Source organism: Dasypus novemcinctus, chromosome 20, assembly GCF_030445035.2.
Source record: "Dasypus novemcinctus isolate mDasNov1 chromosome 20, mDasNov1.1.hap2, whole genome shotgun sequence".
Classification (NCBI taxonomy): domain Eukaryota; kingdom Metazoa; phylum Chordata; class Mammalia; order Cingulata; family Dasypodidae; genus Dasypus; species Dasypus novemcinctus.
In genome coordinates, this window is record NC_080692.1 from 4,973,820 (window position 1) to 5,045,908 (window position 72,089).

General features: G+C 43.2%; 2 protein-coding genes, 1 long non-coding RNA gene and 1 pseudogene across 3 annotated transcripts in view; 2 read left to right on the top strand and 2 right to left on the bottom strand.

Annotated features, from left to right (window-relative positions):
- LOC139437073 (uncharacterized) overlaps nucleotides 1-7,187 on the bottom strand; it is a 16,715-nt gene extending 9,528 nt beyond the window's left edge. The window contains exon 1 of the long non-coding RNA XR_011646623.1: nucleotides 6,913-7,187. This is a non-coding gene — a long non-coding RNA (uncharacterized lncRNA). The remainder of the gene's footprint in view (nucleotides 1-6,912) is intronic.
- A 1,192-nt stretch (nucleotides 7,188-8,379) lies between these two features.
- ACBD7 (acyl-CoA binding domain containing 7) lies at nucleotides 8,380-15,713 on the top strand. The gene is made up of 4 exons (XM_058282370.2): nucleotides 8,380-8,529; nucleotides 15,089-15,206; nucleotides 15,311-15,373; nucleotides 15,460-15,713. The coding sequence occupies exons 1-4, from the start codon at nucleotides 8,518-8,520 to the stop codon at nucleotides 15,531-15,533; spliced, it is 267 nt and encodes an 88-aa protein (XP_058138353.1). The 5' UTR covers nucleotides 8,380-8,517; the 3' UTR covers nucleotides 15,534-15,713.
- A 6,584-nt stretch (nucleotides 15,714-22,297) lies between these two features.
- On the bottom strand, nucleotides 22,298-49,616 carry OLAH (oleoyl-ACP hydrolase). The gene is made up of 7 exons (XM_058282324.1): nucleotides 49,561-49,616; nucleotides 46,118-46,248; nucleotides 42,861-42,999; nucleotides 41,615-41,714; nucleotides 27,832-27,998; nucleotides 22,918-23,000; nucleotides 22,298-22,627 (listed from the first exon to the last, which is right to left on the bottom strand). Exons 1-7 carry the CDS (start codon nucleotides 49,614-49,616, stop codon nucleotides 22,488-22,490), a joined length of 816 nt encoding a protein of 271 aa, XP_058138307.1. The 3' UTR covers nucleotides 22,298-22,487.
- Nucleotides 49,617-50,887: 1,271 nt separating this feature from the next.
- Nucleotides 50,888-51,283, top strand: LOC139437071 (translationally-controlled tumor protein pseudogene; annotated as a pseudogene).
- Nucleotides 51,284-72,089: the final 20,806 nt, after the last annotated feature.

Below are 72,089 nucleotides of genomic sequence, written 5' to 3' on the forward strand. Positions count from 1 at the left end.
TATCATGCTGTTTTTACTGCTATAGCTAGGTAATATGATTTAAAGTCTGGAGATGAGAGTTCACTTTTCCTTTTTAAGATGTTTCTGGTTATTCAATTCCAAATAAATGTGATAATCCTGTTTTCAATTTTTTAAAAGGGCTGGTGGAATTTTCATCAGGATTGCATTGAATCTGTATATCAATCTGAGTAGGATTTACATGTTAATGATATTTGGTCTTTAGCATGGAAAGTGCCTCCAGCTATTTAAGTCTTTCATGATTTCTTTTAACATTGAGTTGCAATTTTCTGAATGTAAGTGCTTTACATTGTTGGTTTAGGTTTACTCCTATTTGATTTTTATCTGTCATATTTGATTTTCACCACTCTTTCGACACTTTTGGTTACTTTTATTGATATAACCATCATTTCTAGACTCTTTTCCAGGCCTCTCTCTCCTGTGTGTGTGTGTGGTTTTTTTTAAGGCTCTAGCACACTCTTTAGTATTCCCTGAAAATCTGGTCTCTTGCTTAGAAATTCTCTCAGTTTCTGTTTACCTGTGAACATTCTAATCTCGCCCTCATTTCTGAAAGACAATCTTGCTGGATATAAGATTCTTGGCTGGAAGTTTTTCTCTTGTAGTATCTTAAATATATCAGACCACTGTCTTCTTGCCTCCATGGTTTCTGGTGAGAAATCAGTGCTTAATTCTATTGGGTCTCCCTTATATATTATGCATTGCCTTTCTCTTGCTGCTTTCAGAATTCTCTTTGTCTTTGGCATTTGACATTCTGATTCGTATGTGTCTCAGAGTTGGTCTATTTGAATTTTTTCTGATGGGAGTATGTTGTGCTTTTTGGACATGGATATCTACATTCTTCAATAGGATTGGGAAATTTTCTAACATTATTTCTTCAAATATTCTGTCTGCTCCTTTTCCCTTCTCTTCTCCTTTTGGGACACCCATGACATGTATGTGTGGACTTGACAGGCTTTGACTGTCATTTAGTTCCCTGAGACCTTGTTCAATTTTTTCCATTCTTTCCTTCATCTGTTCTTTTGTATGTTCACTTTCAGAAGCCATTTCTTCAAGCTCACCAATCCTTTCTTCTGCTGCCTCAAACCTGCTATTATATGATCCCAGTGTTTTTAAAATTTCATTTATTGCACCTTTCATTCCCATAAGATCTGCTATTTTTCTATGTATGCTTTCAAATTCTTCTTTGTATTCATCCAATGTTTTCTTAATATCCATGATCTCTTTAGCCATCTCATTGAATTTATTAAAAGAGATTTGTTTGAACATCTATGATTAGTTGTCTCAACTCCTTTATGTCACCATGAGGCTTATCTTGTTCCTTTAACTGGGCCATATCGTCTTGTTTCTTGGTGTGGATTGTTTTGTTGGTGTCTAGACATCTGGCTTACTAGAGTATTTATTCTAGGTGCAGTTGTTCTGTTTAGTTTAGGGCTTCCTGCCCTTTCTCCTTTGCTGGTTGTGCAGTAGGAGCCAAGCATGTAGTTGGTGCTATAAGCTGTGGAGGCTCAAGCTGCCCTCATTTCCCTGGGACTCATGAAGCATCTCCCAACTTTCTCCTGTGATAGGGGTAGGTACAGAGCCACAGCTGTGTGGAATAATCCAAGTTGCGCAGGCCTAGGCTGCTGTTGCCCAGGGAGACTGATGAAGCTTCATGCTCCTTTCTCCCCTGCCTGGGGCGGGGATTGAGCTGTAGGTGTGGGCAGCAGTCTATGCAGTGTGGATCCAAGATAACCGCAATTGCCCTGGTAGACTTCTGGTTATTCAGTCTGTGCGACCAAACATACCTGCAGTTACCTGGATAGGCTGGTGCAGGGCCCACCAGCCTCCTTCCTGCCAGAGGTGGGACTGAAGCCTAGGCTATGGCTGCAGGCCAATCTGGGTGAAAGAAACCAGTTCCTACCTTCACTGTGATTTTTAGTCAGTCAGGCTTCCCCTCGTGCTGGGGGCAGAGTCAAAATTGTGGCCACCAGCCTCTTTCTGACCTAGACAGAAACTTGAACTGTTCAAACTTTAGCTCTTCTTAGGGTTATACTTTAGCCAGCCAAACTTACTAATCAGCAGCTGAAATCAGTGGCCAACCATCTCCTCCTCCCCTGTTTTTGGGAGATGGAGCTTCCAATTCCAGCCATAGAACATCTCCTGGGGCAGCTTGTGCTGCCAAAGTAGGATGATTACTGGCCTCCGCAGCTTAGCTGGTAATTTCCTGGAGAGGCTGGCATAGGTCCCCGCAGCTTCCTCCCTGCTGGAGGTGGGGCTGGGGCCTAGGCTAGAGCTGCAATCTGACCTGGATGGAAAGAAGCTGGTCCCCACCAGCACTGGGATTTTCAATCCATCCTACTTCCCCTCATGCCAGGTATGAGATTAAGATGGCGGCTCCTGGCCTCTTTCTGACTTGGACAGGCTCAACTTTAGCTTTTCCTAAGATTATACTTTAGCCCACTGAATTTACTCAGCAGTAGCTGAAGTTGGTGCCCAACTTTCTCTTCCTTCCCTGTTTCTGGAAGTGGAACTTCCAATTCCAGCCACAAAACAGCTCCCGAAGCAGTTTGCCCTGCCAGTGCAGGATGGGCTCTGGCCTCTGTGGTGTGGATCACTCTACTCATGAAACTTTTCTGTAGATGGGCAGTCTCCTTCTTCCTTTCTTTCAAGGATGTTGCAGGATGCTCTTCTGGTCTCCTGGAGGCCCCAATCAGGTGCTTCAGATAGCTCTGGGTGTTTACTAACTGCCCTGTAGCAGGAGCTGACTCTAGGAGGTCCTTACTTCACCATGATTTTGCTGGTTGTCCCTCCGGCCACTATTTTTTTCCTTGCCACATGACAGGAGTCCAGGATCACCAGCAGCCAGCCTTTGATGAGACAGCATCTCTGATGATGCCTTGATTTGGACATTTTCCTAGCCTCTGAACTGTAAGCTCTTACACTAATAAAATACCATTATAAAAGACAGCCCATTTCTAGTATTTTACATTTGCAGCCCTTAGCAAACTAAAACAATCTCTTCACAGTGAAACAATGAAATAATTACACTTCAGAAACAAAATGAGGGTGCCCATTATTCTGCTTCTATTCCTTATTATACTGAAGGACTTAGCTAGTGCAGAAAAGCAAGGAATAGAAAAAAATTACAAGGATTGGAAAGGAAGTAATAAAACTTTCTTTACAGACTATATGTTTGAAATAGAGAAAACCTTAAACATTATTACTGAAAAATAATTAAAATTAAAAAGAGTTTGTCAAGGTTGCTGGATAAAGAATCAATATACATGGGAAACGGACTTTGGCCCAGTGGTTAGGGCGTCCGTCTACCATATGGGAGGTCCGCGGTTCAAACCCCGGGCCTCCTTGACCCGTGTGGAGCTGGCCATGCGCAGTGCTGATGCACACAAGGAGTGCCGTGCCACGCAAGGGTGTCCCCCGCGTGGGGGAGCCCCACGCGCAAGGAGTGCGCCCGTGAGGAAAGCCGCCCAGCATGGAAAGAAAGTGCAGCCTGCCCAGGAATGGCGCCGCCCACACTTCCCGTGCCGCTGACGACAACAGAAGCGGACAAAGAAACAAGACGCAGCAAATAGACAACAAGAACAGACAACCAGGGGAGGGGGGGAAATTAAATAAATAAATAAATCTTAAAAAAAAAAAAAAAGAATCAATATACAAAATTTAATTCCCTTTCTCTATATTAGTAACAAAAAGATAAAAAAAGAAAAAAAATTTAAAGATTCAATTTCTAATAGCATCAAAAACTATAACGTTACAACTAGCAAAGTGGCAAAGTAAGTTCTGCATTATGAGTAATTTATTAAAATGCAAATGGGTTAAACTCTCCAATCAAAAGGCAGAGTGGCAGAACAAATAAATTTAAAAGGCATGATCCAACTATATACTGTTTACAAGACACTCACCTTACATTCAAAGACAAATAGGTTGAAGTAGGTTGAGTGTGAAAGAATGGAAAAACATATTTCATGCAAATTACAACCAAAGAGAACTGGGGTGGCCATACTAATAACACACAAAATAGACTTTAAGTCAAAAGCTGTTAAAAGAGACAGAGGACACAACTCTCTATATTATATTTATATAAAAGATTCAATTGATTAAGAATATATAACAATTATAAACATACATGCACCTAATGGCAGAGCCCCAAAATATATGAAATAAACATTGACAGAATTGCCGAGAGAAATAGATAGTTCTATAATAATAGTAGGAGACTTCAATACACCACTTTCAAAAGTAGATAAAATACCTACGAAGAAGATCAATAAGGAAATAGAGAGCTTGAACAATATCATAAACCAACTAGACCTAATAGATAAATATATAACACTTCGCCCAATAATATCTGAGTATATATTCTTCTCAAGTGCACTTGGATTGTTCTCCAGGATAGAACATATGTTAGACCACAACACAGATCTCAACAAATTTAAAATATTGAATTCATACAAGCTATCTTCTCTGACCATGAGAGAACGAAGCTATAAATCAACAAAAGGAAAACTTGAAAATTCAAAAATATGTGGAAATTAAACAACACTCTCAAACAACCAATGGTCAAAGAAGAATTCACAGGGGAAATTAGAAAATACATGGAAATGAATGAAAACAAAAACACACATACCAAAATTTATGAGATACAGTGCTCAGAGGGAATTTTTGTACCGGTAGGTGCCTTCATTTAAAATGATGAAAAAGGGAAACGGACTTGTCCCAGTGGTTAGGGCGTCCGTCTACCACATGGGAGGTCCGCGGTTCAAACACCGGGTCTCCTTGAACCGAGTGGAGCTGGCCCATGCACAGTGCTGATGTGCGCAAGGAGTGCCCTGCCACGCAGGAGTGCCCTGCCACGCAGGGGTGCCCCCCGCGTAGGGGTGTCCCCCGCGTAGGGGAGCCCCACATGCAAGGAGTGCGCCCCGTAAGGAGAGCCACCCAGCGCAAAAGTAAGTGCAGCCTGCCCAGGAATGGCGCCGCCCACACTTCCCGCCACTGACTACAACAGAAGCGGACAAGACGCAGCAAATACACACAGAGAACAGACAACCGAGAGAGGGGGGGAATTAAATAAATAAATAAATCTTTTTTAAAAATAAAATAAAATGAAGAAAAAGATCTCAAGTCAATAACCTATCTTTTTTTTTTTAATTTTTTTATTTTTTATTGACTTTGTAATAATATTACATTAAAAATATATATGTGAAGTCCCATTCAACCCCACCCCCCCACTCCCCCTCTCCCCCCCCCCAACAACACTCGTTCCCATCATCATGACATATCCATTGGATTTGTTAACCTATCTTCATACCTGGGGAAACTAGGAAAAGTGGGGCAAACTAAGTCCAAAATTAGGAAAAATAAGGAAATAGCAAAGATTAGAGTTGAGATAAATGATCTGGAGATTAGAAAACCAATAAAAAGAATCCATGAAAAAAGAAGTTGATTCTTTGAAACGATCAAGAAAATTCGCAAACTTTTAGCTTTACTGACAAAGAAAGAAGAAGACACAAATATTATTAGAAATGAACATGGGAACATTACTACAGACCTTACAGAAACAGAGTTATAAGAGAATACTATTAACAATTGTATGCCAACAAATTAGATAGCCTAGATGAAATGGCCAAATTCCTAGAAACATACAAATTACCTAAACTGACTCAAGAACATATAAAAAATCTCAACACACTAATATAAAGTAAAGAGATTGAATCACTAATCAAAAGCCTTCCAATAAGGAACAGCTCAGGACCAGAGAGCTTCGCTGGTGAGTTTTACCAAACAGACCAAGAATTAACACTAATCCTTCTCAAATTGTCCCCCGTAATTGATGAGAGTGGAAGACTTCTTAACTCATTCTATGAGACCAGCATTCTTCTCATACCAAACCCAGATGAAGACAGAAAGTAGGTTAGAGAGCAAGGGAGGTAAAGCAGGGCGTATGGTAATGGAGACTTACTGTTTCTTAGTGGTGCAGCGTTTCTGTGTGGAGTGATGAAAAAGTTTTGGTAACAGATGATGGTGACAGTAGCACAACATTGTGAATCTAATTAATGTCGTTGAATTGTACACATAAAATGGTAAAATGGTGGTTTATGTTATATATGATATCACAATTTTTAAAAAAAATTATGAAGTTGCTTAGAAATAAATTTACAAAAGGTGGGCAGGACCGTCGATGGGGAAAATTGGAAAATTTTTCTGAAGACATTAAATAAGATAACAACTTGAAAAAGATATACTAGAGCCACTAGTAGCAAAACTCTATGTCATAAAGATATAAGCTCCTTCCGGTCCCCGTCCCAATTGGGGTAGAGTTTCAGTGTAATTAAGAGAAGATTTTTCTTTCCTGGCACTTGAGGCATGAATGCCAAAGTTTTTATGGAAGAACAAAGCGCAAAATCAGGCCTTGGCACGAAAGAACGCCTTTGGTGCTCCTAAGGATCTGAGTAAATGACTACGGAGAGCAGGATGGAAGGGAAGGGGGAGCTCACCAGGGCTTCCAAGGCAGAGACGATGTTCTGTTTCTTAAATTGGGCAGTAGGTTTATAAATGTGCTTTTTCATGTGTTTAAGTTTACATATGCAAGTATGTATATAGATCAGTTTATAAACAATATAACCAATAGTTAATAAATTTTGGTGTTTAAAAAACACTCTCCATTTTTATCCAAATTGCCTCACTCCCTAAGGGTTTCCAGCAGCAGTTCGTTTTCACTGTCCCCGTATGTCATTATCGCTGCGACAAGGACTTCGATATTTCCCCCGGCTCTTCTTCCCTCTGCCCTGAGACAGGACAGCCTGACTTTGGCTTCCCAACGAGGGAAGGCAGCTCAGGAGAAGAAAGCGCTTGGAAAAGAGTTCTTAAAAAATATCCTAGCCTGAGAATAAAACTCACCCCAGTGCGCCTTCCCTCTCGTCCTCTTCTGGTTTCTTACAATGACTATAGTGCCAAAACTGCTCAGCTGAGGATGAGGACCCACACTGGCCCTCCGCGCAGCCTTTCCCTTCTCCAGCCGTAGACAGGGCGCTCGTGGCCGCGCCACAGGGCCGGACGCCCGGATGCTGCCTTTGTACCAAGGACTTGGGAAAACCTCCCCCTTTGTACTTCGTTTCTCCAACATTTGCTTTCGGTCCTTTACTTCGAAAGTCATCAATCCCATCACGAAAATACTTTCAAGGGGAAAAAAGAGAGATTTACTTTGGACACGAAAAAGCAGTATGTATTCTGTAAATGCAGTCTTGTGCGTCAACAGGCTAGGACACAGCTGAGTTAAACTCAGCACCTCACTGAACACGGCTTGCCATTTCTCCCAGTCCCCTTTTGCCCACACATGCCGATTTTTTAAAAATACATTTTTTATTTTTTAAAGATAAATAGATCACACAAAATGTTACATTTAAAAATATGGGAGGTTCCCATATGCCCCACTCCCCATACCCTCACACACCCCCACTCTTCCCATATCCACAACGTCTTTCATTAGTGTGGTGCGTTCATTGCATTTGATGAGTATATTTTGGAGCACTGCTGCACAGCATGGATTATAGTTTACATTATAGTTTACACTCTCCCCCAGTCCATTCAGTGGGATATGGCAGGATAAACAATGTCCTGCCTCTGTCCCTGCAATATCCTTCAGGACAACTCCAAGTCCGGAAAATGCCCCCATATCACGTCTCTTCCTCCCTCTCCCTGCCCTCAGCAACTCCCGTGGCCACTGTCTCCACATCAGTGATAACAGTTCCTTCCATTACTGGACCCACAATAGTTTTATAGTAGAATACCAGCAAGTCTACTCTAATCGATACTTTATTCCTCCCTCCTGAGGACCCTGGGGTGGCGATGCCCACTCCACCCCTAAATCGAGAGGGGACTTAGATCCCACGGCTGCTGGACGGGACTCCGCCCCTGCAGCTGTAGACTCTCGGTCCTTGGTGTGGTGGTTGACCATCCTCACCTCCCTGTCAGCTGACCTGGGTAAGAACCGGAGGAGAGGGGCTGCAACTCCGCCGAGGCTCCAGGTCCAGCTGGCACACGCCCCTTTTTAAGGGAATCTGGTTCCGGTTCCCTGAAGATTTAGGAGCGTGTACCCGCAGGCTGGGCGCGGCGGCTCGCGCCCCTGGGTCCCCGGGCGGGCGGCCCCGGCCTTGCGCGGTGAGAAGCTGGCGGGTAAGGCTGAGCGACGTGCGCGCGGGATTTGGGTGGTTCTGTTTTATAAAGGAAAAAGAAGACCCAACAGCAGCCTTGCCCTGGGGAGGAGCAGCACCTGGCGACCAGGCAGGAGGGGGGTGCGCAGGTGCCGAGGACGCGGAGGGGGGGGAGCGCCCGGGGGCGGGGCCGGGGCGGGGCCGGGGCGGGGCTCCGAGCCCGGGTCCAGCTGGGGACAGAACTCGGGCGCGGGCTGGAGGGCCGGGCGCAGCCAGAGGGAGCGGCGGCCAAGCATCCCCTAAGAAGCGGGAGTGGGCCCCGAGCCGAGGTGCCGAAGCCGGCGCCGCCGACATGGCCCTGCAGGTGAGCGCGCGGGGCCAGGGCGTTGCTCCGAGGGACGGCGCCGGGGGCTTGGGGAGGCGCGTGGCGCCGGCAGGGAGGCGCCCCTGGCGCTGGACTTCTCCCCGAGGCTGCAGTCGTGCACCCCGTGCACCCCGCATCCCTCCCCGAGCTCCCCGCTGCGCAGATGCGCACCCAGAGGGCACCCCCATTCTCCCGGAGTGCCCCCCATCGCAAGTACGTTCCCCGAGGGCGCCCCTCCCCATCGCGGAGGTCGCGGGCGCACCCTCCGGGCACCCCCACTCCTCCCCGAGCGCCCCTACTCCTCCCCGAGAGCCCCCACTCCTCCCCGAGCGCCCCCACTCCTGCCCGAGCGCCCCCACTCCTCCCCGAGCGCTCCGCACCTCGGGTGCGTACCTGGAGGGCGCCCCACCCTTCCGCGAGCCCCCGAGGTCGCCGCTGCGGACTGCACTGCTGCCGGCCCCCGGGGAAGGCTAAGCCCACGGCGCGGAGACGCTCCAGCCCGGCGGGCGGCGCGGGCGCTGGGGGGGGGGGGGGGGCGGGGATCTGGAGGGCTCGGCGGCCCCGCCCCCCGCCTTCCCCCCCGGAGCGCCCAGGGCGCCGTGGGGGTCCGAGGTCCGGGTGTCGCTCGCGGCCCCGGGGCTGGCGGGTCCCTCGGGGTTCTCTAGAACAGGGTTTTTCTGAACGGCAGAGATCTGTAAAGCTCCGATTTAGAAATACTGGCTTTCTGGCATATAGCAGCTTCTGTGCTCGGAGTGGTAAATTTTGGAAAAGAGAACAAACAAAAAGGAAATAAAAGCCACCAGGAATCCCCTCGCCCAGGTGGTGCCCGCCACCAGCGTGGGTCCCGGCCGCTCGTCCTCTCCGGTGCCGGCTGTGCTGGTGCGCACAGTTCAGTTCAGCTCTGCCCCTGCACCGAGCACTGCTCCGCGAGCATTTCCTCAACTTTAATTTATCTTCTAAAACGAGATTTAAAAAAGAAATGCCTTCCTAAAACTTCATGGAATGAGCAAGGCTGGCTTTAATCATTTCTTCAGACAATTGGGTTAGGGCACAGATTCCGGAGTCAGCTAGGCTCAAATCCATGCCCCACCCCTTCTTAGCCTGTGCCTCAGTTTCCCCACCTAAAAATGGAGGGATGCTGTAAGATTCAATGAACTACCTATATTTAACATCAAAAACAGTGCTTGGCATATGTGTCCAGTAAGGATAAGTTTGTCGCTGAACAATCAGATAAAAATTTAAATTTTTCTCTTGTGCAAGTCATCTTAAAGTTTCCACCAATCATAACTTTCAGTATCAAAACTTTCTTCATATTGAAAGATCTGAAATGTTCCTTTTAGCTTAATCTTTTTTTTTTTGCTTTAAGAATATTTTCAAACAAGATATAAAAGCAGAGGAATATCACAGAAAAGCTGTATGCTAAAAAAAATATCAATAACGACTACCCTATGCTTTAGTCTGTTAACAATCCATTCGAGCATTAGGAATATTAGAGAAAAATAACCTTTTAAAAGGCAACAACCAAAGCTGACCGACTTAAATCTCTTTCCTGTTGATAACTTAACTGGCATGTGAAAGCATCATATACCTGTTTTCATCAAGATGCTATAAATGGCTTGCTTGGTGGAAGTGGAGGGAATAGCAATTTGTATCTTTTTCTTTATACTATAAGACGTTCTACTGACAGACTCTATGGGAGTGGAAATATAAATGGAATTTTAATTCAGCTATGATCTCCAAATTTCATTTTAAAATTCTGATATGTTTACTTCCTCAGCCAAGCTTTCAGGAGAGATATCAGCCATCTAGAGAATCGTCTAAGGAATTCCTAGGTGATGAGGGTAAAAAGGAGAGAGTTCCTTCAAGAAGATGCATCTCTTTGGGTCTAGGGGACCCATACTTTCACAACTGGCAAATAGCTAAATCCCCTCCTCCCCATACACACATTTGGAGTCCAAAGAACCACGCAGTTCCTTGAATGTGAGAATGTGTGATCTTCCTAATTCACTTCTTCAATGGGAACAAAGTGCTCAAAAGGCATTGTCAGCTCCATGTATGGGATGGCCATGTTGCTTGGCTTTAGAAAGAAAGGTTAGATTAAGGTGAGATCACCCTCAGAGGCTTTCTCCAGCTGTGGTGAAATTCGGAAGACAGAGGAGTGGGTACTCTAAGAGGCCGGTTTCATCTTTAGAAAGACAGGGTGCTCCCACCCTGCATCTCTGCGGGCCCGGAAGGGCGGCCAGGGCGCAGTGGGATCTGCAGGTTTTTTTTTTTTTAACAGCATAAAGAATCTCAGGCAAGAGCATTCAACCAGGATGCTGAGGCTAGAAACCAGCTCAGCACAGGCTGGAATTCCTCAGCCAACCCAGCCAGTGCAGCTGCACCGTGGCAGACCCGGCTCACACGACCGGGCAGCCCTCTGAAGACCCTGTCCCTGCCTCAAGGCTAGCGTGTGTGCCTGCCTGCTGTCCTGGCTATGTGGGGAGCACACAATAAACGGCACCCCCGCCTAATAAACGGGTCCGGACTGCCTGGAACACGTTTCCAGGCTCCTGTCCGTCCTGCTCCCTGACCCCCTGGCTCAGCGCCACCCCTCTGGGGAGCTGCTGGCACACCTTTGCCCCGCTACAAAGCCGCCTCTTCCCCGGTGCTCCCAGAGCACCTGACCAGCCACTTCTCCACGGGAGCAAGTGTCACGCAGGTGGGGCTGACCAGCTGGACTCCCACCAGCCTCAGTGTCTCGAGAGCAGGCTGCCCGGTCCACCCCCGTGTGCCCGGCCCAGGTGGCCCGCAGTCGGTGCTCCAGACCGTGGTTAAGTCGTGGGATGCTGAGGGGAGGTCTGGGAGGACAGGAGCCTTGACCGCTTAGCCCCAGTGCCCCGCTCCGAGCTGGATACTTTCTTCCTTGGCTGAGCATCTCCCCGAGCATCTCCCCGCACTGTGTCTTGGCGCTGGAATTCCAGCCATGGTCCTGCGGGCCAGCGCTCTCCTGGTCGGGATGGGACGCCCAGTCTAGATGGGTGCCCCTGGCCAGCCCCTGGCACAGAGGTGGCAACACGCTGAGCCCCGGTGCCAGGGAAGTGTGTGACGGGCAGAAAGAGCGACTTGGGGCCCTGCTCCAGGGGGTTCCTGTACGTGGTGGGGCTTCACCTGGGTGGGAGGAGGGACCGGGACCCCTGAAAAAGGCTTGTGGAACATGTCAGGGCCTGAACTCTCCCGTGGAGAGGGCCCGAGGCTTTGATTTTCAAATGGTTCCATACCCCTTCAAAATGCAAAGAACACTGTTCCAGAAGCTCTTTCCTGATAGGCAGGAACCCAGCGTATTTTTTTGGAAGGTTTAGAATTCTAAACCAGCCTTGACTTGCCAAAAGGAATTGAGTTGCTGTTGTGGAAAATGGCACAGATCTTCCCAGCAGACGAGACACCTGCAAGCCTGGCACAGGAGGGGCAGGTGCCTGTCCCTCACCTAGGAAGCGCTGACCTGCTTTGACCTCAGGGCGCGTGCTACTGTGATTTTTTTTCTTGTTTATTAACACAATACATGCACATTACATGTATTTGGAAAATACAAAAAGTAAAGCAAAATCGGAAAACATCAATAACCACAGGCAGTTACTCTTTACATATTTTAATATATTTATTACTAGTCTTTATGTTTTCCACACAACTTACAAAGCTGTTTAAAAACAACTTTGTATTCCTCGTTAAGTCATCAACTAAAACAGTATTGTAAATGTCCTGCTTCAGTTATTTTTTTTTTCAGGGTTTTCTTTCGTTTCAGAGAGCCTTATAATAAAAAAAAATAATAGTGCTAATAACTCACCTCTACTGAATACTCACCCTGCACCTGGCACTGTTTTAAGTGCTTTACTCATGTTAATTTATTTAACTCTCCCCAACAAACTGACTGTACTGTACTCCAGATGAAAAACCAGACTCAGAGAGGTTGAGTAACTTGCTTAAGGTGGCACAGCTCCTCAGTGACCATGGCAGTGAAACCAGGGCAGTTTAGCTCCGAATCCTGTTCATAACCATGTTGCTCTGTATAAAGCGACTGGCACTTGCCTTGCGAGACCCTCACAGAGGAGAGGCAGGGGCTGGCCCTTGTCACATCACCCACACTATTCGGCTCTCTATAAGGGGGATAGGGCTTTTTCAAGATTATTTTGGGGGAGACCCTGGTCTCCAGTCCACAGGTGATTTTTGTTCATCACAAAGCAACTGTCCTTACTTGGGCTACTGTGCTGTCTTTGGGGCTGGATGGCAATTTTACCAGCATCTCTGCTGAGCCCGGTGGGTTCTGACGTCACAGGGGGATGACCGGCTTTCTTGCCAGGCCTTTGGCTCGAAAGGGATTTTCTGGCATAGGAGAGGGAAATATTGGCGGGAAAGGGGAGAATGGCAAATGCCTCAATTAGCTTCCCTGGTCTAATACCCAGGCTATTGGCAGTTCCTAGTTATCCCTAATGTAAAATGGATGCTACAAGGTAAAATACAGTTTATATTTAAAAATGAATTAGGAAAATAATCGCCAAAGCCCTGTGTAAAATATTGACTAGGAGGTTAAAAGGTGGACGGGATGCAGGGCTGGGAGGTGCCCCAGGTTGCAGGGGAGGCAAAGCTGGGCCTTCCCTGTGGGAAACACCCCCCCGGGGAAAGTGCTGGGGGGCAGCTCAGGGCGTCCGCTGAGGTAGGCCCCAGGTTGGCCGCCCAGGGGGCCCCCTTCCTCTAGCTGTCAGCAGGAGGGGGCTCCACACTTTTCTTCTCTGGAAGCCAGTTGAAGAGGTCTTATTTCTTGGTCCCAGTGTTGTTGGTTTTTTTTTTAAAGATTTATTTATTTCTCTCTCCCCATCGGCCCCCCCCCCCCCCCCACCGGTTGTCTGTTCTATTTTCTGCGTCTTCTGTCTTTGTCCGCTGCCCCACTGGGAATCTGTGTGTGCGGCGCCATTCCTGGGCAGGCTGCGCTTTCTTCCATGTTGGGCGGCTCTCCTTACGGGGTGCACTCCTTGCGTGTGGGGCTCCCCTACGCGGGGGACACCCCTGTGTGGCAGGGCACTCCTTGCGCACATCAGCACTGCACGTGGGCCAGCTCCACACGGGTCAAGGAGGCCCGGGGTTTGAACCGCGGACCTCTCATGTGGTAGACGGACGCCCTAACCACTGGGCCAAGTCCGCTTCCTGGTCCCGATGTTTTAAGGACTCTTCTCCAAGCACATCGACTCATCCAAAGTATCGCCCTGTAAGCGGATGCTCGTTCTTGCAGAATGGTTGGTTGGGTTGATTCTGAATGTTTGGAAGTGGGTGCAGTTGATGGTAGCGCATTGTCATGAGGGTAACTAACAGCACTGAATTGTGCATGTGATTGTGGTTGAAAGGGTCGTGTATGTCACTAGAAGGTGCTAGAGGATGAAATGTGGGACTGTATAATACGGTGAAACCTATCGTGGATGACACCTATGGCTAGTGATACAAATGTAAGAATGTTCTTCCATGAACTAAACCAAACGTACATCATTCTTACAAGGCGGTAATAATAGGGTGATATACGGGAAGAAATACAACTAATGCAAACTGAGGACTATAGTTAACAGTAATGCTTTAATTTTCTTTAATCAATGGTAACAAAGGTACCGCACAAATGCTACATGTCAATAATGGGGGGGCGGGTATAGGGGATATGGGGTTTTCCTTTTTGGAGCAGTGAAAATGCACTAACTTTGATTGTGGTGATGAATACACAACTCTGCGACTGTACACTTTGGATGAATTGCATGGGATGTGAATAAAACCGCTTTTAAAAAATGTGTGGCCCTCTGGAGGAGGAGCGCAGGAGGCCTTAAGGGGAGAGTCCCCGGTTGAGAGTCCTCAAGAAAACGGGGCCTCGCTCCCGCCCTGTGGGGAACTGAACGCTGACCCAAGCCCCGGACAAGAAGCGCAGCCCCAGCTAACACCGTGGTTTTAGCTCAGTGATAGCCTGAGCATAGGACCTAGGCCCGCTGCCCCAGCCAGATCCACAGGACGGTGAGCTAATAAATGGGTGTCATTTGGGGGAGAAAAAAAAAAAGTATTGCCCTCAGAAACCATCTGGTCTACCAAATAGGAATGACTCCTTGTACTGATGTTGGAGAGTGTGGGCACACAGGCACCAAAAGAGAACTGACCCAGCAGAGGCATGAACTGGTAGCACAGTGGCTGCCGACAGTTGCGTGTGCATGAGATAGACATCCCCAGTGCAGAGCCATAGGGAGTCCAAGGTCTTCAGTGCAGCCGAGACTGCGCTTCGAGCGAGCTGCACCAGGATGTCTAACAGCTTCCGGCGTTAAGAATTTCATCTAGTTCCCCACCTCTTGTCTGTGTATCAGGTAAGTACCAGCAGAGCCATCCATGAGCTAAAATAAGTTAGGATAGTTTTGGTGGAACCACGGCAGTAATGGGCCATTTCTGTTTGAGACCTTCCTTCTCTTGGAGTCCCCACTGCTTGGTGATACAATGCCCCAAAGGCTGGCGCACCTGCTTCCAGCGGGTGAAGGCACCGCGCGCCTTGTTTCTTTTGCTTTAGGCTGATTTTGACAAGGCTGCAGAAGACGTCAGGAAGCTGAGAACAAGGCCAGATGACGATGAGCTGAAGGAACTCTACGGGCTCTACAAACAGTCTGTGATTGGAGACATTGACATAAGTATTTTGTTATCAATTAAAAATAATGGACCATTTAGTTTGAACATTTACAGGCACCCGCAGTAAAAAGTTAACTTGCAAATATGTCTACCCTTCTTTTGGCAGAGTGCCCAGTAATGCTCGATCTAAAAGGCAAGATTAAGTGGGAAGCATGGAACCTCCAAAAAGGTTTTTAATTCTTACACGAGTTAAAACAAACGTTCTTAATTTCCCAGTACACCAAGCAGTTGAGCTCATCTCTTTTATTTTTCTAGGATTGTCGAAGGAAGATGCCATGAGTGCCTACATTTCTAAAGCGAAAGAGCTGATCGAAAAATATGGAATCTAGAATTCAGCATATGAGCAGCTTTTCCTTTCCAAGTCTTAGTAATGGTATCACTATCTGACACTTAGGGGATTCACTGTTAACTCTCCATGTGTCATGTATGGTTTTGGCTATTAATGTGGATTACTTATTTAGAAGTATGCTGAAACTACCTATTTAAATAAATTTTACTTGCTTAAACCAGGTAATGGTTAAACTTCTTTTAAAAAATTATTGTTCTGCGAATATGTACAGAAAACATTAAAAATCGGTTGTTCTTTTGTTTTATCTGTTTTTCTACAAGTTCGTATGAAGGATCAATAACAAGATCATTGCTGTGTGATACCATGTCTTTGGGGTTCTCACTGAAGCAGCAACTTTGGAATAAGGAACAGATGTGGTTCTAGCCTCATTCTGTGATTTATTTCCTGGATGACCCAGGGCAAGTTTCTGTCGAATTGGGAAATAATATCGTTCTCACAAGGTTGTTGTAAGAGTTGAATGAGATTACTATAATTTCATATCCTCACTTTTAAACAAATTCTGTATGAAACATAAACTGAAAATGTTAATAACAACAAAAAAGCAAATTTATGAGTCTATCTTCATGAAAGAAGAAAGCCATCATGGAAATCTCTACATTTTTTTCTTTAAATTTTTACTTAAGACACAAACCAGAAAATCAGACTAAAATGTGGTATCTAGTGATAACAAACTGTACAGTTTTCCGTACCTCTTAAGTTCAGGTTTATCAGAGTGAAAATACAGAGTCTGGGGTATCCTCTTGGCCCAGTACTTGGTCTTTCTTGCTGGTACATAAACTCTCCAAGAGAAGATAGTCTCATTTTAACAGTTCTAAAGCCTGTCTAGAATATCACAGGTAAATAGCCCCCAAATCAGTGTATCTCTATAGTATCAGAGTCTAGGTTTGGTATGGTATGACCAGAGGGATAGATTGAGCTGATGTTACTGTAAAACAATCTAGGCTGATTTTTAACCTGGAAATCTTTGGAATGTAAGGATGATTCCCATCTTTACCAAGTGTTCCATAAAGATGATCTGAATTTTTCAACAATGAAGCCAAGACCCAGGTCTGACAAAGAGAAGATATCAACAATGATAGATAAGCCTGGATTTCTCCAGTTGAGGACTTGGGAACTCAAAGCAATTGCCACAGGGACTTCATCTCCACTAGGTGGGAAGGTGGGAGAGAAAGTCCACTCCAGTAGCCTTGGTTGTACCAGGAGATTCCCATTTGTGGACTAAATTGACCAAAAATGTTTTAAATTAATAATCATGAATCCAGATTACTTTTATACCAACTCTTCAGTGAGGAAACCCTGGAAATCATATCAAATTAACAGGTGTTTGGATAGAATGTACAAGGCATGGGACTGTATAACACAGTGAACCATGTGGTAGAAGGTGGGCTGTGGTTAACAGCAGAAATTGAGTGTTCTCTCATGAACTATGACAAGTTTACAACACTAACACATGGTGTTAATAGGGGATACATGGAAAAATATACCAGTAGCGCACTATGGACCACAGTTAGTGGTAATAGTCTGATCATGGCCTTTCATAATCTGTAACAAATGTTCCGCAATAATGTAAGGTGTTGGAAGACGGATGATGTAAGAGTATTATGCATGTTATGCATGATTTTTTATAAGCTCACAACTTCTATAATACAAAATATTAAAAAAAATAACATGTAAAGCACAGCACATAGTAAACCTAATTTTCTTGAGGCTATTTCTAGCTCATATGTATTATGTGAATTCTAAATCAAGGTCCTCAAATAATAAATTTTCTATTATTTTGCACTTTGTTAAAAATAAATTATAAATTCTGAAAAATATCTCCTCTATCCATTTTTAAAAGATTTTTTAAAAATTAATCTATTAAAATATATAACCCTCACACATACATAAACAATAAGCACGTAGCAATAGTTGCGAACTTACAAAACAACCATATATAACACCATACAAGACCCTCATACCTCACCCTACCACCAACACCTGGCATTGTTGTTAAACCTTTTTAACTAATGATTAAGGAGCATTGTCAAAATATTACTACTAACCAAAGTATTTTTCCCCGAACCCTCTCTATTATTATCTTTATATCATTTATGTATGAACATACGTAAACAATTAAGTGTGGAGTAAAAGTTGTGAACTTACCAAGCAAACATGCATAACATCATACAGGGGTCCCATGCATGAACCCTCCACAAACACCTTGCATTGTCATGAGACGTTTGTTACAAATTATGAAAGAATATTGTCAAAATCTTATTACTAATTATCGTCCTTATCTTATATTTGGTTTTTCCCCAACCCACCCTATTGTTTTTTAAATGTATTTTTTTTATGGCAGAAGATGTAAAATTATAAAAACAATCATTGCATGTGCAGAATTCCCAAACAACACTCTTCTATCAACACACCACACTGATGGAACATTTGTTACAGATAAGATAATATCATCTGATTGTTACCATGTCCATAGTGTACATTTGGCTCACATTTCCCATACTGCCTCATTATCAACCTAGTACATCTTTCCCATAGATGCAGGAATGTTATATTATTACTGCTAACCACAGTCCATAGGTCACTCCAGTTGTACTTTGCCCATGTGTTCCCAACACCCTGCAGTAGTGATGTATGTTTACTCAGGCTCCCAAAGGACACTCTTGCATCTGTACCATCAACCAAAATTCTCATCCACCTCTTGGTTTATGGTGCTATTCAGTTACTAAATTATTCTCCGGTACTCTGTCAATTGGCATTTATATCCCTAGACTACCATTTTCAGCCACATCACCATTTATAAACTAGCTGTTACTGTTTGTTACCATCCACTCTATACATTTCCACACTTTTACAGTAAAGCTAATTAAAACTTCTACATACATTGAACATCAGTAGTCTATCTCAGTTCTCCTCTTATCTCCTTTAAGAATCCACCATCTACCACCAGGTCTTGAAGATACTTTCCTACAATTTCTTCTAGAAGTTTTATGTTTTCTGCTCTCATTTTTAGATTTTTTATCCATTTTGAATGTGGTATAGGGGTCCTCTTTCCTACTTTCAGCTATGGATATCCAGTTCTTTCAGCACCATTTTGTTGAATGGACTGTTCTGCCTGAGCTGTGTGGGTTTGATAGGCTAGTCAAAAATCACTTCACCATACATGTGAGTATCTGTTTCTGAATCTTCAATTTGGTTCCATTGGTTTCTATGTCTGCCTTTATGCCAGTACCATGCTGTTTTTACCACTATAGCTAGGTAATAATATTATTTAAAGTCCAGAGATAAGAGTTCTCTTTTCCTTTTTATGATGTTTCTGGCTATTCAGGACTGCTTGCCCTTCCAAATAAATTTGATAATCTTGTTTTCAATTTTTTTTTAAAATGCTGGTGGAATTTTTATTGGGATTGCATTGAATCTATATATCAAGTTGAGTAGAACTGACATCTTAATGATATTTAGTCTTCCAATCCATGAGTAGGGAATATTCTTCCAGTTTTTTAGGCTTTTTAAAATTTCTTTTAACATTGAGTTGCAGTTTTCTGAATACAAGTGCTTTACATCGTTGGTTAAGTTTATTCCTGTCTATCTGAGTTTATTTGTCATATTTTATTTTATTCACTCTTTTGACACTTTTAGTTACTTTTATTGATATAATCTTCATTTATAGACTCTTTTCTAGGCCTCTCCCTCCTGTCTTTTCTTTTCAGGCTCTAGCACACCATTTAGTAGTTCCTGAAAATCTGGTCTGTTGCTTAGAAGTTCTCTCAGTTTCTGTATATCTGTGAATATTCTAATCTCACTCTCATTTTTGAAAGACAGCCTTGCCAGATATAAGATTCTTGGCTGGATGTTTTTCTCTTGTAGTATATTATATATATATCATACCACTGTCTTCTTGCCCCATGGTTTCTGGTGAGAAATCAGCACTTGATCTTATTGGGTATTCCTTATATGTTATGCATTGCTTTTCTCTTGCTGTTCTCAGAATTCTTTCTTTGTCTTTGGCATTTGACATTTTGATTACTATGTGTCTTGGAGTTGGTCTATTTGGATTTTTTCAGATGGGAGTACATTGTGCTTCTTGGACAGGGATATCTATGTCCTTCAGTAGGGTTGGGAAATTTTCTACCATTATTTCTTCAAATATTCCTTCTGCCCATTTTCCCTTCTCTTCTCCCTCTGGGACACCCATGACATGTATGTTTGCATGCCTTTTACTGTCATTTAGTTCCCTGAGACCTTGTTCAATTTTTCCATTCTTCATCAGTTATTTTCTATGTTCACCTTCAGAAGCTATTTCTTCAAGCTCACCAATCCTTTCTTCTGCCTCCTCAAACCTGCTATTATATGATTCCAATGTTTTTTAAATTTCATTTATTACACCTTTCATTCCCATAAGATCTGCTATTTTTCTATGTATGCTTTCAAATTCTTCTTTGTGCTCATTCAGTGTCTTCTTAATATCCTTAATTTCTTTAGCCATTTCATTGAATTTATTAAGGAGATTTGTTTGAACACCTATGATTAGCTGTCTCAACTCCTTTATGTCATCTGGAGGCTTATCTTGTTCCTTTAACTGGACCATAGCTTCCTGTTTCTTGGTGTGGGTTGTAATTTTTTGTTGATGTCTTGGCATCTGGCTTACTAGAGTATTTATTCTAGGTGCAGTTGCTCTGTTTAGTTTAGGACTTCCTGCCCTTTCTCCCTTGCTGGTTGTGTAGTAGGATCCAAGCATGTAATTGGTGCTATAAGCTGTGGAGGCTCAAGCTGCCCTTATTGCCCTAAGGATGGATGTAGCTTCTCCCAACTTTCTCCTTTGCCGGAGGTAGAAACAGAGTCACAACTGTGTGGAATAAACCAAGTCGGGCAGGCCTAGACTGTAGTTGCCCAGAGAGACTGATGGAGCTTCACATTGCTTTCTCCCCTGCCTGGAACAAGGATGGAGCTGCAGGTGTGGGCAGCAATCTATGCAGTGTGGGTCCAAGATGACCGCAGTTGCCCTGGTAGACTTCCTATTATTCAGTTTGTGCCAGCCAAAGGAACCTGAAGTTACCTGGATGGGCTGGTGAAGGGCCTGCCAGGCTCCTGCCTGCTGGAGGTGAGGCTAAGGCTATCCTAGGACTGCAGGCCAATATGGGTGAAAGAAACAGCTTCCTACCATCACTGTGATTTTTGGTCAGCCCAACTTCCCCTCAGGCAGAGTCAAAATGGCATGGGCCTCTTTCTCACTTGGACAGATTCACACCCCAGTTGTTCCTAGGGTTACATCTTAGGCAGCTGTGTCTACTAATCAGTAGTCAAAATTGGCAGCCAGCCTCCTCTGGGAAATGGAGCTTCCAATTCCAGCCACAGAACAGCTCCTGGAGCGGCTTGCACCTCCAGAGTAAGATAATCACCAGCCTCTGCAGCTTGGCCAGTAATTTCCTGGAGAGGCTGGCACAGGTCCCCCCAGCTTCCTCCCTACTGGAGGTGGCACTGGGGCCTAGGCTAGAGCTGCAATATGATCTGGATGGAAAGAAGCCAGTCCCCACCAGCACTGGGATTTGCAGTCTGCCCCGCTTCCCCTCCTTCCAGGTGTGGAGTTAAGATGGCAACTCCTGGCCTCCTCCTACTTGGACAGGCTCAAACTTTAGGTGTTCTCCAGATTACACTGTAGCCCGCTGAATTTACTCATCAGTAGCTGAAGTTGGTGCCCAGCCACCTCTTTGTCCCTGGGTTTGGAAAGTCGAGCTTTCAATTCCACCCGCGGAACAGCTCCCGAGGCGGCTTGTGCCTCCAGTGGAGGATGGGCACCGGCCTCCGGGGCATGGAGCACCCTACCCTCTGTTGCATTTTCACTGATCTCATTTTACTACGGCTCTCTGTATGTTATCTTTAAATAGTAACGAAAATGTGATCCCATATTAGGCGATCATAAACTTATCAATGCTTTAAAAGTTAACATTTGAAAATAGAACGTGATGTTGAGCAGTTTAGGAAGAGGTATCGGTTCCATTAAGCCATGGAGTTTATTGTGTAGCTGTGGGGAAACAAGGAGACCAGGGGATCCTAGTGTACAGCCAGACCTAGAAGAGACAGGCACAGTCAGGAAACTGACAGCTCTGGATCGCAGGGCCCAGGCACACGGGCTTTTCCTTCCCTTCGGTAGGCGTTTGTGGACGCCAAGCTTAGTCTGCCATTTTTTTTCTGATGCACCTAATTTCCCCTTTTTTTTCTTTGGTTCTTGTTTGTTTCCAACTGTGTTGCTTTCTCCCTGGGTCCAGTTCAAATTATCACAGAAGACGGTGGGGCAGCAGGCATGGCGTCTGTTTCCGACCCCTCCACAGCAGTGGACCAGGCTCTAGGTTGTTGACCAGGGGAGGGCTCTCCCCCAGGTCCCAGTGGTGACCCCAGGGTAGCAGGGCCACACAGAGCCAACGGGCCGTCAGTGCAGAAGGAGCCCCTTGGACTGGGCTGGGACTTCATTCTGAGGACTTGCCAGTACAGTCTTCATTAATTATTTGGGGCTATCTTATTTTAATAAAGCAGCAGATTACATTTTCTTGTCAAATGGAAACACCTACATTTTTAAAGAATAGATCAAGTTTTAAGCAATCGTGTGCTAAGGAAACAAGAATCCAATGTCAAACATTTCCCCTGTTACTCATTCTCACTGTTAAAATAATTGAAGGAAAAAATGGATAATTTATCAAGCAGGAATTTTATTGATAAATTTCCAACAAATGAGAACCAAATGAGACCCTTACACAATGATCAAGGACTCCACCAACCAATTCTTTATACAGTCTTTGGCCCCTAATTGCATAAACACCCCATGGAGAAATACATTTATATATAACAAATCACCCCGGCCATGGAAAAGGTACAGTTTTCCATCTCTGAATAACTAAGAGGAGTATCATATAATTTTTAACACCAAAAGGAGAAATAGCTATTAACTAGTAAGTGCTGTTATTTCTAGACACTTGGTGATGTAGTTCCTCAGGAAAGTTTCATTGGAAGCATCCATAAGATAAAAGTGATTTCCTGGAAGCACGTGAGTGTCAAAACTTCCACTGGTTACATCTTTCCAAGCTAAAAATAAATAAAATTATATTTTACAACAAATGATGCTTACCAACTATGTAAGATTTACTTCTAGGTATTACTTCTTTAAAAACTGACACCCAGTGGTAAAGTTACTTCCAAAGTCTCATGTTCTCTGTGTCCTGCATTTTTTATTTCTCTAAGACCTATCAGTATACAGTGGAATTACAATGATTGCCTCATTTTACATGTGACCAGCATCTCTAAAACCCGGGCCTAGTCTGTTCTCATGATATAACTGCTAGTTGACATTAGCTGAAAACCATCAAATAATTCACCTTCCGTATCCGTTACTATATCTTTAGATCCAACAAAGCACGTGAGGCCACAGGACAGCACAGGCTTAGAGGGCAAATCAAATCTGTAAACATAAAAAAAGTTGGTTAATAATTTTTCATCCTCGACATCCCAGAATCTCTTCTGGTCAACCCAATAACTTCACTTACATTGTTGAGTTTGTGAAACATGTTGGGTCTCTCTTCTTTCCCTTTTGCCATTTCCAGGGGTGCAAACAACTTTTCACCCCTCTGCCTCTCAGAAGTTCCCTGAGATGCTCTGTGGTCCCAGCTGTTTTCCAAGATGAAATAACTTCTGGGATACCTCCAGAGGTAGCAGGATGGCTCCTGGCGGCCAGTCTGACTCAGGGGGAGCCTGGCTGTAATGAAGGATTTCGACTTTCCTTCCTCTCTCTTATTTCCCCAAGCCCTGTGGTCCAGCCGAGGGCTGCCACGTACAACCAAGGTGAGTGCCAGCAAGCAGGCCGAAGAGTTGGTTCCACCTTTTCTCATTTTAATCACAACAGCAACAGAACTATTTATTGAGCAAGGTGCTGGTGCTATGTCAGACCCTTAGGGACACACTCCCTGCCTGCTGCTGCTCACAGGCTGGCTGTGGACACAGACTTTAGTGAGACAATCAGACAACTGGAGATGTAGAAGTGCTAACAAGGTCAGAGTGCTGTGAGAACTCTGGGCAGGTCAATAAAGGCTTCCTGTGAAAATGGAGATGTATCTGTGAGCGCAACAAATCAGGGTGTGGGGGGGTAGGGGCAGGAGGGATCAAGGGAATAGAATGAGCTTCTGTTAATGGTTGTTCAAAGAAGGAAGGACATATTGGGGCAAATTAAATTAGAAAAGGTTGGCAAGGGCCAAGGCTGAGTCATGCTAGACTAAGAAGAGGATTTTGCTCTTCTTCCTAAGAATAACAGGAAGCCTCTAAAAGGACTTTAAAAAGCACTTCTTTTGATTAAATAAAGGAAAGGTGCAACATGATCCAACTTGACTTTCATCCTGCTGGATATGGCGTGAAGAACAACTAAGAACTCAGGGTTTCTGCGAGGACCAGTGAAGGGGTACTTGTCATTGGCCAGGCAGGAATGTGAGAAAGCCAGGAAACTACATCACCCGAAGCTTACTTGAGTCCATCAGAGAGCTGAGTTGGTGAGGCAAATGGTAAACCAAATTCCAAAGAAGAACCATGATCTCTAGGAGAGATTGGACATGGGCTCACCTGGATAGAGCAAGGGAGGAAGGGCAGGCTGCCATACAAGTGGGCAAGAAGAAACTAGCTAAAGTGTTAATGCTTTGCTGGATACCAGTGTGGGGTGGGGTGTCAGACTGGAACAGCCAGCATTCCAAACACAGAGGAAATCCACTGTGATTCACAAGTTCTTTTCCATGGATTGGGAGCAAGGCTGGAGACCAGAGAAGACCCCTCAGAGGAGTGCATGGGAGGTAGTAAATTGGCTGTAGCTATGAACAGGCTCAAAACCCCATCCATTGCCCAGACCCTTCTCTCTTACTAAGCAAAATCTTTAAGCTGCTGGAGGAAAGTCAGGACATTCTTTCACCCCATTGCACAAGTTGAGGCCCATTACAGTTGGGGGAAGGACAGAAGTATCAACCTTCTATCCTTGGGAGGGGGGGGGAACCATCCTGGGACCATAGTTCTATAATAAAACCAAGCAGAAGACTGCTACTTCTGGGGGAAGGGTAAGAAATGTCCATCCAAGAACAACCACAGATACAAAATTTGTAAAATTTGGTTGCAACAGGGAGAAGGGGCAGGCATGATGAGAAAGTTCCACCTGCAAGGTCCAGGCACAGAGTTCCCGCCTAAGGTTGAAGTTTAAGGCTGACTGGGACACCCAAGAACTCTCCGTGCTAGCACACATAAGGAACAGCCACAGTCTACCACTGTGGAGCCAGAGCTTGGAGAGGAGATGATTCTATGATGCTTGGGTTCACAGGAAAGATGGGAAAAATTCCCCATATCAAGGATGCAGTAACACCAGAGGAATTTGAAGCTGGCGGTACACTGAAGTAACCATAGAAATGAAAACCCAAAACCAGCTCAACTCTAGACTGCCTTGTATCATTCCCCTCAGCATGCATGTGAGCATGCACACACACAGATGGCCTGGCGGCAGAGGCATGATCATACCCAGGTATAAAAAAAATATTTACTTCAGTCTCTCCTGTTTTATGCATTACTGACTTTCAATTAAGAATTACTACAGTCCACATGCAGAAAATAAGAAGAAAAAAAAAAAACCCAACTCATTGTTGAGATGAAGCAATCAAAAGAATCAGACTTAGTTTTGACCCAGAAGTTGGAACTATCAGACAGGGACTTTAAAATACCTATGATTCATATGCTAAAGGATTTAGCAGAAAAGGTGGATAACATGCTTGACCAAATGGAGAATATCAGTAGAGCAGTAAAAACTAAGAAAGGGTAAAGAGAAATACTACAGATTTATCACAGAAACATAAATAATCCCTTTGCCAGGCTCATCAGTAGACATGACACAGCTGTGGAAAAAATCAGTGAATCTGAAGGAGGTCAATAGAAATTACCCAAAACTGAAGCAAAAAGGAAAAAAAAAGAACAGAGCATCCAAGAGATGCAGGACAATATCTATGTGTAATCAGAGTTCCAGAAGAAGAAGAGAGAACCGTGCAAAAGTACAGGCAGGAAATGAGGACAGCTTGGTGAGCTGGGAGTGGCCACGGCCTCAGGTACTTTCAACTGTCATGGGTGTGTCTGTGTTGACCCCATCTCTGAACCTTGGTGGTAGGGAATGAGGGAGGTGGCGACTGAAAGACTCTCCAGAGGCCTGGTTTTATTTATACTGGAAAGAGCTGAATGCTAAAGAGGGGTGAAGAAAGAAGAGATTGAGAGAGGGGGAGAAGTGGGAGACAAGGAGAGGAGCCCAGAGAGCACGGTTAGGGAAGCGTTTTTGGAATTCAGAGAAAAGAAAGTCAGAGTTGTGGGTGGCCACTGAGATTTGCTTTGCTGGGAGGTGGGTGAGGCTGTCAAGAAGGTTTTCTATATTCTCTGAGTGGAATATCCCTTGAGTGATGTGTCACTCATGTTTGTCTTGAGGGAGGTTTCTCTTGAGAGCCTTCGGTAGTGAGTTTTTTGTTGTTGTGTTTTTAAAAATAGCAGCAGTAGTTTGTGTCCAACCCTCTCCTAGCAGGACCTCATTTGATCCTCACCACCACAGCTTATGGGAGTTGCTACTATTATCCCTTCCCTCGAGTGATGAAACACAAGTTGTGAAAGGAGCTTCCTCAGAACCTCACAGCCAGCGAGGCAGGGGCAGAGGGTTTTGTTCCTGGTGATTGCACTCTAGAGACTGCACGTTTAATTACCATGCAAGGCTTAATTATTCAAAACCAACATTATTTCAGTTACTGTCCATAGTGGCTGGTTTTCAAATTATTACTGTTTTGGATGTCAGAAGGGTGTTTCTTTGTTTTAACTCTGGGCTAAGCTGGAATCACAGGACAGCTTAGTCTCACAAGAATCACAATTGGGCAAAGATGGGCAGGATAGAGATGGAAAGGATAGATGTGGGTAACTAAGAGGCAATGGGGGTGGCCTCAGCGATAGACTGGAGGTGGGGAGTGAATGGAGGCAAGCGTGAAAGGGACATGAGATCGTTTCTTGTTTCTGTTCTCAAAATGCTGTCAGGCAGCGGACTTGGCCCAGTGGTTAGGGCATCTGCCTACCACATGGGAGGTCCACGGTTCAAACCCCAGGCCTCCTTGACCCGTGTGGAGCTGGCCCATGTGCAGTGCTGATGCGCACAGGGAGTGCCCTGCCACGCAGGGGTGTCCCCCACGTAGGGGAGCCTCACGCGCAAGGAGTGCCTCCCATAAGGAGAGCCGCCCAGCGTGAAAGAAAGTGCAGCCTGCCCAGGAATGGCGCCGCACACACGGAGAGCTGACTCAACAAGATGACGCAACAGAAAAAAAGAAACACAGATTCCCGTGCTGCTGACAACAACAGAAGCGGACAAAGAAGACCCGGCAAATAGACACAGAGAACAGACAACCCGGGGGGGGGGGGGGCGGGTGATGAGGAGAGAAATAAATAAATAAATAAATAAATAAATCTTTTTTTTTTTTAAATGCCTGTCAGCTCCACCTTTCCTGGCTATGTGTGTACGCTTCTAGTAACAAGCACTGCCCATGCTCACCCTCTGCCCGGTTTTAGACTCAGGTACCTAACTTCAAGGAACTTACAATGAAGGGACAAGGCCTGGGCAAAATAGAAGAAACACATGATGGTGTTCAATGGCGTTGCGGCGCCACACACCCCCCCCCCCCCCCCGCCCCCAAATGCTACAGGGGTGTGAAGAAAGGAAAAGCCACTTGTGGGTTTAGGTTCTTGGGGAAGACGCTTCAGTCCTATCAGAAGAATGCAACAGCTCTGCAGACATCCCACAAGACGAGCAAATGGACGTGTGCCATGGATCTCAAGCAGTCCTGGGACAAGATTCACAAAAAAGCAAACCTAGCAGAACACCCTTCTCTCTCCTGGTTCACCCCACACTTAACTCAGGTTAAAGTTCAGAAAGCAGACTCCAATAGTAGGTCTGCTTACTCCTCTAAGAAAATGAGGATGCCTTGGCACTGAATTAAAAATATTCAACCAATATCTATTATGCGATTTTTAAAATGCATGTTAAAGCACACTATATATTTTTAAAGAAAAGCATGCTCTTCATCTTTGATAGATACAATTTTTGTACCCAGGCTCCATTTCAAATATCACCGGTGGCCCCAAAGGAAATGAAATCAAAGTCCTAGAATGCTGTCTTTCAGTACAAGCAATCTCAGAGAACTATTGATCTACATTTCTTCTAATGATGATTATTTTAAAAACCTGTCTAAATTACTTACCTGAAATTACTGACAAGGCAGACATCTGCCTTCAGCTTGGGAATACATTGTTGCACAAATTCCTCATTGTTAAAATTCTTGGGCATGCCTCCCAATTCCACAAGGAAACTGCTAACCCGTTCTTTTGACTCTGCTTCCTCTTCTGTTAAGTAAGGCCAGGACTGTAACTTGAAACATGAACAACAAGCACTGATATTTCCTGTAAAGCACATGTTCACAAACTAAAAACTGCCCATCTAAGGGGAAAGCTGTTGAATCAAGGTTAGGAAGTGGACCTCTTTATCTGCAGGTTTCAGGGGAGACCTACTGCTTTTTAAAAGAGAGTCTACAACTGCAAGCAGGAGAGTCCCATCCACCTGCCCCACGGGATCTAAGCCCCCTCTCAGTTAGAGGTGGGGTGGGCATCACCATCCCAGAATCCTCAGGACTGGGGAATGCACGATGGACTAGGGTAGACTTACTGGTATTCTAGTGCAGGTTTATGGGGATTCTAGCAATAGAAGAATTGTATTACTGACGTGGTGGCAGGGGCCACTGGAGGTTCTGAGGGCAGGGAGGGAAAAACAGGGGTAACGTGGGGACATTTTCTGGACTTGGGAATTGTCCTGAATGACATTGCAATGACAGATACAGGCCATTGTATACCTTATCATAACTTACAAAATTGTGTGGGAGAGAATGTAAACGACAATGTAAACTATGAGCCACACTTACTGACAGTGCTCCAAATGTGTTCATCAATTCTAACAAACGCACCACACTAAGGAAAGGAGTTGCTAATGTGGGGAAAAGGGGGGCGGGGTTTGGGAGTGAGACATATGGAATCCCTCATATTTTCTATGTAATGTAAGTATCTTTTTTTAAAAATTAAAAAGTGTATTTAAAAAAAAAAAAAAGCAGAGAGGAGGACATTGTCTGCATTCTGGGTCAAAATGCCACCGAGGAGGCAGGGCAAGATGATGTGGAGTAAATGCACCTTCATAATCTCTCCCGCAAAAAACAGGCTGAGCGGGGACAAAATCCTGCCTGAGTGAGCTGCTTTGGGAACCCAAACAGGCTTCTGGACATTGATCTGGAGAGAAGGGGACAAAAAGAGTAAAGCCGTGGGTTTCTGGCACCTGCGCCCGAGGCTCAGTCCTTCCCCTAGGGGCTCAGTCCTTCCCCTAGGGCTGGCAGCTGCGACATTGCCCAAGCCCGCCCATCAGCCGTGGCGTTCCCTGCACCCCGCGTTCCCCAAACCCACGAGCACCGAACCTGTGTTCCCTGAACCCCGTGTTTCCCAAACCCCACATTCCCCGAACCCTGCCTTCCCCAAACCTGAGATCCCCAAACCTGCGTACTCCACACCAGCTGTTTCCCAAACCCACCTTCCCCAAACCCCAGCATTCCCTGATCCTGCCAGTCTCAGGTAAACTCTGAGAGTGGGAGGGTTCTGGTGAAGGGTGCAGAGGGCCCAAAGAGTGTGGGTTCAATTGTCTGGTCCCCCTTTTTTGAGCTTTGAGGAGCATACCAGCTGGCTTGAGGAGAAACCAAGAAGAGGTGAGAGGCGGATCTGCTGAGGCAACCCGATTTACCTAAACGCCCTGGGATAGGGAAAATTGATCTGGGAGAAGGTGGGGCCAGGCAGTTAACTAGTCCTGGGCAACCCACCTAGGGGAGGGGGACAGTAGGAAGTGCTTGGCAGGCTTCCAAGAGCATATTTAGGGTCCCTGGCAAGAGGTAGATGCACTCTCCAAAGAGACTGAGAGACATTATATTCTGTGGTGAGTTGGTTCCCCAGGGTCCCATTTGAATTTCAGAGGGGGGCTCTCACACAGGCTTCCTGCTGCCCTGGGAGAGAGGGAAGTGAGGAAGGGAGAAGGAGGGAAGGAGAGGTTTTTAATCAGTTTACTCAATTGCAAAAAGGACTCCTTGCTTGAGGGCTGGCCTGTTTTTTGTTTGTTTTCTTGTCTTTCCTTCTTCTTTATCCCCACACCCCCCTTTTTTCCTATTTTCTTTCTTTTTTTCTATTAGGTGATTCTGGCAGCATTTCTCATTTGTTGTGCTTCCTCATCCTTGATTTCCGCTTTTCTCTGTGTACTGATTTAGGCTACCAATGCTATCTCCTTTCCTTTACGCCTTTCTATCTTCCACCTTCTGTTGTTACTCTTAAATTCCACCTCTTTTTATAGCCCCCAATTTTTCTGGCTTTTTATTTCTAACACCTCTAGTCTGTTTTCTATCTTTTATTCACTCTTTATATTATTGTCCTTTCTTTTCATTTTCCCTCTCTCCTGATCACACTGGCCTTTTAATTCATACTATATTCTTCTCCATATTCAGTTTCCCATCTCATTGAGGTACTCCACTTTTTTATTCCTCTAACTCTACACAGCTTACAAGAGTTTAATATTCATTACCCTAGTTTCTTATATGGTTATTTTGCTAACATTTACTATCAATATTACTATTACACTTTTTCTTTTCTTACCTCTTTTGCTTTCCCTAGCACTAATATTTTCCTTCAAGGGAACTTGACAACTACAAGGAATAGAATAAGATGAACAAAGTGTCAAAGAAAAGACTTAACACACACACTCAAATAGCACCTAAATAAAACCAAGACTAGATGGAGAAGCTAATCAACTGAACAAACCCATCAAGATAAAATGATAACCTGTGAGCAACAAAAAATTACAAACCTTACCAATAATCAGGAAGACATGGCCCAAGTGAATGAACAAACTAAAAGCCAGGAAGAGGAGCTGAACATTGAACAACTAATCAAAGTTCTCCAAACAGATATCATGGGCCAACTTAATGAAGTGAAGGAATAGTTTAAGGATATTAAGAAAACACTTGGAGAGCATACTGAAGAAATTGCAAACATACTCAAAAAGATAACGAATATAATGGAGATGAATGGCACAATCCAAGAAATAAAAAAAAAATACTCTCAGCAAATAACAGTTAATTTGAAGGGGAAGAGGAAAGAATTAGTAATGTAGAAGACAATACATCTGAAATCAAACAGATAGTAGAATTAACAGATAAAAAGGTAGAAAAAATCCAACAGGGACTTAGTGATTTGAATGACAACACAAAACACAAACATACACATTATAGGCATCCCAGAAGCAGAAGAGAAGGGTAAGGGGACAGAAGAGGTGTTGGAGGAAATAATGGCTGAAAACTTCCCAAACCTATTGAGGGACATGGATGTACATGTCCAGGAAGTGCAATTCACCCCAAATGGCATAAATCCCAACAGGACTACCCCAAGACATATACTTCTCAAATTATCCAATGCTCAAGACAAAGAGAATATACTGAAGGCAGTAAGAGAAAAGAGAACCATCACATACAAGGGAAGTGCAATAAGATTAAGTGTGGATTTCTTATCTGAAATCATGGAGGCAAGAAGGCAGTGGTATGACATAGTCAAGGACCTAAAAGAAAAAACTTCCAACCAAGAATACTCTATACAGCAAAGCTGGAATTCAAAAATGATGGAGAGTTCAAAACATTCACAGATAAACAGAAACTAAGAGAGTATGCCAATAACAAACCTGTCCTTCAAAAAATACTAAAGGGAGTTCTGCAGGAGGGAAGAAAAAAAAAACCAGGAGAGACAGAGCTGGAGGAGTGTAAGAACAACTAAAAAGACAAAAAGAGAAATAACAAGAACATATGACATACACAAATCCAAAGAAAATATGGCTAATGTAGGTAATTCCTTAAGAGTAATAATACTGAATATTAATGGTTAAACTCACCTGTCAAGAGACACAGATTGGCAGAATGGATAAGGAAATATAACCCATCTATATGCCGTCTACAGGAAATCCACCTTAGACTCAGGTATTCAAGGAGTTGAAAGTGAACAGCTAAAAAACAATCTTACAAGCAAACAATAACCAAAAAAGAGCAGGAGTAGCTATATTAATATTGGACAAAATAGACTTTAAATGCAAAACAATTATGAGAGACAAATTGGACACTACATATTAGTAGAAGGGATACATATCACATATTAGTAAAAGGGATAATCTTTTAAGAAGAAAGAACAACCATAAACATTTATGCACCGAACCAGGGCACCTCAAAATACATGAGAAAAACACTGGAAAAACTAAGTGGAGAAAGAGATGCCTTCGCAATTATAGTGGGGGACTTTAATACACCATTATCACCACTAGACAGAATATCTTAACAGAGATCAATAAAGAAACAATACTTTGAATAATATATTAGAGGATCTGGACCTAATAGACATATACAGATTACTACACCCAAATACAGCAAGATATATATTCTTCTCAACTGTACATGGATCATTCTCCAAGACAGACCATATACTAGGCCACAGAGAAAGTCTCAATGAGTTCAGAAACATTGAAATCATACAAAATCGTTTCCTGACAACAGTGGAATGAAGCTGGAAATCTGCAAGGGCCAGAGAACCAGGTTAGGCACAAAGATATGGAAGCTAAGCAATGCACTCTTAGACAAACAGTGGGTCAAGGAGGAACTCTCAGAAGAAATCAGTAACTACACAACATATCAAAACTTATGGGATGCTGCAAAAGCTGTACTGAGAGGGAATTCATAGTCATAAATTCATACATCAAAAAAGAAGAAAGAGCTAAATTGAAGACCTACCTGCACACTTGGAGGAATTAGTAAAAAAAAAAAAAACAAAAAAAAAAACCACACACACATACACACACAACAAACTAATCCCAAAGGAAGAAGAAAGAAGGAAGGAACAAAGATCAGAGCAGAACTAATGAAACAGAAAATAAGAAAACACTAGAAAAAACAAACCAAATAAAGAGCTGGTTTTTTGAGAAGATAAATAAAATTGACAAACCCTTAGGTAGACTAACAAAGAAAAAAAGAGAGAAGGTGCAAATATACAAAATAAGAAATGAGAAAGGGGATGTCAACACTAACCCCACAGAAATAAAGACTATCATAAGAGGATAATTTGAAAAACTATATGGCAACAATAAAGACAGTTTAGAGGAAATGGAAAAATTCCTAGAAACACACAAGCAGCCTACATTGATGAAATAAGAAACTAATGACCTCAAAAAACTAATCACAAGTACAGAGATAGAATCAGTCATTAAAAACGTCCTAATTAAGAAGAATCCCAGGCCAGACAGCTTCACAGGTGAATTCTACCAAATGTTCTGGAAAGACCTAACACCAATCTTGCTTAAACTCTTTCAAAAATTCAAAATAGAAGGAAGATTGCCTAACTCATTCTATGATGCCAACATTACCCTAATACCAAAGCCAAACAAAGACACCACAAGAAAGGAAAATTACAGATCAATCTCTCTAATGAACCTAGATGCTAAAATCCTCAACAAAATACTTGGTAATTGTATTCAACAGCACATCAAATGAATTATACACCATGACCAAGTGGGATTCATCCCTGGTATGCAAGGATGGTTCAACATAAGAAAATCAATCAATGTAATACACCACATAAACAGATCAAAGGGAAAAAATTACATGATCATATCAATAGATGCAGAAAAAGCATTTGACAAAATACAGTACCCTTTCCTGATAAAAACACTGCAAAAGATAGGAATAGAAGGAAATGTTTAGATAAAGGATATGTATGAAAAACCCACAGCTAACATCATTTACAATGGTGAAAACCTAAAATCTTTCCCTCTACGATCAGGAACAAGACAAAGATACCCACTATCACTCCTTCTATTTAACACTGTCTTAGAAGTACTTGCTTGAGCACTGAGGCAAGAACCAGATATAAAAGGGATCCAAATTGGAAAAGAAGAAGTCAAAATTTCACCATTAGCAGATGACATGATCCTATACATAGCAAGCCCCAAGAAATCTACAACAAAGCTTCTAGAACTTACAAGTTCAGTAAAGTTCCAGGTTATAAGATCAATGCACAAAAATCAGTAGCATTTCTATACATAAATAATGAGCAATTGGAGGGGGAAATTTTAAAAATACCATTTACAACAGTAAATTCAAAAAATACCTAGGAATACATTTATAAAGATGTAAAAGGCTTATACAGAGAAAACTACACATCACTGTTCAAGGAAATCAAAGAAACCTTAAATAAATGGAGAAATACTCCCTGTTCATGTATAGGAAGACTAAATATCATCAAGATGTCTATCCTATCAAAACTGATCTACAGATTTAATGCAATCCCAATAAAAATTGCCACACCATTTTTTAATGAACTGGAAAAACTAACTATGAAATTTATCTGGAAGGGAAAGAGGCCCTGAATAGCCAAAAACATATTGGAAAAAAAATGAAATTAGAGAAATCATACTACTTGACTTTAACACATACTATAAAGCTATAGTGGTCAAAATAGCATGGTATTGACACAAGGATAGACACACTGACCAATGGAACCAAACTGAGAGTTCTGATATAGATCCTCACATATAGAGTCATCTGAATTTTAACGAGGCACCAAGCCCACTCAGCTGGGAGAGAATGGCCTCTTCAACAAATAGTGCTTGAAGAAATGGATATCCATATGCAAAAGAATGAAAAAGGATTACCATTTCATACCTTATACAAAAATCAACTCAAGATGGACCAAAGATCTAAATATAAGAGCCAGGACCATAAAGACCTAGAAAGACAATGTAGGGAAGCATTACAGGACCTTGTAATAGAAAATGGCTTCATGAATTTCACACCCAAAGCATGAGCAGTGAAAGAAATAAAGAATAGAAAAATTAAAGCCTTTTGCACCTCAAAGGAGTTCAGCAAGAAAGTAAAAAGAAAGTCTACCCTTGGGAGAAAATATTTGGTAAATATATATCTGATAGGAGCCTAAAATCCAACACATATAAAGAAATCCTATATCTCGAAAATAAAAAGGCAAACAACCCATTCAAAAACGGGCGAGAGACTTGAACAGATGCTTCTCCAAAGAAGAAATACAAATGGCTAAAAGCACATGAAAAGATGCTCAATATCACTAGCTACTAGGGAAATGCAAATCAAAACTACAATGAGATACCATCTTACACCCATTAGACTGGTGGCTATTTAAAAAACAGAGGACTACAAAGGTTGGACAGGATGTGAAGGAATGGGAACCTTCATCCACTGCTGGTGGGAATGTAGAAGGATCCAGCCATTCTGGAACACAGGTTGGCGGTTCCTCAAAAAACTAGCTATAGATTTGCCATATGACCCAGCAATTCCACTGCTGGGTATATACCCAGAGGAACTGAAAACAAGGACACAAACTAATATATGTACATCACTGTTCATAGTGACATTATTTTTTTTTAATTGATTTTGTAAAAATATTACATTAAAAAAATATGAGGTCCCATTCAACCCTACCACCCCCACCTCACCACTCCCCCCCCCAGCAACCCTCACTCCCATCATCATGACTCATCCATTGCACCTGGTAAGTACATCTCTGGGCATCTCTGCACCCCATGGTCAATGGTCTACATCATGGCCCATACTCTCCCACATTCCATCCAGTGGGCCCTGGGAGGATTTACAATGTCTGGTGATTGCCCCTGAAGCACCATCCAGGGCAACTCTAAGTCCCAAAGGTGCCTCCACCTCTCATCTCTTCCTGCCATTCCCCATACCCATCAGCCACCATGTCCACTTTTCCCACTCCAATGCCACCTCTTCTCTGTGGACCTTGGATTGGTTGTGTCCGTTGCACCTCTATGTCAAGAGGAGGCTCAGATTCCACATGGATACTAGATGCAATCCTCTTGCTTTCAGTTGTAGGCCCTCTAGACTCCACGGTATGGTGGTTGTCCTTCTTCAACTCCATCTTAGCTGAGTGAGGTGAGTCCAATAAATCAGATTGTAAGAGCTGAAGTCTGTTGGGGCTCAGGGCCTGGCTATCATATTGTCAGTCCAGAGATTCAAATCCCCTAAATATATCTTAAACCCCAACACCAACTATGATTCCAGTAAAGTAGCATGAAAGTCTTGTGCAAAGAGATCCCATCTGAGTCCAGTTCCATCACGCAGAAACACCGGCTCCAAAGAAGGGCCATCTGCCATGGCAGTAAACCCCATCTGCCATGACCATAGAACCCGTGGGTCTCTTTAGCCCTCAAAGGAACGAATACCTGGGGTTGTATCTACTTTATCTGTCTCTTAGACTCTGCTCAGTTGTGCTTAAGGGCAATCCTTCTGAAAGCCTCCAGACTCTTTTTTAGAGACTCGTAGCCATATAAACTCATTTCTCCTTTCCATTTCCCCCTTACATTAGGTCAAACAGCAATTTAAAGTCATGTTATTATATGTAGACAGTGATATTCTGCTGATCCACATTGAACCTTCAATTCAAGGTCATTTTCCAGTTGCATCAACAGTTGGTACTTGGTAGTGATCCCTCGGTGCCAGGGAGGCTCATCCCCAGGTGTCATGTCCCACGCTGGGGGGAAGGCATTGCATTTACATACTGAGTTTGGCTTCGAGACTGGCCACATTTGAGTAACATGAAGGTTGTCAGGAGGAAATTCCCAGGCACAGTGCTGCTCTAGGCCTTGTTCTTATTTCAGGCATATAGGCTCACAAGCATAGTCATTAGTATCATGCTCTCACTGTTGGACCTTCATTCCTTGCTGGTCCTTACCATTGCACCTGGGGGACTGCTGCTGCTCCCCTAGGGGCCACGACAGAGCAGGCCCCGGCCAGGAACCCAGCCAGGAACCCGGCCAGGAACCCAGTACCCCCCCAGCTTTAGTTTTTAATTGTTGCCACTATGAGTATATCCAAACATTACCATGCACCCTGGACATATGCCCTGTCAGCCCTATATCACCTGTCAATAGTGTCCTATACCAGTATTCCTCCCCCGCCACTGCCAAACCACTCTGTGATCCAAAAGCTCCCGAAAATTGAAGCCCAATATAATGTCAGGATCCCTTACTAGCAAAATGGGATAAGGCGATGGGTTTAAAGGTCAGGTACAGAATACGTGTTGACTTGGAAAAATTCTACATCCTATCTTTTTCTTTTTCTTTTTTTTCCTAATTATTGAACTTCTCTTCACAAGAGCCCTAGACCACAGCAATTCATATATACAATATACAGTACTCCCACACATCCACCATAGAACCTTTTCCCTTCCACAGTGATATTCTCATAACTTATTCATATCATATTTACTTAAAGTGATGTACAGACTCTGAGACAATAGCTTTCAAACAAGGCGACATCCACGCTTACATTGTGGTCCATACTTTAGGATATACAGTTTTCTAAATTTTTCAGCTATCCTATGTTTTACATTATGGTTTGCATTATTAGTCTGTCATCCCCTATATGTTTATGGTGTAATATTACATGTTTTATATCCATCCCTGTGCACTCTCATGAAACTCCTCTCTTACCCCACATTTACTTTGCTTTCACACATTTAACATCCATTTTCCCATCCCCTTGGTGCCCACAGTGACAGCCAACCTCCATTTCCCGAGGAGCCACGTCCAGAGACACTTGCAACAGTGTTCAGGGCCTAACTTGCTCAACTGCCCCAATGCCCTGAGAGCCACCCTTTCTCTCGAGAGATACGGTTCCCTCTATTTGATGGCATTAGTCCTCCCCAGGATGTGGGTCCACCCCCACTCTCACTACTTGGGTCTCTACCCAATGGTACCACCCACTCTGGCAAAATGAGCATTCAGACATTTCCCAGGAGCCTGTCCCGCATTAGACCATCCCCTCTGAGCATCCTAAACAAGTAACCCTCTTAATTATATTTTGATACAATTTTCTCAGCATTTTACTCTCAACCAACACCTGACACTCTCCTATGTTCGTATGCTACCCCTCCCTCCCCCCACTTTTTGGGCAATATTACCCATCCGCCCATCCCCAGCCCCCCTCAAACCCGCATAGCCCCACCCAAAGGCAACCCCTTGCCCCCATTTTATCTTTTCTTTGTGTTCATACTTACCGCCAGCTCATCATAAATTCCACCCCTGCAGACGTCGGCTCACATCCTTCCTCCACCCCCCGATTTCCTGTAAGCCTATCGTTCAGTCTCTAGCTCTCTGAGGCAGCTTGCTTATTTCATATCATTGAGGTCATGTAGTATTTGTCCTTCAATGCCTGGGTTGCTTCACTCACATAGTGACATTATTGACTATTACCAAAAGTTGAGTCAACCCAAATGCCCATCAACGGATGAATGGATAAACAAAATGTTGCATATACATACAATGGAATACTACTCAGCTGTGAGAAGGAATACAGTACTAACTCATGGGATAACATGAATAAATCTTGAGGACCTTATGTTGAGAGAAGCAAGCCAGCATTGAAAGACAAGCATACATGAACTTTCTGATATGAACTAAGCAAATCAAGCTGCCTTAGAGAGCTAGAGACTGAAAGATAGGCTTACAGGAAATAGGGAAGGGAGAGGAATGTAGTGAGCTGACAGCTACACGGGCAAAATCTATGACAAAGTGGAGGTTAGTAGTTGTGCAGTGAAGTGATAAGATGAGGGTATAAGGACCTTATTGAGTGGGGCTTTGCAGGCTTGAGGGGGGGCTAGGGTTGGGAGGATGGGTCAGATGATCCATGAAATTGGGGGGAGGATTTGGAGGGAGCAGGTGAACACAGGGGATTGTCAGGTATGTGGTTGAAACTATAATGTTGAGAAAACTCTAGAAAATATAATAAGGAAGGATTACTGGGTCAAGGTGTTTGACAGGGGGCATCTGGCTCAGGGTGCACCTGGGGCAGGCTTCTATGGAGTGTGTGAGTGCTCATCTTGTCATAGTGTGTTATATCAGTGGGTGAAGACCTGTACAATGAGTGGGAAGGTGTTGTACCCCTATCCTATGAAGGCCTGATATTCTCAGACAGAGGGGAGTGTGTCTCTCGAGAGCATGGGTGGCTCCTGATGGGGAAGGACAGACTAATATGTCAAGCCCTCAGCATTGCTGCAAGATCTATGAATCTTGTCCTTCAAGGAGTGAAGCTTGGTTGTCACTGTGGGCCTTGAGGGGAGAGGGAGAGAGGAATAGAATAGGTGGAAGAGGAGCTAACTAGGTGGCAATGGAAGTGTTCCACAAGATCATGCAATGATGGATATTGGCCATGTTACATTTTACCAAAAATTCATAAAAGTGTATAGTCTAAAATGTAAACCATAATATAACCAAAAAGTTATAAAGTGTACAGTCTAAAATATAAATCATAATGTAAACCATAATGGAACCATGGTTATGTTTCAATATCTGGTATATTTCAATATCTGTACATCAGCTGTAGCAAATATAACATCCACATGTAAAAAGATCATTGCTGAGGACGGGGGAAAAGGGTTTGATGTTGGGTACATGGGAGTCCCCTATATTGTATATGTGACTTTACTGTGATCTAAAACTTTTTTGAAAACATAATAAAAAAATTGTTTTAAAGGAGGTAGACACTAAAGAAAAAATGAAAGAGACTGTCTTGCCACTGTACATACAGGGCAACACCTATTATGGTGATGAAAGGCAAAACATCAAAAAAAAGTTTTATAATATATTTCATTTTTTAATATGCCAATTTATTTTTTACTTTATTTTAGTTTTTCTAAATTATTATGTATTCTATTTCTAATCTTTAAGCCTGTCAAAACTATTTCATTTACCTACTAATTGAATTTGGCAATATATTAGGCTTCATTTTTGTAGAAGTTTTGGATCACAGAGGGATTCAACTATGGCAGGGGAGGAACACTGCTGTGGGGTGTCACTAATGGGTGGGAGGGAGTTCTCCATGGCATGCATATAGGGTATATAAATATGTTCGGATATTCATTGGGTATTGCCACAGTAGGTAGAGTTACATAACTGAGGGAGTGCTAAGTTCCCATTCAGGGGAGCTCTGGGCATTCCCTAATGGAACAGCAACAATCCCCCAAGTGCAAGGGCAAAGACCAGTGAAGAAGGATGGTCCAATGATGGGCCCTTGATACTGATGACTATGCTTAGGAGCCTGTGTGCTTTAAATTTCAACTAGACCTAGAGCTGCAGGGTGCCTAAGAGTTACCTCCTGAGAGCCTCCATGTTGCTCAAATGTGGCCACTCTCTAAGCCAAACTCTAATGCAATGGAAATGCATTACCTTCCCCTCAGCATGAGACATGACTCCCAGGGATGAGCCTCCCTGGTGCCGGAGGATTGCTATCAATCACCAACTGGTGATGCAACTAGAAAAGACCTTGAATAAAAGGGGGAAATGGTAAAGACAAATGAGCTTATATGGCTAAGAGACTTCAAAATGAGTTCAGAGGTTAGCACAGGGGTGACAGTTATGCATGTCTCAGCAGGATCCCAGAGACAGCCATTCCCAGGTAATGGTGCTCCTAGGGCTAAGGAGACACACAGGTTCTACAGTCATGGCAGATGGCTCTGGAGTTCAGTGCCTTGCCAGTGGGCTCTACTTGGAATGTGTGCTCCTGAGTGTGATGGAGTTGGAGTCAGATGTAACTTTTCCACACATGCCTCTTCTGTCACTTTTATGGAACCTGTGGTTGGCACTAGGGTTGGTGTATGCTCAGGAGACTTGACTCTCTGGACTGTCCATGTGCCAGTTGGGTTCTGAGCCTCAGCAGAGTTGCAACACTTACTCTCTAATTTTTTGGACTTACCCAGGTCACCTAACAGGGAGGTGAGAATGGTCAACTACCACACCAGGATATTGAGAGTGTCTACAACTGCAAGCAGGAGAATAGCATCCATCAGCCATGTGGGATCTAAGCCCTCTGTCTATTTAGAGGTAGAGTGGACTTCGCCAACCCAGGGTCCTCAGGATGGAGGAATATAATATGAATTAGAATGGATTTACTGGTATTCTACTATAGAATATATTGTGACTCTAGCAATGGAAGAAATTGCATCATTGATGTGGAGACAGTGGCCATGGGAGTTGCTGAAGGCAGGGAGAGGGACGAAGAGGTGTGTGGTATGGGGCATTTTCAGGACTTGGAGTTGTCCTGAATGATATTGCAGGGACAGATGCAGGACATTGTGTGTCCGTCCTGCCATGGCCTACTGAATGGACTAGGGGAGAGTCTAGACTACAGTGTAGACTGCAATCCCTATGGTGCAGCAGTGCTCTAGGGTGTATTCATCAAGTGCAATGAATGTGACACCCTGATGAAAGAGGATGTTGCTATGGGAGGAGTGGGGGGGTGGGGATTGGGGTATATGGGAATCTCTTATATTGTTTAATGTAACATTTTGTGTGATATGTGTATCTTTTAAAAAAAATAATTATTTAAGAAAGTCACCGAAATGGCATTCTCGTCTTAGAATCCCAGCTCATTTAGGACCTTTCTCCAGAAGAGGAGGAGAAGATTAAGGGGGTGGAAAGAAATGCAGCCAGAACTGTATTTAAAATGGCAGGGAAGTGCCGAAAATTTGACAACATTGCCCCCTTTTAAGATTTCAGGGATTCTTTTCTGGTTTTGATCCAGTTACTTTACTGAAAGTTGACTTAAGTTGCCAGCTGGCCCAGAATCAAAGAAAAAGAAAGCACTGTGGTCCATATTTGCCAGGAGTTGCCCCAGCCCATGCTGGGAAACAAAGTACATTTCACAGAAATGGAGAGGTGATGATATTGAAAGAGGTGACTTTTCATTAGGGGTGACATTTCATTAGCAAATGGTATCCCTGGCACTGTCCCAAACTGGACCCAGATCCACCAGATAGTAAAGTAAATCCTCTATAATTTTTCCTATTTCCCTTCTATCTATCCTATCCCTAAGGAAAAAATGCACTACTTACATGAGGAGCAGTTGTGCTTGACACAAAGAGATGCATTGGTTCTAGCTTATACTTTTCTTTTAGGTGTAGTGCAGTCATAAAAGCAATATAGGATCCCATACTAAATTTGGGAAAGAAAATCAACAATTAGGATAATCCACCCAAAGTCAACAAGAAGTATTATGAACACAACGGTCATGAAATACTCTAAGATGAAATTGGAGTGGCAACTCTAATTTGTAAAAGGTATTGTTTCATGATTTATATCAGCATTAAAAGTGTGTCAAAACACCCTAGGTAATTCAAGCTAAGATTTAGTACTGATTTCCACAGTATCTTGAAATTCACTAAATTTCCATTTCTCCCTTAAAGATGTAGATAACTCTGATACTAGGTTTTTTATTTTTTTTTAAGGAGGTACCAAGGATTGAACTGGGACCTCCTACATGTGAAGCAGGCGCTCAACCATTCAGCCTTCTCCACTCCTCTCTAATACTAAGTTTTTGATAATGTACACGAGCAGTTCTCAAAGTGTAATCTAGGGACTCCTGGGGATTCCTGAGAAACTTGCAGAGAGTCTACCAGCTCAGAACTGTTTTTATAATTATACAAGTGCACAATTGAGTTTTGCAGAGGTGATATGACATGGGATAGAGCTACAATTTGAGTGCAGAAGCAGAAATAAGAATCCAGCTGTCTTCTCTTCAATTAGATGTTGTGAAAGTGTAAAACAATGACACTCTCTCACTAAATATTTTTGGGAAATATAGTCTTTTTCATAAAAACATAATGCTCATGTTAAATATAATGTGTTGAGTATTGTTATTTTTAGATAAATTAATAACTAAATACCTTTAAAACTTACTAGTCTTAATTTCTAATATGCTAAATATTGACAGATATAACACACAAACAGAAGCTGTTTGGGACCCTCAATGCTTCTTAAAAGTGTAAAGGGATACTGATTACAAAGTTTATGAACGCCTAGTACACTTTATGTAGACAATACTGTCAGAGGTTATTCACTTATAAATTGTGATTGTATATATCTTATGTATCTTATACATCTTAAGATGCACTATTTCAGTCTAACTTTCTTCCTTGAGAACAGCTATGAACATATACTCAATCATGCCTTCAAACAGCAATGAAGGAGTATAACCACTATAAAAAAGTATGTATCTCCCAAGACACAAAGAACAGCATTCACCGTGCATTAGCGATTGAAGAAACTTCCCAAAAGTCTTTTAAAATTGATTTAAAATACCTGTGGCCAAAAAATGCAAATGGTTTATCCTGGATGATTGGCAGCAGAGCATGAACAACTTCGTCAACTACCTGTTGCATGTCAGTCATAAAAGGTTCTTCAGCTCGACTTTCTCTTCCAGCAAGCCTTATGGAGTGCACTGGAGATTGAGAAACCCAAGTTAGTACATGCAGACAATGAATGAGATTCTATGATGTTGTAAGAGGGTTATATTAAAATGACATGAACAATTTGAAAGAAACAAAGTTCAATGGTCAAGTCCTGACAGGTAAACATTTTAGAATTTGCTGATTAAAAAACAATAGCATATATGGTATATACATACAATGGAATATTACTCAGCCATGAAAAGGCTCATGGCAAGACTGGCTGAGCACTGAAGAAGAGTCCCAGTATAGAGTTAATCTGCAGAGGTTAAGGAAGATTTTGTGGTTGTTGTTATTGTTAGCTGCTGACATTTGACATTTAAGGACTCTGTCATAACACATGGTCAATACAAGCTAAAGCAACAGAGACCTCAGTCATCATACCCATCAAGGAACACAGTCTTTGCACAAATAGTTTGAAAAAAAATCACTATACAGATAGACTACTTTAGCCTTCAATGATAAGGAAATTAAAAATCAGGACCTAGGGAAAGGGGAGACTAACTTTCAGAGTTAACACATCAAGAATATTCAAGTGTCCAGACTTCAACAAATATCACAAGGCATACAAAGAAACAGGCCAAGATGGTCCATTCAAAAGAACAAAATAAAATTACAGAAGTCATCCCTGATAAAGCCCAGACATTGGACATACCAGGCAAAGACTTACAACATCTGTCCTAAATATCCTCAAAGAGCTTATGGAACACATGGACAAAACAACTATAGGAAATATAAACAAAATGAGAATTTCAATAAAGAGATAGAAATTATGAAAAAGAGCAACAAACAGAAGTTCTGGAGTTGAAAATTAGAATAACTGAAATAAAGTAAATAACTAAAGGGGCAAAACAGCAGATTGGAACTGGCAGAAGGAAGAACCAGCCAACTAGAAGATAGTACAATTGAAATTATCTTTTTGAGGAGCAGAAACAAAAAGAATGAAAAAAAGTGAACACAGTCTAAGGGACTGTCAGATACCATTAAGAGTATGGTAGGGCCAGAAGAAGAGGAAAAGAAAGAGTCAGAGGGAATATTTGTAGAAATAATGGCTGAAAACTTCTCAAATGTGATAAAGTCAAAGATGCCACACTGAGACACATTATAATCGTGGAATACCAAAGACAAAGACAGAATGTCAAAAGGTGCTAGAAAAGTGACTCATCACATGCAAGGGATCCCAAATAAGATTAAAAGCCAAATTTTCATGAGAAACTGTGGATGAGAGAAGACTGTGGGATGATATATTTACACTGGTGAATATAAACACACATACATATAAAACATGACATATTTAAAGTGCTGTCAACCAAGAATTCTACATCTGGCAAAACTGTCCTTCAATTCATTATAACTAGACCTGTCCTAAAAAAAAATGTTAAAGGGAATCCTTTAGATTGACAGAAAAGACACAACAAAGTCATTCAAAGCCATATGAAGAACCAGAGACCTCCGGTAAAGGTAAATACATGGGTTAAAAAATTGCCAGTTCTATTGTGTTTTAAGTCTGTAACTACAGTTTTTCTTACATAATTTAAAATAAAATGCATAAAAATAATTTTAAATCTATGTTTTGGGGTACAACATATACATGTTGCTCTGTGACAAGAACAACATTAAAAGGGACATAGTAGAGGGGAATAGAAGCATAGTTTATATATACCATCAAAGTTAGGTGAGATCAATTCAAACTATGTAGGACGTTAAATGTTAGCTCTATGGCAACAAAGAAGAAAAATATCAAAGAAAATATAAACAAAAGAAATGAGAAGGTATTCAAAAGTTTTCACTATACTAAACAAAAAAGGAGGCAGCAATGAACAAAATGAGGGACAAATATGGTATAAGACTTACAAAAACCAAATAGCAAAATGGCAGAAATCCTGCATTACAAGTAATTAATGTAAATGTAAGTGAATTAAACCCTCTAAGTAAAAGGCAGAGATTGACAGAATGGATGAAAGTTTTATTTAAAAAGCATGACCCAACTATATACTGTTTACAAGAGACTCGCCTTAAATTCAAAGACACAAAGAGGCTGCAAGTGAAAAGGGAAATATAAATCAAAACCACAATAAGATACCACTTCACATGTACCAGAATGGTTCTTATATTAATAATACCATTTTCTTTTAATTTATCTATAGTTTGAAAGTTTTTGTATTTTATGTATTTTGATATATGTGTATGAGGGAAATTTTTTTTTTCAATTTAGTTGTAGAGGGTGGGGAGAAATTGGAACCCTTGTATGCTGCTGGTAGGCATATAAAAAGGTGCAGCTACTGTGAAGAAGAGTTTGGTGGCTCCTCAAAAAGTAAAATAGAATCATTATATGACCCAGAAATTCCACTCCTACTTATATAACCATAAGATTTGAAAACAAAAACTCATACAGATACTTGTACACCAATGTTTATAGAAGTATTATTCACAAAAGTCAAAATGTGAACTCATATCCATCAACAAGATAAACGGATAAACAAAATGTGATCTATACATACAATGAAATATTATTCAGCCATTGAAAGAAAGTTCTGAGGCATGCTAATACATGGATGAATCTTGAAAACATTATGCTAAGTGAAATAGATCAGACACAAAAAGACAAATATGTATGATTCCGCCTATATGAAATATGAAGAATAAGCAAATCCACAGAGGCAGAGAGTAGATTAGTAGATTAGGGATCACAGTGAGGTAGGAGTGGGACGTTATTGCTTAATGGGTACAATTTCTGCTTGGGATGAAAGAAAAAAGTTTTGGAAATAGATAGTGATGACAGATGCACAACATTGTGAATATAATTAATGCCACTGAATTGTACACCCAAAAGTGGTTAAACTGGTAAATTTTGTTATATATATTCTACCATGATAAAATTTAAAAGTAAATAAAGGTAAGAATGGCATCTCCTAAAATGTTCTTCTAGCTTTAACAAAAATAACCAAATAAAGGTAACATAATTTCTTGCTTTGAAATTAGTAGATCATCCTACTGACAAGCAATCTCAAATTGCCTACCAGTAAGGGAAATCTTTACTGTGTTTCAAGTTATTATATGTATGTGTCATATGACTTTTAAACTGCTTAAGTGGTGGTTAAATTAACATACCTTCCAGCATATTATGAAACTTTTGGCCCCATTTGGCAAAATAATCAGAGCCACCTCCTGCCCAGGGAAAGCAAATCAGCCTAAAAACTGCACCAGCATTTGGATATAAGCAGTTCACAACCTTTTCATTCCTAGGAAGAAAATTCAAATATATTAAATATTACATATATCACTTAAACTGTGCAAACTGTGTTTTAATGAGAAATATTTATAATTATATAGAGCATATACTCAAATATAAAGTGATTGCCAATTTTTCCAATAAGGCCAAAGAAAGTTTCTTTTTGCTTTGTTTTTGGCAATTTGAATAAATAAACTTTTAGCGAAGTAGGTGGGATAGTCAAGTGAGTGCATTTCATAGGCATATTTAAAACGATAAATGAATTATGACTGTTTTTACAAAACATAAATACAAATAAACTGGAGAGAAGGAAACAGAAAAGCTGCTATGTATAGCAGAGAGAGATTGAAAGGTGATGAGTTTTGTTCATTTGTTTGGTTTTTGTTTTTTAGTATTATTATTATTATTACTGGAATAATGAAAATACTCTGGGAATGATTGGGGTGATAAATGTACAACTTGTGATTATACCAAATACCATTGATTGTACACTTCAGATGGACCTACGCTTTATTAATAAGTATCAATAAAATTGATTTTTTAAGAAGATAAATGTATTAATTTTCAAGTTGCCTTTTTCACAATTACAATTCAGGGAATAGTTTTATCCAAACATTTCATCGGCAACTTCAATATCAGTGTCTGCATCATCATTAGATACATTTTTCAGTCATCTAAAAAATTTCCAGGGCTATCATTTTCACTTTCTTCTGAGTGTTTTATGAATAGCCTTTTTGTCTACATATAATGGTGTCACTGAAGTGCCCACTCACCTAATATTTGGATAGTTATCTTTAAAAAAATATTCATCCTGTAAGTGTGTATTTGCATTCTCCATAATTTAAGCATTTCTTATAAAGTTTTCAAATTAATCATTAAAATGTTTGTTTACAAATCCTTGAGACTATGAGGTCATAAACCCTAGAATACTGATTAAAATCTATTTTGCCTCTTTATTTTTTTTAAGTATCAGTTTTGTCATTTGATCTCTAAAAACATTCAAAACTAACACTGACCAAGATCTTTTCATCTACAAATGTATTACCAATTTTTATTATTCTTTATTTTTAATATTTTTTTGTAATTGTGGTCAGATGGTACTAAATAAATTAACTGAAGGAACAACAACAACAAAAAGAGATCTTTTCATGTAAAGAAGGCTTTGCTCTTCAAGTAATAGAGAACAGCTATAATTTAGAGACTTTCTAAGGACTTGAGCAGAAGTTAAATCTTTTTATGAAAGATAATTTTTAAAGAAAATCTCTGCCTGATATTAGGGTACATATATTAATAATTACTAGCTTAAAGATACAAGCAAAAAGGACTGATTTTCTTTCTTTCTTTTGAAGAGGAACATTCAAATGGAAGCTGTGTGCTCGCTAACCAACCCCAACTTCAACAAATTCATTGACGATGGATCTGCCCTAAATGACAATTTCATAGGAAATTCACTATCTTCAGAAGAAAGGCATGCCAGAGTCGTTTTTCAAGGAATGCAGAAACTTCTGTCGTGCCCACCGACTGAATTTGGTAAAAACTACTGAGCAAATGGGTAACTTCACTGAACCTCACTCTCCTTAAGGCTACCAAAGTCTGGGAAAATTATCCAACAACATTCTCTAGAGCAATGTTATATTTTTAAAGCTAAGAAGTCTTACTTCAATTTTTAAAATTATTTGTGTTCTAATAGGTAAAATATGTGCTAGGATAGGAGTGGGTACAGATGTTACAGTACCTGACACTATGTCATTTGCAGGGTATTTAAGAAAAAGAATGAATACAAAATCATTGCAGGACATTTGATCATTAGTTTTCAAGGTAAACCCATCTTCCTTTGGATTGGGGTGGGGATAGGAGCCGCCACTTATTTCAAGCAGCATCAGAACCCAGGGGTCCTCAGAACCAAAACCACGGGACACTGACACTGCCCAGTGGACCCACGGCCAAGACCTCACGAAGGGCACAGCCAGGGAAGGCAGCGCCGACAGTTCTTAGCCCTGCTCTCGCTCTCTTAGACCTGCTCTCTTTCACCTCCCCACCCTTCCAATCTCTTCTTTTTCAACCAGAGAAGGAAGCAAAGACCAATGTAACCTCAGCTAGGGTAGAAGGCCTGCCTTTTACCTGAACTCACTTCCCTCCTCTCACTTCATTTTGAGTTAAATAATCAATTCTACAACTTTAGAGTTTGAGAGTGATAAGAGAAATCCTTTGGTCCAGTGCTACAACATCATGTTTACGAAAATGGGCTATGGAAACAGAAAGACCAGGATTCCAATTCTGACTCCACCCCTCACTATGTAACATTAAACAAATTGCTGAAGAGTTTTAGTCCCAATGTCCTCTTTGATAAAATGAGGATAATAATAGAGTATCTTCCCGACAAAGTATGTGATAAAGATGTCAAAAACCCTTAGCAAATGTCACCTAATATTACTTGACAGTTGAAAGAAATTGAGACTCTAGAGCTATTAAGTCACTTGCCAGAGTGACAAACCAGGAATGAGAATGCAAATCTCATTACTCTTGAAAGCTCCTTCCCAACTTAACCCTTTTCCCATATTCTTAGCATCAATGTTCAAATGGACTCCCAAGAGGCATAAAGTAAGAAATATATCTGCATAGCTTTGGGGGAGAGTCGGAGACCTGAGCCTTTTCTGTGCCTTGGTGTCAATTCAACCTTGTCTTCACCTCTCCTCTCCATACAAGTCCTTCAGCGGATCGTTTCACAGTGACACTGGCGTGGCAGGCAGAGCTGGGCTGGACGTGGAGGGGCTCACCTGGTTTTCTCGGTTCCTCCTCGTCTCTCCATCCAGAACGAACTGTTAAGCCGTGCTGAATTCTATATCTCTTTGAATCAGTCTTGTGCTCACTTCGTGGCCAAATTTCTTTCTAATTATGCTAATTGTATGTTCTGCTTCAGGTCCTGTTTAAAAAAAGGAAAAGGAGGAGGAGAAAAGGGTTAGAAGCCAGATAACTGATGTAATCCAAGAACAAGGAGTCACTGATCTCAGTTCAGATTAGAATCAAAGCAGATGCTTCCATTAACAGAACCTCCAGAGATAGACAGAAAGACAGCTCTGAAGTAAAACACAGGTATCATGATTTTCTGGATATTTATAATGTTGTGCTCTTTTAAATCTTAAGGGAGAGTTGGCATTCTGAGAAAAGCTTCAGTAAGTGTGCCACATCTCTAGTTTTTTAAACTCCAACAGGAGAAGAAAAATAGTTAGCAAAGATCTGTCATTAATTAAAAAAAAAGTTTTTATCCCTTTCCTTCCCTAGGAACTCCTTGAGCCCTGACAATTTCAAGGCCGTGGTTTACTTTGTAGCCTCAGCTGTGCTCGATCGTGCAGGCTTCTGCAGTTGAGAGAGGGTCATCATGCTGGAGGTAACTGCTTATATAGAGGAGGGAAGCTCTGGAACGGTGGTGGGAGGTGTGGTCAGCTTGCCTCTAGAGCCCTTGCTCCATCACAGTGGCCCAGTGCCACTACAAACCCTCCAGGGGAAGCACGCAGATCCCTCACCAGGATTCACTGACTTTCAGAAGCAGTTCTTTCCTTTGTAATAAAGTAAAATGCAGAAAAAGACAGCTTCAAAGGAAAATAACGCAGCCATTTTCGGTACTTCCAACTGAAGGCTGTTAGAGAGAGCTAAGAAGTTTCACTGAAATCAGGCTAAATTCTCCCAGCTTTTTCTAACTGAAATAGGTAAAAATCCTCCTTAGAATTTGACATGGTGTGGTTTTTTAAAAAATTTTATTTATGGACACCCTAAACCTGCTAAGCCAAAACTCTCCCTTACCCCCTTCCCTCGTTCCCTGGTCACCTCTCATCTACCTTCAGTTTCTGAACTTGCGACTTTTAAATATCTCATGTAAGGGACCCCTACAATATTTGGCCTTAATGTGTTTTGCTCACTTCACCCAGCGTGTTTTCAAGATTCTTCAAGTGGCAGCATGTCTTTGAACAGGGGTTCTTAACTTTGTTCCACGGACCCCTTACTAAGTCCACACTGTGTTATTTAATAAATATACCACACCCACACCAGCATGTCCCCACAAGAAGAAGGTGGGTTTTTAAAATTTCAATTCAAGCTCACAGACCCCTTGTTAAGAACCCCTGACTTAGAATTTTCTTCCATCTTATGGTTGAATAATACTTCATGCTGATCAACTTTATACCTTCTTCGGTTGATGGACATTTGGTTCATTTCCACCCTTCGGCTGTTATGAATAATGCTAATTGAACATTGGTGGACATGCATCTGTGGCGTCCCTGTCTTCCCTTTCTTTGGGTATATACCTAGGAATGGAATGGCCGGGTCTTATGGTAATTCAGCATTACTTTTTGACTTGGAGCAGGTATCTTGTGATGAGTTATACTTGGGAGGATAAACATTTATCCAGTTTTGAAATGTATTCATTTTAAACATTTCCTGAAGGCCTATGATACCCTGGGTCATTTCTCAACACAGGAGGAATTCTTGGGTAAAAAAAAAATAATATAATCCCATCCTCAAGGAAAAATCAGCATTTCCTCCCGCTGCCCCTCTCCCAGCGCGGCTCCGGCCAGTTGGTGCCCCGGGTGCTGCCCGCCGCTGCCACCTCCCTCCATCTCTATTAGCTACCAGGAATCATCAGCAGGCAAGGGATGTTCTCCCACACTTACAAGGTCCGGTGGGTGACAGGCAGACTGTGCCTGGAAGTGGAGCAGAAGTCGGGCAGCTGTTCAGAGGGCACATTGGTGGCAATGCCTCCCTCCACTGAAGGGTCCGCGGGCGAAGGTTCCCAAAGCACAGTCTTCACTGGTGTTAATAATGTCCTGAACCCTCACTTTCAGGAAACCAGCTTCCCAAAAGAAGCCCACAATAGGGACATCAAAGATGACATGAACTCAATGCAGGCAAACTTGAAAAACAGAGACCACAAAGAGCGAACTCTTATGGCTGCAGGACAAATCAAGCACATCCTTGCTGATTTCAGAACTATCAGTTCTTTGCTGAAAATTGAATCCAGATGGTATGGTGGTTCTCCTGGACTACCGTGAGGATGCTGGAGGTCCAGATTTGATTTTCTCTGATGGTGGTTTAGAAATGGAGAAATGTTAACAAATTTGGCAATTCCTTTGTGTCTGTAACCCATCCTCGTAGCTGGCTGCTGCTTTCCCCCGCACTACACCAGGACTTAGACAGATGGACTGATGCCATCTCAAACTCACTAATTTTGATCTTGATTTATTTGGAGTGGAGGCATTGTTTTTAAGAAAAAGATGCCAGGTAGGTTATCTAAAAATAAAAAGTGCATTTAAACTCAGAGAAAGAAAGAAAGAAAAGAAGGAAAAAATCACTAGAAGCATCCATTTGGTTGGAGTCCCAAAAGAAGAGAAAAAGGAAGATGGGGTAGAGGCAGTATTAAAGAGATAATGGTTTAGGTGTTGCTGGAACTGATGTAAGACAGCAATACAAAGATGAAAGAAGCCCAGCAAATCCCAAGCAGAAGAGATTTAAAAAGAAATTTACATATACATACGGTATACGGAAACTGCAAAACAAATAGACCAAACCAAAGACAAAGGGAAAATACTGAAAGCCACATGGAGGTGAGGAGGTGGAATATTATCTTCAAAGAAACAACAGCTAGAATGAGCAGCATGTGGGAAGCCAGAGGAGGATAAAATGATATCTTCAAGGGCTAAATGAAAACCCAGACTGTACGTCTTCCTATACCTAGTGAAATTAGATTTTAAGAAATAGGGCAAAATAGAGCCATTTTTCAGATAAGTGTCTCATCAGGAGACACTCTCTGAATGAAATTCTGAAGGATATACTTTGGGCAGAAAGAAAATTATTCCATATGGAAGATCTGAGATTCAAGAAGGAATGAAAAACAAAGTAGTAAATAGGTAAGCAAATATAAACAAGAATTAATAGCATAAAGTAGTAATTGCAATGTCTAGTAGGATTTAAGGTATGTATAGAATTAAAATACCAGACAAAAATAATATCTGCCAGGAATGGGTAAAGGAAGATCCTTGTATTATCTATGAGATTTTATTAAATTTAGACTTTGACAAATATGCATATTTTAATTTCTAAGGCATGCCATTAGAAAAATAGAGACAGATAATATATAATATATTGTGCTTACAACAAGCACCATATAAGATGGTAGATTTAAACCCTGAATATCAAGGATTGTAGTACATATAAATTACTAAATGTTCTAGTGATATGACAAAGATTGTCAGACTGTAAAAAACAATCCACCTACATGCTATTTACATGAGACATATCTAAGAAGATACTACTGTAATGATTTTTAAATAATCCTAAATAAAAAACATTCATGTGCCAGGTTCTTGGGAGAGAGAGAAGGAGGGAGGGAGGGACAGAGGAAGGCAAAGAGAGAGAAATAGATTTTAGGATTGATTTATGCAGTCACGGGGATTGGCAAATCTGAATTTCATTAGGCAAGTCACCAGTTGGAAACTCAATGAAAGTGACATTGACTTCTCCAGGATAAGCCAGCTGGCTGAACTAGAAGTAGGAATTCTTCTTTCTGACTTCTGAAATCCTCAGCTCTGGCTTTACGGCCTCCACCTGATTGGGTGGGAATATGTCTTCACTGATGAGGGCACTGTCCGGTGTTGATTTTACAGGCAATCGGTCATAGATGTGATTAACTGACTGGATGCAACTCCATCTACAAAATACCCTCAGGAACGATCAGGCTGGGGCTGGCTTCACCAGACAACCAGACACAATGCCCTAGCCAAGCTGACACGTGAAATTAACCATGGCGGCAGGGGAGAACTTTCTGAGTGTCATGAGGTTCGGGGTGAAGCAAAGTGAGACCAAGATGGCAGAAGGAAATGTTCTCTGACACAAAGTCAGGGCTGACCTCTAGCCTTCACCTCTCTGAGGCCTTCAGGCAGGCCAGAAACCTGTGGCCTGGATTCACTCAGCTGCCAAAGCCCTGAATGCCTGCAACTGTCCCCTGATGATACAGAGGACTTGTATGTTCTTGTTCTTGGCCAGAGCTGCTGCCAACTATTAAGGACACAGCCTGCCATAATAAGGTCAAAATCCAATGTCCACAAACACTTAGAGAATGCAAGCAAAGGTTCTTCCCATGGCATAGTTTTCTCCCCAGTCTTCCCAGCCACCCCTCTGCCTCCTCAGACCCTCCTAGCCCATGGACCACTAAGGGGAGTGGGCAGGGAGACTACAGAGCTCTCAAGGTGTCAGTTCAGCCCATGCAAATACCCTGTCCCTAACACGTATATTTACAGCTAGTGACTTTCAGCTCTTACTTGAATAATTCTGAAAGGATTTAACTTCCCAGGAACTAGCTGTAATATTTAGATAAACGCAAAGACAGTAGCATGATTTAACTGTATTGTTCATTGACTCTTTACATCAAGGCATCAATGAAGATTAATCTGAAGTTATCCCAGGCCACTTCTCATGACAGGTAGCTACCACCAGGCAGTGCACAGAGCGTCTGGGTGGACCACAGAACTCTGGGCTTGGACCCTGTCAGCTGCCTCATGGGTTTGGTGTGAGACTTAGAGATTAGGCCACACCAACTTGCTTGGTTCTACATCCTTCTATTAGTGACTTCCAAGTAAGAGCACGGCATGTGGGCATCCGTGTGCCCTTCTCCCACAGAGCTGGCTCCTCCTCCATACTTCCTCTTGGGGTCCCAGCCAGCACCACAAAAAGAAGGTATGAAATCCTTCGGGGAAGCAGATATGGCTCAACTGATAGAGCGTCCGCCTACCGTAAGGAGAGTCCAGGGTTCAAACCCAGGGCCTCCTGGTCTGTGTGGTGAGCTGGGCCACGCGCAGTACTGATGCACACAAGGAGTGCCTGCCACACAGGGGTGTCCCCCGCATAAGGGAGCCCCACGCGCAAGGAGTGTGCCCTGCATTGAGCTGCCCTGTGTGAAAAAAGCACAGCCCACCCAGGAGTGGCACTGCACATGTGGAGAGCTGACGCAGCAAGATGATGCAACAAAAAGACACAGATTCCCAGTGCTGCCAAGAATGCAAGTGGACACAAAAGAGCACACAACAAATGGACGCAGAGAGCAGACAACAGGGGAGAGAGGGGTGGGGGGGAAGAAGAGAGAAATAAATAAAATAAAAAAAAAGAAATCCTTCTGTCCAGAGCACAGGAGAGTGAGTGCTCTCTGCACCTTTCCAGGATTTGGAAGGTCCCAGCTCTAAACGCACCATACTTACTCTTGTTTGCTGGCCCCTCTCTCAGATTTTGCTTTCCATGTCCCTGGAATGTTTCACCCCTCACCCACTATCTTCTCCGCCTTGTAAACTCAAATTCCACCCCAACTTTTCAACTTTCAGGGCTTCCCTTTGGAAAGTTTGCTCCACAGTCAGATTCACCTTATAAACTGCTTTAAAGATGCCCTCTGATTTCAGTAAAGACCACATGGTGCCCAGCTTGGGCTCCCATCATTGGTCATGGAAGCTACCTGCAGGACCTCAGAGGCCAGGCCACAGGCCACTTCCAGCCTCAGCCACTCTCTGAGATGGTCTGTCTTCCTTCTCTCTGTTGAGGCCCTGCTGTTGAGGCAAGAGCACAGGAACACCCCACCCCTCCATCACTGCTTTCCTTCTTGAGGTTCCTGGCTGTCCTTTCTTGCCCATCAAAAAGTTCTAATAATTTTGAACCTCTAAAAATATGTGATCTGGTCTTTCCTTCTAGGAGGTTTCTTGGTGTTAATAAAAATGTCCCCACCCCTTTTCTACAGCAGTTCCACACTAAGGATTATTGGGAAAGGCAACCTTCCTCAAGTTATAGAAGGTCCATCTTCTCAAGACAGTGGACTTTTGTCTGCTTCCCATGAGCTTAACCGAGGGGGGTGGGCTCTCACATAACTCCTCAGAAGGCCACCAGGTAGAGAGCAGCTTCTTTGGTTAATGCTCTACCTGTAAGCAATTCTCCTTCTCTCTCTCTTTTCTACCTCCCTCCACCCCTCTTTCCATTCCCTACTTCCTTCTCTCTAACTACAGCTCAATCATTTTGTATATATGAGATGATAACAATAAAGAACAGAAGGAATCAGTCATGCTGATATGCCTAAATTTTACAGTCTGTGATCATCTTTTATCTCACAGATAAAAGGCATGGCCAAGAACAGAGTTGAGGGTTTCTGATGTTGGAATTTGATGCTGAAGAGCTGGGAAGTAAGCTCACAGAGGAAAGAGAAGCCAGCACCAGGAAGGAAACTTGAACCCAGAGAAAAGCCAGCCCCAGGAACGTAGGAACCCAGGAAGCCTGAACCCTCACTGACATCAGCAGCCATCTTACTCTAAATAGACTTTGGTGAGGGAAGTAACTTATGCCTTATGGCCTGGCATCTGTAAGCTCCTACCCCAAATAAATACACTTTATAAAAACCAACCATTTTCTGGTATTTTGCATCAATACCCCTTTGGCTGACTAATACAATCTTTTTGAAAGTCATCAAGTAATTTGGCATTCTCAGTCACCCATCATCTTTATTACACTGTTAAGTATGTCCAGAAATTGCATTATGGAATGATTGCTTTCTAGAAATTAGACCTATTAAATTAAAAAGTCACAATTAGTAGAATTACTAAATGAGCTCAATGCTTTTCTTCATTGATAGGTATATTAGTTAGCCAAAGACTAGAAATCTTCTAGCCATTATAAAGGGTATTTATTTGGGGTAGGAGCTTACCGATACAAGTTACTTCCCTCACCAAAGTCTACTTGGAGCAAGATGGCTGCCAATGTCTGCCAGGGTTCAGGCTTCCTGGGTTCCTCTCTTCCTGGGGCTTGCTTTTCTTTTCTCTGTGCGCTTACTTCCAAGGACTACAGCTTAAGGCTTCAGCATCAAACTCCAACATCAAAAAACCCTCAACTCTGTCCTTTGCCATGCCTTTTATCTGTGAGTTGCCACCTGCGGCAGCTTGCTCGGTCGGTAGAGGTGGGGTCCGGCTGCGGACGAGGGGTCGGTCCAGCTCTGGACGAGGGGTTGGTCCCGCTTGGGACGGGGGGTCAGTCCCACCTGGGACGAGGGATCGGTCCGGCAGCAGACGAGGGATCGGTCTCACAAGGGGTTGCGCGGTTCGGCTGACGGGGACGCCCGGCGAAGCCGGCGACGAAGGGGTCGCCTAGAGAAGCAGGCGACGAACTGGGGACAAGGGAGGCCAGGCCCTTGTCGGGGGCTCTCAGGACTGGAGGGCGCACGGCAGAAGAACTACCGCGGAGACAAGGTAAACACGCAAGTCCACTTTACTGAGGGAGAGGCAACAGTTTTATAGGGGCTGGGGAAGGCTGATTGGTCGAAGCCACGCCCTGTTCTGATTGGTTGCCGGTGAAAGGTCAGTGGGCGGTACTGGACGGGGGAGGGGTGGTGGTTAGGGATTGGCTGTCGCTGTTGCTGGGGGAAGGGGCAGGGTTTAGGGATTGGTGGCTGCTGTTGCTGGGGTGGAGGGCAGACTTGAGTTTCCCGCCCACGCCTGGCTGTTGCTGCTGTCGGGGGAAGGGAAAAGGGCAGACTGGAATTTTCTGCCCACGCCCGGCTGTTGCTGCTGTCGGGGGAGGGGAAAAGGGCAGACTGGAATTTTCTGCCCTGTGCCTGCGCAGGGAGAAGGAAGAAGAAGGGTGCCGCCCCACAAGGCATTGGGTGGCGCCATCTGGGAGGAGGGGTGGCCGCGGAAGCATGGCTGCCGAGAAGGGGAGACCCGAGGGCACTCTGCGCCCATGCCGAGCTTCCTTCAGGGGTGGCGGTGGGCCCGACCAACCACCCTATTATGGGGGCAGTGGAATTAGGCCTACCGCGGCCGCTCCCCTGCCAGGCCAGCAAACCACACGTTAGCCCGAGGGGTGACCGCATTTCCCCCTTCTTTTCAAATAAGGGCCAGGATGGCAGCAGCAACAAGTAGCCGAGGCCCAAGAGGCAGTAAGCAATGAGGGAAGCGGGGCTGAAGAGGGAGGTGAGTATGACGGGGATACAAATGTACAATTTGGGGGGCAGTATCTTGCCATTGCAAGCAAGGGTGGCCAATGTCCAATTCTTGTTGATCTCGGTGGCTATAAGGTCCATCTGCTTGTTAAAAGTCCAGGATGACAGCGCGTTACAGGTAGTTGATCTCTTCTTGGCGGCGAAGAGTGGCAGAGGCAGACGGTGTGATGGTCTGGAGGATCCCAGCGGTGAGGACAAGTCGCGTCAGGGCACCAGCGACGGTGGTGGCGGCAGCGTCGGGAGTGGTGGAGACGTAGGCGAGGACAATAAGAAGGCCAAAGTCTTCACGGGCGCGAGAGAGGCCGATGTTAATGGGGCGGGCCGACATGGGGCGGCCCAATCTGCAACGCAGTAGGGGTTCAAGCGAAAAAAGGAGGGGGGCGGGGGACGAGAAAGGACGCTTTGGATGGCTGAGAAGAGGAGTGAGGTCGAGACAGGAGGAAGCTCCGCAGAAGTATGGGGAGCTGTTAAAAGCAGAAACGTTATTAGATGCTAGAAAGCAGGCCGCAGTCCCGGGAAAGCAGGTTGCGGGCCGTTTCGCGGGGCTGGAGCTGCTTGAGAGCGATGGCGGCATGGGGGGCCGTGGTTACAATCTTCTGGGGTGGTAGTGGCTAGACAGATGGCGGAAAATATTATCAAGAAAGCAAAGGTTATGAGAAAGAAATAGAGTATTAAAGGCTGTGGGGGAAGTGAGAAGATCATTTAGAGGATAGGGTTGAGAATGGTATGTTTAAGACAGAAGCTTTGTGGTTTGTAGGAGACTGCTTTATAAACGAAGGAGAATGAGGGCAGTAAATATAGTAACGATAGATAGGAAGATGACAGTGAGGAGGAGTCTTTGTTTAAGGTTCCAATCGTCCGGCGCAACAGTGGCTAGGCCGATAGCGAGGGGTGTTGCTAAGTAGACAATGGCTGCAAAGACAAAATCATCCTCTGTTTCCTTAAGAATAACTTTTCTTTAAATACTTAGTAGCATGCAATATTAGAAACCGTTTCCTAAAAGCAAGTTGGCAGGGGAGCTTGGTTGCTGTTAATCTTTCCTGTTATAAAATTACCTTTTATTATTATTATCATCAATTCAGTTTTATATATATATATATTTAAGAATGACCTTTTGGAATTAGCCATTTAATACCTTAATGTAAACTATTGAAGATAAATTTTATCTCTACAGAGCACATTCCCTTACGTAAAGTTATCACAATACCTTTTACACTTGCCGCATGCAAATTAAATTTCAAAGAGTTTATGAAAAATTAGCCATCTTACTTTAGGACAAAATACGTCTTTTTGCAAAACTTATTACATTTCCGTTAGCATTTTTACAAACTTTTAACCTTTTTAATATTCATATAAGTTTTACATTCTTTATATTATCCTGTGAAGAAAAATAAGTTATTCATTTTAATCTAGGCAAGAACAACTTTTTATGAAGATGTACAGTTAATTTTGTTAATTAAGACTTACAATTTTTTAATTGTAGATATCTTATTAACATTTAAACTTATGTATTAATATAATAAACTTAAGTATTAATATAAGCGCTTATTTAATTTTTGGCCATTTGAATAGAGCTCTTTTAAAGATTTCTAGTAATTTATATTTACCATCCGGAGGTATCACAATATATGTTGACATTGAACGAACAGACAGACAAACACAGAACAATTACAACACATTAACAGAAATATTTATTTACAGTTGACTCATAATTCTTACTTTCTGGTATAGCTGCTTTTAAATCCTTTTTTATATAGCATATCATAGATTATACCCTTCAAGATTTCTTCTGGACTTCATGTTGCCTGTAATAAGCCAGGAGGGAATCTTTTACCTTCCTGCTCCACAGCAAAAGTGACCCTATCTATAAGGCAAGTATAGGTGTCCGGGTCCCAAAGCTGACACATGGTAAGCCATGGATTAAAGGGGAGAAGAAGGTCCCGATATACTTGAAGCTGTTTGAAAGAGATCTTACACCGGTGAGTGTCTAGGAGACCGGCGAGGGCCCGAACTTGTGGGGCTTGCTTAGCAGATAGGATGTTACCCATTGCTAATGGCCTTTTGGAGCCGATAAGAAAAGGGGCCCTTACCTTGAGAGCGCGGCGATGGGAGCCGAGGTGCGCGGTGAGATGAGGGGTCGGAGCCGGTGGGGCTCCGACGGTGGTCGCGGGCCAAGAGAAGGCCCCGACGAGGGGAGGGCAGGACGACGAGCAGTGGAGCAAGGCAAAGGGGAGCAAGCGCAGAGGGGAGGAGGCAGAGGTGAAGGCAGGGGTGGAGGTGCTCAGGCACGCGCTCCTGAGAGTTTTATTGGCGCCTCTTAATCATAGCGGGTCGGTATAAGCCCCCGACATGGAAGGAGAAAGCCATCCAGTGATTCTCCCAGACCGCCGTGGATCATATGAGGTCACCAAGGTTCAGGAGCAGCAATGCAGAGTGAAAAGATAGGGGTGAGAAGAGAGGAGAGCGTAGGGCTATGGTAGGGTTACTTCAGACGTGCAAGCGCATGCTCCCGAGAAATCCAAGGCTCCTCTTAATCATAGCGGGTCGGTATAAGCCCCCGACATGGAAGGAGAAAGCCATCCAGCGATTCTCCCAGACCGCCGTGGATCGTATGAGGTAGCCAAGACTCTGGTAGCAGCAATGTTGCACGAGAGAAGTCTCAAGGTGAGAAGAGAGGAGGGCGTAGGGCTGTGGTAGGATTACTTCAGATGTGCAAGCGCATGCTCCCGAGAAATCCAAGGCTCCTCTTAATCATAGCGGGTCGGTATAAGCCCCCGACATGGAAGGAGAAAGCCATCCAGCGATTCTCCCAGACCGCCGTGGATTGTATGAGGTAGCCAAGGCTCAGGTAGCAGCAATGTTGCACGAGAGAAGTCCCACGGTGAGAAGAGAGGAGGGGGGGGCGCCAGGTTATGGAGTGAGGCTGTGGTGGAGTTGCCTTGCCCCACGTTGTGCTGTGGTGGGGTTGCTTTGCCCCACGTTGGGCGCCAGCTGTGGCAGCTTGCTCGGTCGGTAGAGGTGGGGTCCGGCTGCGGACGAGGGGTCGGTCCAGCTCTGGACGAGGGGTTGGTCCCGCTTGGGACGGGGGGTCGGTCCCACCTGGGACAAGGGATCGGTCCGGCAGCAGACGAGGGATCGGTCTCACAAGGGGTTGCGCGGTTCAGCTGACGGGGTCGCCCGGCGAAGCCGGCGACAAAGGGGTCGCCCGGCGAAGCCGGCGACGAAGGGGTCGCCCGGAGAAGCCGGCGACGAACTGGGGACAAGGGAGGCCAGGCCCTTGTCGGGGGCTCTCAGGACTGGAGGGCGCACGGCAGAAGAACTACCGCGGAGACAAGGTAAACACGCAAGTCCACTTTACTGAGGGAGAGGCAACAGTTTTATAGGGGCTGGGGAAGGCTGATTGGTCGAAGCCACGCCCTGTTCTGATTGGTTGCCGGCGAAAGGTCAGTGGGCGGTACTGGACGGGGGAGGGGTGGTGGTTAGGGATTGGCTGTCGCTGTTGCTGGGGGAAGGGGCAGGGTTTAGGGATTGGTGGCTGCTGTTGCTGGGGTGGAGGGCAGACTTGAGTTTCCCGCCCACGCCTGGCTGTTGCTGCTGTCGGGGGAAGGGAAAAGGGCGGGCTGGATTTTTCCGCCCACACCTGGCTGTTGCTGCTGTCGGGGGAGGGGAAAAGGGCAGACTGGAATTTTCTGCCCACGCCTGGCTGTTGCTGCTGTCGGGGGAGGGGAAAAGGGCAGACTGGAATTTTCTGCCCTGTGCCTGCGCAGGGAGAAGGAAGAAGAAGGGTGCCGCCCCACAAGGCATTGGGTGGCGCCATCTGGGAGGAGGGGTGGCCGCGGAAGCATGGCTGCCGAGAAGGGGAGACCCGAGGGCACTCTGCGCCCATGCCGAGCTTCCTTCAGGGGTGGCGGTGGGCCCGACCAACCACCCTATTATGGGGGCAGTGGAATTAGGCCTACCGCGGCCGCTCCCCTGCCAGGCCAGCAAACCACACTTTAGCCCGAGGGGTGACCGCAGCCACCCAGTAAGAGTCCCCACACCCTAAAGATGTGGCCCAATCAAAGCCCTAATCATAACTTAATCATGCCCAGGTACAGACCAGATTACAAACATAATCCAATATCTATTTTTGGAATTCATAACCATATCAAACTGCTACAGATGCAAATAAATAAGAAATTAGAAAGGAGATATCACCACTGACCCCACAGAAATAAAGACTATTATAAGAGGATACTTTGAAAAACTATATGCCAACAGGAAGCACAGTTTAGAGGAAATGGACAAATTTCTAGAAACACATAAGCAGCCTACACTGATGAAAGAAGAAACTGATGATCTCGACAAACCAATCACAAGTAAAGAGATAGAATCAGTCATTAAAAACCTTCCAACTAAGAAGAGTCCCAGCCCAGACAGCTTCACAGGTGAATTCTACCAAACATTCCAGAAAGAACTAACACCAGTCTTGCTTAAACTCTTCCAAAAAATTGAAATAGAAGGAACATTGCCTAACACATTCTGTGATGCCAACATTACCCTAATACCAAAGCCAAAGACACCACAAGAAAGGAAAATCACAGACCAATCTCTCTAATGAATTTAGATGTTAAAATCGCAGCAAAACACTTGCTAGTTGCATTCAACAACATATCAAATGAATTACACACCATGACCAAGTGGGTTTCATCATTGTATGCCAGCATGGTTCAGCATAGGAAAATCAATCAATGTAATACACCACTGTTGGAGAAAAATGGTGCTCAATGGGACATGGAGACTGATATGACCACAGGCAGAGAAAGAACTTATTGAGAAGCTCTCCCAATTGAGGGAGTCTGAAGAACAGACTTCAGCCCCCCCCCCCCCCCCACCAGTAAGGTTGGGGTCTGAAGAGAGACTTCAGCCCACTCATGGAAAGTGCAGATGTGAATTTATACAGTACATCAATAGGTGGGGAAATGTTAGTTCATGGGGAGGGGGTTAGGATCCAGAGTACAGCCTTGGGTCAGTAAAGGGCTATAAAAGTGAATTCTCTTTGTTTATGGCTTGGGGGTGGTGGGCTAGGAAGTAGGATTTTCTTGGAATGCAGGAGGGTTTGATGGCCCAGAAGGGATTGGGTCCTTATCTGCTCCATTCCCATGGTGATATGGTTCATTCTTGGGGGGGAAATGCTGTCTTCCACATGTAAGCAGCTTGCTTAGTCAATCAGAATGGAGCCACAGGCTTATGACCTGGTAATCATTGCAAACCTCTAATAACACATAAACAGATCGAGGGGAAAAAATCACATCATCATATCTATAGATGCAGAAAAAGCATTTGACAAAATACAACAACCTTTCCTGACAAAAACACTGCAAAAGACAGGAATAGAAAGAAACTTTCTGAACATGATGAAGGGCATATATGAAAAACCCACAGCTAATATCATTTGCAATGGTGAATTCTAAAACCTTTTCCTAAGATCAGGAACAAGACAAGACTGCCCACTATCACCCCTCCTATTTAACATTGTGTTAGAAGTACTTCCTCAAGCACTGAGGCAAGAATCAGATATAAAAGGTATCTAAATTGGAAAGGAAGAAGTCAAAATTTCACTGTTTGCAGATGACATGATCCCATACATAGAAAGCCCTGAGAAATCTACAACAAATCTTCTAGAACTTATGAGTTCAGTGAAGTCACAGGTTATCAGATCAATGTGCAAAAATGAGTAGAATTTCTGTACACCAATAATGAGCAATCCAAAGAGGATATCAAGAAAAAATACCATTTACAATAGAAAATTTTAAAAATCAAATATCTAGACATAAATTTAACTAAAGATGTAAAAGACTTATACACAGAAAACTACACAACACTGTTAAAGGAAGTCAAAGAAGACTTAAATAAATGGAAACATATTCCCTGTTCAGGGATAGGAAGACTAAATATCATTAAGATGTCTATCCTATCAAAACTGATCTACAGATTTAATGCAATCCCAATAAAAATCACCACACCGTTTTTTAATGAACTGGAAAAACTAACTATGAAATTTATTTGGAAGGGAAAGAGGCCCTGAATAGCCAAACACATATTGAAAAAGAAAAATGAAATTAGAGGAATCACACTACCTGACTTTAAAACATACTAAAAGCTATGTGGTCAAAATAGTATGGTGTTGGCACAGGGATGGACATACTGACTAATGGAACCAAATTGAGAATTCTGATATAGATCCTTGCATAAACCATCATCTGACTTTCAACAAGGCCACCAAGCCCACTCAACTGGGAGAGAATGGCCTCTTCAACAAATGGCGCTTGGATAACTGGATATCCATATGCAAAAGAATGAGAGGCTTGCCATCTCACACCTTAGACAAAATTCAACTCAAGATGGACCAAAGGCCTAAATATAAGAGCCAAGACCATAAAGACCTTGGAAAACAATATATGAAACCATCTACAGGATCTTGTAGGTGAACTTCACAAATAGATAAATGGGACCTTCTCAGAATTAAAGCCTTTTGCACCTTAAAGGAACTTGTCAAGAAAGTGAAAAGACAGCCTACCCAATGGGAGAAAATATTAGGTAATTATATATCTGATAGGAGCCTAATATCCAGCATATATAAAGAAATCCTATATCTCAAAAATAAAAAGACAAACAACTCATTTAAAATATGGGCAAGAGATTTGAACAGACACTTCTCCAAAGAAGAAATACAAATGGCTAGAAAGTATGTGAAAACATCACTAGCTGTAGGGAAATGCAAGTCAAAACTACAATGAGATACCATTTTACACCCATTAGACTGGTGGCTATTAAAAAAACAGAGGACTACAAATGCTGGAGAGGATGTGGAGGGATGGGAACCCTCATCTACTGCTGGTGGGAATGTAGAAGGATCCAGCCATTCTGGAAGACAGTTTGGCAGTTCCTCAAAAAACTAGCTATAAATTTGCCATATGACCCAGCAATTCCACTGCTGGGTATATACCCAGAAGAACTAAAAATAAGGATATGAACAGATACATGCACACCAATGTTCATAGCAGCATTGTTCACTACTGCCAAAAGTAGGAATCAACCCAAATGCCCATCAACAGATGAATGGATAAACAAAATGTGGTATATTCATACAATGAAATACTACTCAGCTGTAAGAAAGAATTCAGTACTAACACATGGGATAACATGAATGAATCTTGAGGACCTTATGCTTAGCGAAGTAAGCCAGGCATTGAAAGACAAATGCTACATGACTTCTCTGATATGAATTAAGCAAATCAAGCTGTCTCAGAGAACCTGAGACTGGAAGAAAGGCTTACAGAAAATGGGGAGAGGGGAGGTAGGAAGTGAACCAATCCTCACACAAGCGAAATCTATGATAAAATGGAGTTAAGTAGTTGTACAGTGAAGGGAGAATACAGGGGGATAGGGATACTGTTGGGTTGGGCTTTGCAGGCTTGAGGGGGGGCTGGGTTGGGAGGATGGGTCAGATGGTCCACAGAACTGGACGTGATTCTCCAGTTGTAGACCCTCTCATTACCCTGGCCTGGTGGTTGACAATTCTCACCTCCCTGTTAGGTGACCTGGGGGGAGATTTATGGGGGAGCAGGTGAACATTGGAGATTATTGGGTATGTGGTTAAAACTATAATGTTGAGAAATCGTTTAGAAAATATAATAAGGAAGGAAGGTTTACTGGTTTAAGGTGTTTGACAGGGGCATCCAGCATAGGGTGCACATGGGGCAGACTTCTAGGGAGGGTGTGAGTGCTCATCATGTCATAGTGATTTATTTCAGTGGGGGGACACCCATAAATGAGAAGGAAGGTGTTGCACCCCCATCCTGGGAGGCCTGATACTCCCAGATCAGGGAAGGTATCTCTTGAGAGCATGGAAGGCTCCCAATCGGGGAAGATAGACTAGTGTGTTAAACCCTCGGCATTGTTGCATTTATCTAGCAATCTTCTCCTTCAAGCAGTGAAGTATGGTCCCCACTGGGGACCCTGAGGGGAGGGAGTGAGAGGAGTAGAATAGTTGGAAGAGGGGGTACCGGGGAGCAAGAAGGTGTTCTACATGATTCTGCAATGATGGATACAGGCCATGTTAAACGTCACCAAAAATTTATGAAAGTATATAGTCTAAAATGTAAACCACAATATAAACCATAATGTAACCAAAGACTTATAAAAGTGTACAGTCCAAAATGTAAACCACAATGGAACAATGGTTAGAACCTATGTATCAATATCTGTACATCAGTTGCAAAAATTGTAACATCGACATGTAAAAAGATATTGCTGGAGAGGGGGAAAGGGTTTGATGTTGGGTATATGGGAGTCCCGTATATTCTATATGTGACTTTACTGTGACCTAAAACTTTTTTGAAGACATAACATAAAAAAGAATGTAGACAAGAGATTGTCTTGCCACTGTACATAACAGAGCATCACTATTACAGTGATGAAAGGCAAAACATCAAAAAAAAGTCTTCAGATATTTTCCTTTTTTTTATTTAAAGATTTATTTATTTATTTCTCTTCCCTTCCCCCTCACCCCCCCCCCCACCTCCAACTTCTGTTGTTGTCGCGGCATGGGAATCTGTGTTTCTTTTTGTTGCGTCAGCTCTCCATGTGTGTGGCACCATTTCTGGGCAGGCTGCACTTTCTTTTGTGCTGGGCGGCTCTCCTTACGGGGTGCACTCCTTGCGCATGGGCTCCCCTATGCGAGGGACACCCCTGCATGGCAGGGCACTCCTTGCACACATCAGCACAGTGCATGAGGCAGCTCCACATGGGTCAAGGTAGCCCGGGGTTTGAACCGCGGACCTCCCATGTGGTAGACAGACGCCCTAACCACTGGGCCAAGTCTGCTTCCCAGGTATTTTTCATTTTTTTAATACCCCAATTTATTTTTTACTTTATTTTAGTTTTTCTAAATTATTATGTATTCTATTTCTACTCTTTAAACCTATCATTACTATTTCATTTTCCTATTAATTGATTTTGGCAATATATTAGGCTTCAGTTTTGAAGAAATTTTGGATCACAGAGGGGTTCAACTATGGCAGGGCAGGAGTACTGATGGGAGTGTCATTTATGGGGGATGCATGGGTGGGAAACTCTCCATGGCATGCATTTAGGGTATATAGATATGTTCGGATGTTCATTGGATATTGGCATAATGGGTAGAGTTTCACATGACAACGGAGGGAGTGCTGAGTTCCCATTCTGGGGAAGTCTGTTGCACTCCCCAGTGGAGCAGCAACAGTCCCCCAAGTGCAAGGGCAAAAAACAGTGAAAAAGGATTGTCCAATGATGGGCCCTTGATACTGATGACTATGCTTAGGAGCCTGTGTGCTTGAAATTTCAACTAGGCCTAGAACTGCAGGGTGCCTAAGAGTTACCTCCTGAGAGCCTCCATGTTGCTCAAATGTGGCCACTCTCTAAGCCAAACTCAGCATGTAAATGCATTACCTTACCCCCAGCATGGGACATGACTCCCAGGGATGAGTCTCCCTGGTGCTCATCACCAATCACCAACTGGTGATGCAACTAGGAAAGACCTTGAATAAAAGGGGGAAATGGTAAAGACAAATGAGTTTATATGGCTAAGAGACTTCAAAATGAGTTCGGAGGTCAGCAGAGGGGTCTCACTTATGCATGTCTCGGATCCCAGAGACAGTCAAAGTAGATACAATCCCAGCTAATGGTGCTCCTGAGGTCTATGGACATGGCAGATGGCTCTGGAGTTCAGTGCCTTGCTATTGGGCCCTACTTTGGAGTTTGTGCTTCTGAGTGTGATGGAGTTGGAGTCAGATGTGACCCCTCTTCACATGCCTTTTCTGTTACTTTTACTGTACCTATGGTTGGTGCTGGGGGTTGGTGTATTATCAGGAGACTTGAATCTCTGGACTCTCCATGTGCCAACTGGGTCCTGAGCCTCAGCAGAGTTGCAATACATACTCTCTGATTTGTTGGACCTACCAGGGACATGAGAATTGTCAACCACCACACCAGGGTACTGAGAGGGTCTACAACTGGAGAATCACATCCATCAGCCATGTGGGATCTAAGGCCCCTCTCAATTTAGAGGTCACCATCCCAGGATCCACAAGATGGAGGAATATAATATGAATTAGAGTGGACTTACTTGTATTCTACTATAGAATTATTGTGACTCTAGCAATAGAAGAAACTATCATCAATGTGGAGACAGTGGCCACGGGAATTGCTGAGGGCAGAGAGAGGGAAGAAGAGGTGTGATACGGGAGCATTTTCAGGACTTGGAGTTGTCCTGAATGATATTGCAGGGACAGATGTAGGCCATCATATATCCTGCCATAACCCACCGAATGGACTGGGAGAGAGCGTAACCTATAATCCATGCTGTGAAGCAGTGTTCCAAAATGTACTCATCAAATGCAATGAATGTGCCACACTGATGAAAGAATTTGTGATGTGGGAGGAGGCGGGTGAGAAGGGGGGTATATGGGATCCTCATATTTTTAATGTAACATTTTGTATGATCTATTTATCTTTAAAAAATATAAAAAATCTATTAATAAAAAAGCAAGTAAAAAACATAAAGCATATAATCAATGGAAAACAAAAAACACACACCTCACCAGGCCCCATGTGTATGCTTCGTGTGACTCTAGCCTAAACTCTGTTCTCATACCCTATGGGGTGTCCTTGTTCTGAAACCCTTTATATCATCCCTCATTTTCCTGTCTCTTTGCAAAGTGCTATCTTCATTTTCTGATGGGCCACCATTGGAGACGCTTTCCTATTTGCAGGTCTCAACAAAGCTTATGCCTGGTTCAGTTCCAAGTGCGTTCTTTGTCCTCTCCACCTACTGCCCTTCAGGAGTGGGATTGGAGCAATTAGTGAGCCGTGAGCCAGGTTACCAAAGGACCACCAGCATATATGCAATGTTGGACTGTAACATCCATGTGGGGAAGGGTGGCTGCTCTCCTGGATGAGCAGGAAGTGCCAAGAGAATATGGGGGTGCCCTAAAAACTCCAGCAGATATGCTTGCTGTGCTACAGCAGGTAGCAGAGTAGCTGCATTAAATAAGGAAAAGGGGGACTACCAGACAGCAGTGGCTACAGCCTGTCCCCTGGTGAGGAGATTTGTGGGGGCTACTGAGGCAGAACAAGCGACAAAGACCTCTGTGTGCCACTTAGGAGAAAAGTTAAATCTAGGAAGTGACATACACCTAGCGCAGAGGTAAAGATTCCTTAGCCAGTGACGTGCACTGAGTTGATCAGTTAGAAAACTTGGCTTGTAGATATGCTCAAAAAGGTCCAGAGGATATTAACCACCCACAGGTGGGACCCTAAGGCATGGGATCCCACGGACTCCTCCTCAAATGAGGAAAATGAGGAAGAATGGGAGGTGGAATGCTGAGACCAGCTCAGCAATAGGTTTGCATGAAGGGAAGGTGGCGCAGAACTGAAGAAATAAAAGGACAGAAAGAAAGACACAAGAGAGAAATTAAAGATGGGACCAGGGGACTCAACAGCTTCTGGAACTGAAAGCCTTGACCCTAGTTTCCACATTGTATTTATCAGAAATTACAAAGCAGTAGTTATCTATGTTTACTTTCAAGGCTGCTCGTTATTAGAGCTGCAGCCCCTGCAATACTAGGGAATAGGCCATATAAAGTTCAAACGCCTCCTCATGCAGAAAATTTTCAGGCTGACTAAACAGTGTTCCACTTAGTCAAGTCCAGTGTTCTTAATCCCATGCTTTGTATCTGCGTTATAGAAACATTTCAACTTCAAGCCAGGTTCCCACATTCAAATTCAAGCTATTTTCCCACATCACCCTCTTTTTTTGTTTTTGCAAAGCAGTGAAGGCAGATTTGGTGATTTCTTGCTGCGTCATACCCCGGAGGGCTTGTTACATGTATCTGAGGACTAAGTGCAAAAGAAATAAACAGAGGTAAGCGGCTGTGGCTCAATCAGATGAGCTCCCGTCTACCATATGGGAGGCCCTCGGTTCATGTCCCAGGGCCTCCTAGTGAAGGGAAGCTCGCCAGCATGCTGCAGAGAGCCACCCAGCCCGCACACCCCATGGAGAGCCGACTCAGCAAGCACACAAAAAAAGAAGGGAGACTAGCGAGAACACAGAAGAGCCTGCAGCGAATGGACACAAAGAACAGACTGGAAGCAAACTGGAAGGGGGGGAGGGGAAATAAATACAGACACAGAAGAATGTACAGCAAATGGACAGAGAGCAGACAGCACACAAAAAGCAGTGGAGGGGGAGGATAAAATAAATAAATAAACTGAGACAAATAAGCAACATTCCTTCTAGAATACCTCTTCCCCAACCTTTCACCCAAGCCATAAGGTCTAGTGACTGTAGCCCATTGGCAATTCCAGTCATCGTTCAAGAAAGAGGTAACAATTTCAAATCAGCATTTTGAAAACTCATTATATCAGCTTGCAATTGGTCAATATGTAAGCTCAAGTTGCCTTGATGTCTGAGTTAGTGGCATTTTATTTTTTCCCATGAGATATGACTATTATTTAAAAACATATGGGGTTATACAGAAGTTAGAAACATTCCAATCACATTTTAATTTCAATTGCAATTTTACATTTTGTAACTCCTCTCCAAGTAGTAGTATGGCATTTTCCAAATCTACTAACCTAGAATTGATTTCTTTATCGATTTTGGCTTGACTTCCCCAAGCCAGACTTGCATTATGATGCCAGGCTTGGACAAATTCTGTAGTTTGGATACTTTGACGTAAAGCCACTCCAGAAGCAGCAGCTCCTGTAGCAAGGGCAGTAATGCCCATAACAGCTGCTATTACTACTCCAGTAAATGTTTTTGTGAGCTTAAGCACTTTTTGCAAGGCTAATAACAGAGCATGCATGTCAGGTGAAGCTTCCCAAGGTCGAGTTTGACTAACTGGTATCCAGAGGCCTAGCCGCCTTCTGAGAACAATATATCTACTATTGAACAGAGTGAATTAAGACAAGTACATAGTTTACATGAATTATCTTCACACTGGACTTCTTGGCTTGTCTGATTTAGGTTAAATCATTCTGGTCATGAAAATGTATGGATTGCGGACACAGGACTGAATATGGAAAGGGAAATTGTCAGAAGTGTAAAATGATAAAGAATAATTATTAGAATATTGATAGCGACCTTCCCATATGTGAATGGGCCCTAAACTGAAGGGAATTTTCCATAATGTTACTTGAGCTGGCCCATGGCCTGATACTGGAAACAGTAGGACAATCTGTGAGAAACAAAGGCATGTTGTTTGCATGGAAGCAAGTTACTTCCTTGACCACTGAGTCATGCTGTCTCTATAGCTGTATGTGCAGGTCATAAAACTAGCAAGGAGATGGGTACATTCAGGTGGAACGAGGACTAGGTGGAATGGAACAACCTGGGCAGCAAGATTATGAGTATGCTTTCTCAATAATATGATAGAACATTGAAATTTTGTACTTTGAATTAGAATCGTAAATTTTGATCCATTGTGTTACACAGGTTGAGGTAATGGGAATAGTTAGCTAGGATAGTTGCTGGTTCTCACGATTGCTTGGGGTATATAAAGAAGCCCCTGAGATTAATAAATTTGTCTGATGAGCTTGAGGCTTCAATGTTCTCAGATCCCCTGATCCCAATCTCTCTTTGTCTTTCATTCCCAATACCCTTCAGGTCCGCGACTCCGACAACAATCCCATCCCAAGCCAGATAATGGGGTGTTTTGCAGAAGTTGTAATAATAGTAGTAAAATTATGTTTATACCCCTTCCAACTCAGTGCTTCATAAGTAGAACAGGTCTCATCCATACTGCAATTCTGAACTGCGTACCCCTTAGGGGACCATCAGTTAAAATTTCATAGAAACCATTAATTAGCAGTACACTACTAGACCCCCAACAATCTTCCCAATAAAGGTGCTCACTCGGTGAATCCCTCAAAGAAGGACATCTACATATGGGTTTGTCTGCAGGGTTGAGGCCAGTTTTATTATAATGTTTATATTTAAAACTCAACCCTGATATAAGATGTGATTGAGCTCTAAAAATATTCCCATGTTTAGGGGTGACTGACAACAATGCTTGATATGTTAAATTTAGACACCTGTCAGCAGGGCCAACACAGAAGGGCAGTTCGATGACCCTAGGGTCCCATTAAAATTAGTGCCCTCCTCTTGCTGATGTAATGGCAAGTGGGAGTTGTCTGGCCCAGAAACCCAGGAAGAATCACTAACATAAATCTGAGGTGGGGTTTCCATCCAAGATACAGGTTGAAGTAAAGGGGTGTTAGGAATATATGCCCAATAAGTATAATTAGATTCAGCAGTTGCTACAGGCAAAACACGTACAGTTGCAGTTACTGTGGTGAGCCTAGCTACCTGTGAATTAGGAGCAGTAACTGGCAATTTCTCCTTTTCCAACCGCTGTTCAGCTTCTTGACTCCGATGTTCCCTTGCCCCCTGGTGGGGAGTGAAACTGCTCTAGTCTTTGGAGTGGGACCCAGCCATGTAGTTTTCAGTGTCCATCTCTCCATCTGCATGACCGAAGGTTCTGGGTCCCACAGGAACTCTCATCGTCTTTTGGCGTTCATGATATGGTTTTATTTGATGAGCTGGTACCCACACAGGACGTTCTCCATCTCCTGGGGAAACACAAGCAAACCCTCTTCCCCAAGTTAACAACTTCCTGTTGACCATTCATTGGTCAGGGGGTCATTTCACCAAATTAAAGGTTTTTCAGACAGAGTTTGGGTTTGAGTTTTAGAGTTATTTTGGAAACGCCTTTCAGCTGCTGTCCCTTCCAGGGTGGTTCCACAGTTAAGAAAAT

Excerpts from the sequence above, each read along its gene's own strand:
- ACBD7 (XM_058282370.2), top strand. Across the intron at positions 15,207-15,310 it reads GATTGGAGACATTGACATAA|AGTGCCCAGTAATGCTCGAT; the intron begins GTATTTTGTTAT and ends TTCTTTTGGCAG. Across the intron at positions 15,374-15,459 it reads AGCATGGAACCTCCAAAAAG|GATTGTCGAAGGAAGATGCC; the intron begins GTTTTTAATTCT and ends TTATTTTTCTAG.
- OLAH (XM_058282324.1), bottom strand. The coding sequence starts at position 49,616 with ATGACCCTCTCTCAACTGCAGAAGCCTGCACGATCGAGCACAGCTGAG. Across the intron at positions 23,001-27,831 it reads TGCCTTGTCAGTAATTTCAG|ATTTGATTTGCCCTCTAAGC; the intron begins GTAAGTAATTTA and ends TTATGTTTACAG. Across the intron at positions 22,628-22,917 it reads TATAGTAACGGATACGGAAG|CTTGGAAAGATGTAACCAGT; the intron begins GTGAATTATTTG and ends ATTTATTTTTAG.